At 38.5% G+C, this 65,017-nt stretch overlaps 3 protein-coding genes and 2 pseudogenes across 3 annotated transcripts; all 5 read left to right on the top strand.

Annotated features, from left to right (window-relative positions):
- The first annotated feature begins 3,901 nt into the window (after positions 1-3,901).
- On the top strand, positions 3,902-11,867 carry LOC145466552 (uncharacterized). The gene is made up of 5 exons (XM_081450268.1): positions 3,902-4,185; positions 5,600-5,646; positions 8,329-8,459; positions 8,678-9,007; positions 11,385-11,867. The coding sequence occupies exons 3-5, from the start codon at positions 8,334-8,336 to the stop codon at positions 11,736-11,738; spliced, it is 810 nt and encodes a 269-aa protein (XP_081306394.1). The 5' UTR covers positions 3,902-4,185; positions 5,600-5,646; positions 8,329-8,333; the 3' UTR covers positions 11,739-11,867.
- A 6,684-nt stretch (positions 11,868-18,551) lies between these two features.
- On the top strand, positions 18,552-20,285 carry LOC145466463 (uncharacterized; annotated as a pseudogene).
- Positions 20,286-28,183: 7,898 nt separating this feature from the next.
- On the top strand, positions 28,184-34,840 carry LOC145466549 (uncharacterized). Its single transcript, XM_081450265.1, has 3 exons — positions 28,184-29,185; positions 29,400-29,735; positions 34,223-34,840. The coding sequence occupies exons 1-3, from the start codon at positions 29,060-29,062 to the stop codon at positions 34,577-34,579; spliced, it is 819 nt and encodes a 272-aa protein (XP_081306391.1). The 5' UTR covers positions 28,184-29,059; the 3' UTR covers positions 34,580-34,840.
- A 6,164-nt stretch (positions 34,841-41,004) lies between these two features.
- On the top strand, positions 41,005-46,731 carry LOC145465078 (uncharacterized; annotated as a pseudogene).
- An 8,480-nt stretch (positions 46,732-55,211) lies between these two features.
- Positions 55,212-56,849, top strand: LOC145466550 (collagen triple helix repeat-containing protein 1-like). Its single transcript, XM_081450266.1, has 3 exons — positions 55,212-55,428; positions 55,655-55,990; positions 56,424-56,849. Exons 1-3 carry the CDS (start codon positions 55,345-55,347, stop codon positions 56,778-56,780), a joined length of 777 nt encoding a protein of 258 aa, XP_081306392.1. The 5' UTR covers positions 55,212-55,344; the 3' UTR covers positions 56,781-56,849.
- Positions 56,850-65,017: the final 8,168 nt, after the last annotated feature.

Here is a 65,017-nt window from a genome sequence, read left to right on the forward strand (position 1 = left end):
CGAAAAATATTCTCACTCAGGCTTTGAACAGCGACAAAAAAGCAATTATGCGAGACAAGATGGCGGTAGAACCTTGCCGCAGTGTGTTAGCTAGTTTATTTTTAGTCATTTTGAACTGTTCTCTCGTTATGAAGCAGGCCGAATTTTTCTACAGCGGTTGTTGTTTTGGCTAAGACAACCCCGAGGTACAGAGTTATTTGACAGGTAAGTGATCTATAGATTCAATTACTGATATGCTAACTGACTGTGTTCAGTTATTTCGCTAGAAATTATTGTCCTCAGTCAATGAAAAATCAAATTTGCGACCCCCTTAAAAACTCATATTGTGAAGACAAATTTTGCGGTCCTTATTGGGTGAAATCATTTTAGACTGCCACTAAGTATTCGCAAAGTTTTGAAAGAAAAGAGAATGTCGATGTGTTCAACAATTTGCAATCACAATTTGTTCTCATTGAGTGCTCTCTTGATTGCGCATAATTATGTGAAACGCACATGTAGTTTTTTTGATGACCCTTGACTTTTACAATCTTAATTGCTGACGAATTTAGCAAATAAATTTGTGTTTTAAGTAGCTTCAGGGTCTTTGGCGTTTGATAATTCTTTTGGTCTGACGTGTCGGTAGGACAAAAACGTTAGCTAGCAGTATACTGTGAATTTTCATTTCTGCTGGGAATTGTGTCAGTTTTACTTCATTAAAATCGGCAATCAGACAAGAAATCGAGCATGTAGAATCGAATGATGCCGATGGAGAGGGAAGGTGAGATTCAAAAGAAGATGAGATTCAAAAGAAAATATTAAAACTTGAAACTAGCTTGGGGCTAACGTTAACCCTGCTGTACGCCTCTTGAAAACAATGAGATTAACACTGATATAGTCAGCCGTGTTTTATAGGAATCGACGTATAAATCTAGCCACAACTTTGTCCTAGGTTATATTTTCATGAAAACGACTGATTTCATTTCTCGCCTTGCTATAACGATCGATTCCAGACGTCTATTGCGCAAATGACAAATGATGCAATTAATTTTAAAACAAAAAAATTGCCTTCATTAGTACATGAATAACATTTCACCAACGTTAACACTTACGGCAATGCTGGCTCAGACAGGGAAACATAAACATTTTGGTCTGTAATGGAAGGGGAAAAAAAAGCAAGGAAACAGCCCATTGATCAGTTTTTGTCGTCATTAAAACTTCAGTTACGCGTAAAACAAGAGTAAGCTTAAACTGTTTCCTTTGACAAAAATGTTCTTTTAATCAAGAATCTAACTGGAATCAAAGATGTTTTTATATCCAAAACTATACGATAACGTCAGGTTTATGTTTTATACCAGAAAACGTAATACCTTTCAGACAGGTATTCCACTTCTCATATATACTACACTTGACGAATTTCATTTGTAAATGCAGTCTGAGGGATTAGTATTCCCGGCGGATACTCGCCGAAATTTACACCCGGCTGCGTATCTCCGCATTTCCCTACATCATTCTTACACGACGGTGACGTAAGAAGAAATCTATGCGGTCAGTCAGTAGGGATTGTAGAATTTTTATGACCGTGTTTCCTTCTGTAGTAAATTATTTTTGTTGCCTACTTGCTCTGATCAACTATCCAACTCTTCACGGCTAAATTCTGACGTCACTCTGGCAGAAGTTTGTTCAGGTATATGGATTGTTTTGTTATTAACATTTCAGTATTCACGATACCAAAGCACAAAACAAATACTTAAAACTGCATAATTATGAAGAGTAAGATCGAAATTGGTCAAAGTAAACAAATTTCATTGTTGATTATTGTAACCTGCTCTCGATTTTCAAATAACTCGACGTTTTGAAGTTAACAAACCACACAAAGCCAAAAATCTCTAGTTTCAATTATTGCGGCATTCGATTTTGGCAGAAGTGTTAGGACTGAACTGAAGTTATTCAAAACAATGGATTCGTGTTCAATGGCGAATTGAAATGTTAGGGACAAGATTTTACTTCGAGGTTTTGATATGAATAAAATGTTGTCAGGCGCGCGGCTTGATGTATCCATATCAAAGAACAAAAGACTTCAGGAAGTGTTTATAGGTATGATCGGTGTCGCTAGTTTATTTTTCGTGCTTTTCCGTTTCTTCTCCGAGTCAGCAAATACTAGCTGGGCGAGCGGGTTTTCAAGTAATTGATAATTCAATTCGTCATAAACACTAAAAGAACGTTTTCAGACACTAACAAAAGAAGCTGAACCTTTGTATGCATTTCTTCATGTGTTAGATTTCGTTTCCTACATGTTAGCCGCGTTTAGCCTCGTTTTTCGTTTCGCTTTTTGTTTGTAAATTGACTACTTTAATATAGATATCAGAGTATAAAACAAAGAAAAAGCGTGTACTGCTTTTCGACACATTATCTCTAGTCAACATTTTTGCTAGAGATGGCGGAAAACATTTTCTTTGAAGAAATTTGTGATGGAGTTTTCTGCGAAGCAGCAGAAAGTTTTGAAGACGAGGCATGTAGCACTTCAGTGGCATTAAATTGCATCAGTTTGTCGATCTGTGTGCTTCGCTGCTTCTACTCGCGGCGTGTAAAATCTATATCATAAAGCAAATGAAGAATTAAGCCTAAGCCATGTATTACACTGTGAAATGTATCCTCCAGCTCGTGTTTCCTACATTTCCCTCGTGTTCTCAAATGGCCGTCGTGTTTTATCAAAGTATAATACACGGCTTAGGCTTCTTTATTTGTTAAATACAAAATAGCAATCCAATTTCGACTGATCACGGCATGTCAACATTTTGTTCAGTTATTCTTGAAGTCAGATACTAAATTCAAGTTTGAACTAAGTTGAACTGTATTCCACAGCAGATTGTGATGTACATGTATATATTTAAAAATTCTCATACCGTGTTGTTGACAACAGCCTTTGTTGACATTATCAGTGCAGTATTCGTATCTAAATCAGAGTCATCTTCGTGATTCAAGCAAACGAATTGAAGGTCTATCTGGGCTGTGATGTCTTTTTTTCTATCTGAAAGCCATTGAAAAATATAGAATTTTATACTCTCTGTATCTGATTTGTGTCATTAAATTCTTTAATAAAAGAAACTAAATACCGAACGTGCAGCGTTTGCTGCATTTTTTCCATTTTATAATTTTTCCATTTAGAATTTTATACTCTCTGTATCTGATTTGTCTCATTAAATTCTTTAATAAGAAGAGAAACTAAATAACGAACGTGCAGCGTTCGCTGCATTTTTTCCATTGCGACAGAACAAAATTGAGCTTTAAAAAACGTTGATGGTCACATTGACTGCACTAGCGAGTTTCTGCGTTTGAGGCTAGATTGCGATCAGATTTTTAATGTGCGGAGATTCTGATTAATTATTGCTAATTTCCTCATGTACAGCGCAATAAGATGACTCGATATTAAGTGTTTTTCAGATCTGTTTTCAAATGTAAATCGAATGCAATTATACCATGAACAGTTTTTCTATGCCGTTAAGGGCGCAGCAAAGACAACACACTTTAGCAGGAATTGAAGAGAGCAGCTAATTAGATCATCTCTATAATCCTAAGTTTCTGGGCTGACATTTGCAACGTAAGTATATGGAATGTTTTGCATTTTTGAGTTAATATTTTTGTTGGCCTTTATTTTAAGGTAGCGATATTTTTTAAAGAACAAGGATTCAATGAGTTTTTTGGTATCATTAAAAAAGAGAAGAAGTGATTCATCGCTTTGGTTTGTTTGACATTGCATTACAGCAGGAGCTACGGTGACAGAATAAAAACCTTCATCCTATTGGACAAATCCACGACTAAACAAACTGTTCTACATGAATAAAGAATAACATTTTTTGTTAGAAAGATAAATAAGTGTACATAACAAATCCATTGTTTCACAAACTTGTTCTGACCAAAATTTTCCTAAACAAACAAAGGAAGTAACAAACCGTGTAGTCAGTAAGTCAAGGAAAGAGAACTTCTTGCAGAGTTTAATTTCTTGCTTGGAGAATTTAACGATGTAAGTTTGCAATTGCATTGAATATTCTTACATTTTCTCAAAGGTTTTAATGTTAAATCTAACGTTAATTTCTCTGCCCTACTGTTTAGCTTTGTGTACACGCTCAGACGACCCAGAGGCTGAGTTTATTCAAAGGTATATGATCTAGTGTCAACTGAGAAGCATGCACCAATTTTTCAAAAAAAGTACGTCCCCAGATTTAGAGAAAATGGAAAAAAAAACTTTAAACTCGTACACCATAAACTATAGCCAGGGTAAACATACTGAAACATTAGATCACTTGATTTTGGGTAAATTAGTTGGCTAGTTCTATCAACGACGGATAATTTAGCAGTATGAGATTTTAAATATATCAAGAAGACTAAAGTAATGTTCATAAATAGACTTATTTCAAATGTTTTAGTTCTCTTCGATATCTTTAGGGTGGTCAGGTTATTGTTTTGTCTAAAAAGAAAAATATATTTCCGTTATAAATATTTTTCCGTTGTAAATTCACTTCGTTACCTTATCGTTACCGTTCACATCTTTGCTGTCTTTAACAATATAGGTTGAATTGATCATTTGTAAATTTTAACTGTTAGCAGAGAAATGACGTGTTTATTAACTGATAGCTGAGATCTGAGATCTTCAAAAGTGATTCATAGCTAAGAAACATTCTGAAAAATAAATTGAAAAGAGCCCCCAGAGTCCTCATTGAGACCTTAAAAATAGCGCGAACGGGATAAAACTACGATTCGATTACCAGACAGTCTCATTTTAGCCCGTAGAAAACAACCTAATCGTAAAGTACACTAACCTCAACAGAAACAAAATTCGTAAGTTTGAGCCAAACTTCTGTGATAAACATTGTGTACACTTCAGTGAGCCAAGATTAACGTCAAAGACGTTCTACTTCTATAATGAAACACTCATCTTAATTTAAACTTTGGAACAAGAACTGCGCTTCCTTCAGGTTTTGATAATGTGTTTCATTTTAGAGTAGAACAGACGTACGGCAAACAGAAGGAACTTGATAATTATCCAGAGTCTGTATTTGGACTTTGAGTCATTTCAGAAGTACGTGTTAAAACCTTTTATTATTTCAGGACTTGACTTCGGAGTGTAAAAAAGAAGGGTTCTTTTTATTATCCGAATTTTTTGATAAAAGTAAAGCTGCCTTTCGGCTGAGAAAAAAAAAAGCTATAATGGAATTTTATCCAATAAACAAAGGAAAACAGGAACAACTGTGACTCGCACTCGTTCGTGAAAAAAAGAACTATAAACAAATAAATTGACTGAGCAAAAGGTACAATTATAACACGCGTTCTCATTGGACAAACAGCAGAAAGCAAACAGTTTTAGCGAATAGCTTTGCTTGTGAAAATGTACATTAGACTTTTGCTATGTATGCGTTTCATAAACTTGTTCTTACGCGAACCTCACACCGACAAACAAAGCAACAAAGTTTGCCTGACTAACAAACAAGGAGTTCATTTTAATTCTGAACGGAGAGGCGAAAGGACTGTATAAGTTTAAGATGTAAGTTGATTATTTTTTGGATTCTTTCCTTGTTTTAACATTGTTCAATCTAACCGACTCGTTCTTCTCTTCCCTGTTTAGCTTTTTGTTCCACTCAGACGACACACTGGCACTGAGCTGCTTCAAAGGTAAGTGATTTCATTCATTGCACGTCTCACTAGAGCAATCATGTTTTAGCTTTTAATTCATTTCTTCAAAACCAGCGTAACATAAGTTATCAGTGTATTTTAACTTTCGTCTTGGCAGAAAACACAATGTAAAAACTAAGATGAAACAATTTTACAAATTTCGAATGAGACAGCTTTTGCAGTTGCGCTCATCAGCTTAGTATCAACACCTCTTAAAAAGTCAGTTTATTATTTGATACATAACGGGACTAAAATCGCATCAGCGACGCTACTTATATTTCAAGGTGAAACGCATCAGTTTAATCGTTGAGTTATTTGGCTGTAATATGTTCGTTGAAAGATATGTCTTTTGTGCAAAAAAAAAAAAAAAAAAAAAAAAATCTGTCTATAAAGTCTCTCCCACTGAAGACGTGTTTCCTTTCGACAATTTTATTATATAACAATGTTGTATCACTAGTTTTCATGGCTTTGAAGGAAAGTGGCTATCATTACTTAGCAAAAGATCGGAGCGAGTGTTTTCATATAGATTCTTATTTTTGCTCTAATAAAAACTTAACTCATCGTCGAATAATGATTTTTTGATATTTCATCAAAGTACTCGAAAACAGAAATAGAGTTACAACAAATAAACAAATGCATGGGAAAATTGAAGTTTTCGTCACCGTGCACTTCGAAAAGATGTTTTCCGATAGCCGGATACTTGTGTTCAGCAATGCGTTAATGAAGGTGTCGGGCTGTCTCCACGAGGTTACCTTTTAGTGTTGCCATTTTGCAATCCTACTCGTTCCTTAAAATCACTCGATTTTTAACGATTTGTGTTTAGAAAGTAAGTTAAATTAGAATTGTCTGGATAATTTGTACACGTTTTTACCATCAATACAGTTGGGTTTCTAATTCAAAAAGGATCCTTAGAAAAAAAAAGAAAGCGTAAAGTGATAAAAACGTAAGCCTTTTCGTCACTGTTGAGTTTGTAATTAGCTCTTATTAACCGAGCTGGAGGTCTGTATGGGAGAATCTTGACCGAGGTCGTAAGTACAGACCGAACGCAGTGAGGTCTGTACACACGACCGAGGTCAAGATTCTCCCATACAGATCGACTTAGCTCAGTTAATAAGATGTTTATTATATGGCAAAGAAGAAAACGTTAATTCGTTTAATGTAACTGGTTTGCTGACATTTTGCCGAAATTTGCTGGTCCTCTTTACTTTTTTTTTTTTGTCATCAGACTTTTTGGCACTTCCATAAATTATTGAAAAGAAAATAAAAGAAGATGGTGAACATTTTTGTATTTTAGTTTGCTACTTTTTCAACGCAAATTGAAACCGGTCTAGATGTCGGTCTAGATGGGAAAATCTAGACCGCGGTCAATATCGATTTCAGCCGATCAAATTCGTGAATTCGGTAGTTCCCAGTCCTTGTGAGACACAGCCATATAATAAATGTTGGATAAGGACTTATTGACAGTATCCGCAAGCTTTTTCAGATATACTGGTAACCTTGTTCATTCACGCGACGAGAGAAGGTTGCCAATGAGCTGACGGTGTGGCAGATATATTTCAATAGTAAATACATGAAGGAAAAAAAAAAGGTTCTAAGACTGTGTTAAATTTGTCCAAGTGTCACAAGCGCAAGAAAAATTAAAGACGACCCAACGCCTTAAAGCAAGGATTAGAACAAAAGGTTCAAAAATTCACTGAAGCCAAGATTATCGCCCTCTGCTCATTAAACGTATTAGTACCGTTATCTTTTTTTTTTGAAACCGTTCTAGGCAAAGGTCTAAATCATCTTTAGATACATTTTCAAGGAACCTCTTACTCAAAAATGGAGGAAGTTGGCTCGTTGTCGTTGCGCATTTCATATTTTCGAAAAGTTGTTTTGGTCCACAACACGTACACAGCTGTTCTAAAACGCGATTTAACGTGAAACTTACCAGCACAAAACAAATTGACATTAACGTCAGATTCCGCGTCATTGGTCAGTCTAGAAATGATCTGACCAACGTGAGTGCGTTTGCACGTAATTTGCTAGTAAATGTGTTTCAACATGAATCTTCATTTGTCGGCTAACAAGATAAAATAATACACTGATAGCAGTATCATTTTCATTAAGATGATTGCTGCCACAGTGGAAGGTAGGCACTTAATCGACTAAGCTGTACAGTCATTTTTTTGCCTTCTCTGAGTTAGTTAACACTAAAACGAATTGAAGAATCATTTCTTTCTAGCGCAATTCTTACTTTTTGTTTTACAACTTCATTGAATTCAATGTTACAAAATCTCTCATGGACTTCCGAATACTTCATTCCTGTATGGCTGAAAGAAAAGCAACACGGAACCAAACTGAGCGCCCATAACAGCTAAAGCAGCTCTCGACAGTCACTAGCACTCAGCATCTCTTGTGCTATAAAAACCAATAATATAAATGTAGGCGTCATGGTTTTATTTTGTTATTGGCGATTAGATTAAGAACTTTATCCATTTCCATGGCCTCCACCAGAGTAAAATCATTTCTGCGCTAATTTCCAAGCATTGATATTAACTCAGAACGATCAGAAAAGAAAATGTAGGAAAACTGTGAAACAGTAGAATAACTGACTAGAGAAGTTTTCTAGAAGGCACAGGATGAACTGTAAGTGTCACCGTGAACATTCTTGTTTTACTTTTCTGACATTTATCTCTACAGGCTAAATGATATTAAAGGGAAAACCTCGTACAGAGAACTTGCTGATCATGTTGTTCCTACTTCTTTTTCTGTTGATAACCTTGGCCTCTGCGACCGCCAATAATGTCAGCAGCAAACCATGTGACAACAATGTGAGTAGCTCCCTCTTTTTTTCTGAGTTAAATTAAAGGAGAGAAAAAAGAAGAGAAAAAAGGAAGAACGAGAAAAGTGAAGATGATATTATCGTTTCTAAACATCGATCATTGCTGTTGACCAAATACACGAAGACTTACATCAAGGCACTTCGTGTCATTTTATTATAGCTGGGACCTTCACAGAGCTCAAAGTGCTGATCTTTCTTCTGGTACAGGTCAAAATGTGTTACGGGGGACAACCAGGGACAAATGGCATCCCCGGTATGCATGGCATGCCGGGTTCCCCTGGGGCACCTGGCCGTGATGGAGGCGACGGAGCCAAAGGAGACCAGGGCAGCCCGGGCAGGACTGGGTCCCAGGGACCATCCGGTGCAGAAGGAAAAAAAGGAGATAAAGGAGAGTCTGGGGCGCGGGGCCCCACCGGTCAAAAGGGACAGCGAGGAGAGAAAGGTGGAACTCAAGGATCGCCTCAGCTTTCCTCGCACATGAACTGGAAAGAATGCACCTGGAAAAAGGAAGACAACAAAGACTTAGGTGTAATCCAGGCAAGTGATTCACAGCATGAGTGTATAATGTATTCAACAAAGTTTTGTCATTTGTTATTACTATGAATATGGGATAAAATTTAATCGTTGAACAGGTCGGAAGCTGTAGGTTTTTGTCGATCGTGCTGGCATAATTTTTGGCATAATCTAGCAAATCGACCATAATTTTTAGCCTTAATCTATATTTAGCTCTGCTAGCACAACTGTGGCTTTTCTGCCTTCACGAAGTGATGTGATTTCGTTTTGAATATGTCTTTTTACCTGCTCTGTTTTTAAAACTTCTGTCACTGTTGTCTTCGGGTCGCCTATTTCTTGGTCTTAGGCCTCGTGCAGACGGGTCGATCAGTAGTGAGCTGTCTGAGCATAAAGATCTCAGGTGGCGTCCTCGTCGTCGATCTCAGCACTTCCCAAGTTCCAGTTCAGATAGTTCAGCAGCTTGCAATGTCATACCGAGAGTTTCAATCTTTTCGAAGCGTTCATTGAAACCGTCATTAAGAGCGAATTAACCAATTCATACCCCCACCGTAGTAATACTGTACAAGGGGGGGGGGGAGGGGGAGCTCAAGGAGGTTGATGTACCCCTCCCATAGGTTTTTCGTTCTGTTAAGGCACAAATAAATACATTTACGTAAAATTAGATAGCCCTGAGCCTGCTCTACAAGGTGATATTATTTTTGTGAATTATGACGTCATTTGACCCGCCATCTTAGATCCGCTTTCTTGGATTTCACCATTTTCTCAAAAAGTCAAGAAATAAAGGAAATTAAGGTGGCTCAAAACAGTTTCCTGTTTTTTTGAGACTTATGGAACTAGGTGCGATTTTTCACGCTTGGAACTGTACTCTTTTGAATGGCTGTGCAATCCCTTTAAGGTAACTCTCCACTGTACCTTTATGCTTAAATCACAAATGAAGGTTGCACTGTTCCGATACATAGCAACAAACTTAACTCACTTTTTACCATCAATTACGTTTATCTTAAAAAGTAAGTCGGTGACCCTGGGTTTTTGTTCTAAAAATCTTTTTCTTACCCATAGAAGGGAGAGGGAAAATTTTAAAAAATTCGGTGGAGTTGATTTTTGCTGGAAATTTCCACGTTGGAGTAATTTCGCACATACATTCCGCTTTTGCTGTTGAATAATTTTTTGCATTAAAAAGGTAGGATCACCGAATCAGCTCTGGAGATATTAGCTTCGTGGTTAAGGACTTTTTTGCGCGTGTTCTACGCGCAAATTAAAATCTCGACTTTGCAAGATCGATCCTTGCGCACGCAAGAAGGTGGTCAGTAAAGGCCACAATTCCACGCGAATAGATCAATAGTTAGATCGGCGAATGGTGTTTTTTTTGTTTTTTTTTCGCTGTTGTCGTTAGCAGCATAAGCGGTAGAAGAAGAATGCCATAAATGCCCGAAGGTGAGACTGGCTTAGTAAAAAGAACGAAGAAAACCTGAAGAGTAGTTTTTTTCCTGCTGTTTTTCTAAAATGATAGCCGACGTGATCAATCGCAACATCGACATCCCAATTTTCGTTTACGTTCCAGCACAACGGTTAAAAGAATGTTTTCCCTTTGATATTGCCTGAGGGATGGATGTTTTTGTAAGGTAAAAATAACGATAACGCAAACAGCTTACGAAACTTGATGGAAACAAAGTTTTACTTAGTAGGCCTTGCGCCGTCAGGTTTGTTTTGATTTTTGAAAACTTTAATCTCGCGCGCTATCTCGCGACCCCTCGGGTGATAGCGTGATGCCTCACGCTGAAGGGCACGCTAGAGCCTAGGCGTTTCACGGAAACATTACTGTTTTGAGCCACCTTAATATAAAATCAAGCCAGGATGCTTAGAAATGTAGAAAACGGCGGTTCCCAACGATATTATTACTTGTTTTTTCTTTATTCGCCCTATTCTGTCTTTACTTTGCTTAAAAAAAAACCAAGTAGCATAATTTTGATGCGAGGAGCATAATTTAGAGAATCGGGCAAAATTCGGGCATAATTTTCAAAAGTTTTGAGCAGTGCTAGGAGCATAATATGCCAGTTTTACGAGCACAATCGACCAACGCCTAGTATGCTGCGTACTTTGATTATTATTTTCTTTGACCCATGCAGCCCTCACCTGAAAGGGTAAATTTCCTACGTACTCTGGAGTGGGTAGCTTTTCATTGACAATGTCGAGTCCGGTTTTGATCAACAAGATTTTCAGCTGACCCTTCTCTTCCCAAGTTAAAGAAATGAAGTGACTTATGAAGGTCATGTATGTTTTTGTGTCAAATTGATATGAATGTTTAATTTATTCTACAACAGTCCTACAGTGTTTCTCGTCCCTTCATTGCTGGAAGTGATTTTCTAATTTCACTGACATTGATTAATGCGATTAACTGCAGAACTGTGAATTTATGAAGAACTTCACAGACACTGCCCTCCATGTCTACTTTGCTGGTAACCTCAGGATTTATGGATGTGACCACTGCTGTAGTCGTTGGTATTTCACCTTCAATGGCGCCGAGTGCAGCTCTCCTGGCTCCATTGACGGTGCCTTCTACATGAGAATCGGCAAGAACCACAATCTTCTTCGTCACCGCCATATTGAAGGTCACTGTAATAACATCCAGAAGGGAAAGGTGCGAGTAGGATTCTTGATTGGAAAATGTGGTAGCATCAAAAATGCTGACGCTCTGACAGGCTGGCATACAATGTCCCGGATCTTTATTGAAGAGGTTCCAAAAGCTCAGCAGTAACCACGTTACACGTGTTGATTCACTAAACTTTCTAGAAAAACCACGATATAGTAAGAAAGTTGCACTGCTGTAGTTTTAGAAGCACTTGTATCAGCAAATTTGAAACTGTTGTATCAGCTGAGAAATAAAGTCCAAGAACATTATTCAAAAGCTGTTTCTTTTTCAGTCTAAAGTCCCCTCGTAATTAATTGACGAATTTCTAACACGAGTCAAACTAAGAGTATGCCTTAAGCGGGAACAAGCACTTGGAAATAAACAATTAATGAAAATGTACATATTAATATATAAATTTTCTTTTTGGTAACCCAGAATTGAACCATTTCGTTCAGTTATTGAATTAAACTCAAAATTCGATGATCGCTTGCGTCTTAGTCAGCCGAAAGCCTTTATGACGTCACATCATTCACCTTTAAAGCCAACGTCAAACTCTCGCTTGTCTTTAAATTTTGGGTCAGCAAGACTTTTTTTGCTATGCTCTGTTGTTGACTTGGCAAAGTGTTTGTTTTCAAGCTATGACGAAGGTTTTTAAGACGTCATTCAAATTAAAACATATATAAAGTATGGTGCGTCCAAGAGCTGCCTTTTTTTTTCTCCGCAACATTTTTTCAAGATTTAATGATATACACCAAAATGAGTCTCGGGTAAATACTTATCTTGTCTTAAATATTTAAATACTTGAAATGTGAGATATGGCACAGGTATTTCGTGATTGTCGAGTTATGGTCTTCTTTATATGCGATGGAGACATCAGTGATGAAACTTTTTGAAACTGGATGAGGCTGTTTAAGTCATGGACATGGTAGTCAAGATTTTGAAAGTGTATCATTATTTTTATTAACAGTCAAGAAAAATTCCTCCTGAAAAGTTTTTGTCTTGCTTCCCTCTTGAAATTTTTACATTTTGCCACATTGCAAGCCATCAAAACGATTTTTTCATGAGAAAGTTCCTCTATTTAGCCATGAATAGTACGATAGCTTCTACTGTACTGACAAGTCCTGCTCGTCTTACGTTGAATGTTGCCTCACAGGTGCACTTCAGCCGGTCAACAGACAATCAAGCAATTATCACGGGGTCTCATCAGTTCAAGCGTTAAACAAACTCAGTCACTGTTCTCGTTATTAAAATATTGACTCAATGAACTCTATACGTGAAAGTGTTTGCTCGATCCCTCTCATTTTTTAATTCTCAAGACATCCTTGCTTGATTCCAAGTATTTGTTCTGGTTTCTGAATTTTATTAACAATTACGAAGACTTTCGATAATATGTTAGAGCTTCTACAATATATCGATAGAAGAATATTTAGAAAGATTCCTTGATAATGAAGAGGCCACGTTTAAAGAAATCCTATAAGAATTAATTATGCATCATTTGTCTCATTTTTGTTTTTTTCTTTCGGACTTGCCTCTATTCACTAGTTAATCAAGTTGTTTTTAATAGAATATAAACTAATTAATGTTCAAATATGACGTAAAACAGTCCGAGCTCGAGAGGAGCTTCTTTATGTCAATCATTCAAACATCTAAAACAGAGTTCGTGTTTGCCAAAGGATAGCGCAGCAATTGAAACTGAACAATTGAACGATACGAATTCGGTTGAAGCAAAAACATTTCCCTGTGGGTAGACTAGGTAGAGCGTTGTCAAACTTATCTCGATTTCAGAATAGCTTGACGTTTTGATAACACAGCAAGCAAACCAAAAATTGCCACTTTCGTCGAAATGTCCGTTCAGTAATGAACTATTAAATTTCAGAAATAATAAAACCAATATGAAGCTTTCTAAATCACGAGTACAGTTCAATGTATCCACATCAAAGAAAAAAAAGCAAAAGTAATACCTTTCAGAAAAATATTTCGCTTCGGATATATACTTGATGACTTGCATTTGTAAACACCACTAGAGAGCAAGTAGTCAGGGATTAGTATTCTCAGCGGCTACTCACTGAAATGTAGTCCTCAGGCATATCTGTGTTCGTTTATCCATCAAATATTCTCGCTCGCGCGCGATTGTCTAAATTCGTCACGAGACTGAATATACCCCTATCTTTACAACAGAACAGAGCACAGTCGAGGCTTCTTTATTTGTTTTATGATAAAGAATCCAGCAATTTCCCCACGCATGCGGCTGAATTTTCAAATTAAACTTTATTTTCCAAACGAGTAAAAGTGACGTCAGCGTGCTCTGTTCTCCGATAAAGCACGCTAAAATAAGCCAATCACAATCCTTGTTATAATTGTTCAAATAATTACATTAGCTAACGAGACGACAGCTGTCAATCACAAGCTGGACTTCAGCTGAGTTTTCAGTTTCGAGTGGCTTTCGAGAGAAGAACGATGCCTTCAAAGTTCGCTTTTTAGTTTAACTTTTAAATAAGGATCTAAAAGTTTTTATTCCAGAGGAATCCGGTCCCATTGTGGCCCATTAAAGCGTGCACTTTTCCAATGGAAATTGCGAAACAAGGAGCTCAAAGCTTGCGGATGAAAATGCGAAATGCTGAGTTGAATTTGAAAGAAACTTTTGCAGCCGCTTGCAGCAAGATTGCCCTAACTAGCGTCAAAGTTCCCACTGGTTCTACGCCAAGTACAGGAGAGAATATCAGAGCAAGCTTTCAACTGATCACTTTGTCCTTGGATATTATCTGTTCCCCGAAGCTCACAACTTTCCTTGGGCTCCAATTTGTCCTCGGAAAACTGTTTGCTTCTTGAAACAGATAATTTCCGCGGACAAATATCTGAGCATATTTTCGCGCCAAATGGAGGCTTTTATTAATATATCATTACAGGCTTGTGGCTAATACATGACGGTGACGTAAGGAGCAATATGTGCGGTCAGTCAGCGAGGATTGTAAAATTATTCATGGAGATTTATTTTCTACCGTGATAGAGCATTTTTATTGTCTACTCGCTTTGATAAAGTATCAAACTCTTCACGACTCAACTCTGACGTTATTCTGTCAGATCTGACGGAAGTTTTTTCAGTTGTATTGTTTTTTTTCCTATTAACATCTCAGTGTTGACGACAACAAACGCTCAAAACAAACAGTTGAAACTAAATAATTATATAGAGTAAAAATTGTGTTAATGCAATTAAATTTCATAGTTGTTCATTGCAATTGTTAACTGCAAGTCTCAATTTTCTAATGACTTTATGTTTTGAAGTTAACAAACCACACAAATCCAAATTCAAATCTTTCATTGGATTAACGGAAGAGTTATAGTAAACAGTCTTGCCAGAAGTGTCAGGACTGAACTAAAGTTATTAAAAACAATGGATTCCATTTCAATGCCGAACTGGTAGGGACAAGATTCTAGTTCGAGGTTTGAATATGAAGAAAATATTTGCAAGCGCGCGGTTCGATGTATCCATATGAAAGAACAAAAGACTTCTGGAAGTGTTTACGGGTATGATCGGTGTCGCTCGTTTATTTTTCGTTTAAGTGTATTTTCATGTCTTCTCTATGTCAGTAAATGCTAGCTTAGCGAGCGGGTGTTCAACTGAATTCATAATTCAATTCGTCATAAACACTAAAAGAACGATTTCAGTCACTAACAAAATGAGCTGAATCTTTACATGCATTTCCTCGTGTTTTAAATTTCGTTTTCTGCACGTTGGCCGAGTTTCGCTTCGTTTTTCGTTTTGCTTTTTGTTTGTAAGTTGACTGCTTTTAGTGAGGCTTTTCCTCCCATTCAAAACACGTGAGACTATAGTTATTAGATACTAATACAAATTCAGATTTTACGATAACTGCAGAAATTCTTGCGCGCTCATTGGCTAATTTTTATCGTCAATAAGCGGACAGACACATGAATTTTAATTTATGCGATGCGTCAACGAGCGAGTGCGGACAATTTGCAATTTGTTATCGTAAAAAACAAATTGATGTCAGTTTTTAATGCGTCTGTCCTGTTATTGACAATGAGTTCGTCATAAAATTGTCAAAGTAGTCTGCGGATCCACTCGGCTATCGCCTCGTGGATCCCCAGCTACCTTGACAATGTTATGACGAAATTCATGAACAATAACAGAACAGACGCATGAAAAACTGACGGCAATTTGTTATATAGAATAGGTCGTTTTCATGTGACGTCATCATTTCTAAAATCGAAAACCAAAGAGCCACGAAAGTTTTTATCCCAGTCAGGCATATGAAGGGGTAAATTTATATCTGTTTACAATGTTACAGCTCTATAGTGTGCTTCGTTTGAAAACCAGCGTATTTTGAATTTCAGAGTTATGGCGGTGCGTGACACAAAGCTACAATCGCATTTGTCATAAAAATATATGTTATTTGTGGGCTGGGAGGTCCGTATAGTGAAAAACTGTGACCGAGGTCTTGAAAATGCTGCCCGAGGCCGCAGGCCGAGGGCTGCATTTTCAAGCCCGAGGTCACAGTTTTTCACCATACGGACCGACCCTAAGCCGCCAAATAATGTATTTATTTTTTCCTGGGGTAAATTGGCTTACAAATGGGTTTGTTTACGCAACTTTGTCATTGAAACTGTATTGAATTGGCTTACGGGCCGTCTACAAACCATCGTAAAAAATCTAACGAGTGAACGAGCGAGTTACTCAGATACTAGACAAAGAAAGATGTATTGAAGAACAGATTTATTTTGATATACTTTATGTTAGTTGCATCCAGTTGACCAGTTAAATTCTCCAAAATTGTTTTTTCGGTGTGAAATTTCGTGCAAAGTTTGAAGTTGTACTACAAGACCAATTCCTATCAGTCGTTGCGACTCACCTTAAATCAGACTTTTCTACTACCGTAATTTGAGTGGCAGAAAGCGAGGAAATCCGTTAAGTGTATTCCACAGAAATTCTCTTAAATACAGAAACAATCGGAGAGGCAAACTCGACTGCAACTGACTTTTGTTTTGCTTAAAATTGTGTGGCGAGAGAAACACAGGAGACACAGTATTACGCGTCATTACAGCGCCGAGCTACAATCAACCAAAACTTCAAAATACTCAATTGAATTTACTTACAGTGACTTTCCTTGCCATTTAAAAGTGAATAGAGATAAACTTGCGTTGGTTAATTGTCGATGGAAGTGTAAAAAGGGCAAAGGTTGACCATTACCACTAGTTCACTCACGAAAATTCACCAACACGACAATTTCACCTGCGCTGTTTCCCGCCGTTACCGTGACCGTGGTCAGAGATAGGAAAATCCGGACCGCGCTAAGAACCAATCAGATCGCAGGATTCGTTACCGTGCCCTCTTAGGAAAAAATAAATACCTATCTCATGATTTTTAGTTTTTTTAGAAGTTAGATCATTAGAAAAAGTGCTGATATAAATGTTTGTTTTGTTCAGTGCAGACCATCAGTCGCCTAGATAGCCAAAGTAAGTTCCAGATATTTACACTATTTTTCGGCGCGCCGCCGTATTGGTGCACCACAGAGGTGCACAAACATGGCGTTTCCATACTGGGCTCTGTAAATTTCTGCGAAACATTTCGACAAATATCTCCGATCTGGGAAAACGCACAAACCTAAAACTTGGAGAAGTGTCTTCCCTATCTATTTCCTGGAAGATCACAATTTCTTGACTTTATCCACTGAATGGTTTTCGTTTTATTTATTTTTTTTTATATTGCGTGACAGTGAAAACGATCTATAGAAAACAATCCAATTTCGACTGATGACAGCATGGTCAACAATATTTTCATTTTTCTTGGAGACAGATGGTAAATTAAACTTTGAACTGAGTTGAACTGCATTCAACGGCCAAGCCATGCCACAGCAAATTTTAATGTACAGGTATATACCACGACCGTTTCTTTAAATCAAGCCGTTAAAGGTGCAACAAAGGTAACAAACATTAGTAGCAAGACAGAAGCTAAATAGATAATCTCGCTAAAATCTCAATTTTTCTGGGCTGACATTTTGCAAAAATAATTATTTCTATATACAGATGGAATGTTTTCCATTTCTGAGTGAATATTTTTTGTTGGCCGTATTTTTTGAGAAGTGATTTATTTTAAACAAGGATTCAATTATTTTTTGCTTATCGTTGAAAAAGACAAGAAGTGAGTCACACTGAAAGTCAGTGTGACGTCACATCATTCACGTTTAATTTAATGCCAAAGTCAAACTCTTGCGTGTGTTTAAATTCACAGTCCAGATGTCTTGGTCAGCAAAAGTTTGCTTCCTCAGTCGCTGTTGTTGAGTTGTCAAAGTGTTCGTTTTCAAGCTGCGCTATGACAATGGTTTTCAAGACTTTCATTTAAATTAAAACATATAAAGGAGGGTGCGTCTAGGACAACAACAACAACAACAACAACAACAACAACCATTTTATTGCATAATACATAGAATATCACGCAGCAAAAGAATACATTAAACTTAAATAAACAAAAAACTACTCAAAATAGTAAAAACTAAACGAACTGAGTAGTTACAAGAATTATTATGCTTTAAATCGGTTGTAGGAAAAATAAAGAAAAGAAGACGTAGAAAGAGAATGAGTTATTTTTTCTCCGCGAAATTTTTCAAGATTTAATGATATACACAAAAATGAGTCTTATATAACGTCTATTTAAAAACTTGAAATGCAAGACAGTATTTCGTGGTTGTAGAAATATGATTTTCCTTATGCGATGGAAAATCATACACGATGAAACTTTTTGAAACTGGATGAGGCTGTTTACTACATGGTCATAGTAGTCAAGATTTTTAAAGTGTATCACTATTTTACTTAACAGTCAAGAACAGTTCCTCAGAGCAAGTATTCGTCCCATTTCTCTTTCAAAATTTGTACAGACAGTTTAGAAATCATAAAAACAATACACCGAATTCATAATGGCGGACGACTCGGGAAAGCCTCGGCACGAGAACATGAAAGCGAGGCGGATGAGGATAAACAAAATCTAGCTTACAGGAGCGTGTGTTGTGTAATTTAAATTGTTGCTGTTCTTAGTACTTGTTTTCGCTATGAATAGCAATAAATCGCCACAGAATCGGTATTGCTGTGTTCCACTTTGTAGTCAAAAGGGGACAACTGGCCCAAACGGCGAGAGAGTTGGATTTTTCAGCATTCCAACCGAAAAATGCTTCAGGGAACAATAGCTACACGCGATACGACGAGATACAGGTAAACACTTCTCTATAACAGATTCTACAAAAGTCTGTTCCCTTCACTTCAAGGAAGAACACCTTAAGAAGAGCCTAGGTATTGGACGGTTAACATACGTCGACGGAGCAGTTCCATCTGTTTTCGCATGGAAGAAGAGCTCGCCTCGGAAGAGACCTCCACCACGACCTAGAGTACCCAGAGAGGATGTGAAAGCTCGAGCGTCGCTTAACATGAGCGCAGTTTCCATTTCAAGTCCAGAAGCCCAAGCAAGTATGGATCGAAGCGACTCAAACATCGATCTTTGTTTAGAAACTGATTCAGCATCGACTACCAGTGAAAATGCATCGTGCGTTTCTGAAAACCGCCCGTCCTATGAAGATCTTCGAAAACAGCTGATTGAAATGGAGCGTGCACTCGAAGACAGTAAATCGAAAAATGAGAAACTGGAAGCCGAGGTAGGGAAAGTAACGGCCCATGCTTTTAACCTTTCAGAGAAGTGTTCAAAATTGGAGAACAGAGTTTTTTCATTAGATAAGTTTATTTCCGATGAAGATATCGCCTTTTACACAGGCTTTCCATCGTATGCGGCTTTTATGGCAACATACACATACTTAAATCCGGGGGAAAGCGGAGAAAACATTCGGTATTGGCGTTCTGTTCAAAATGATGTCGACCCTGAATATTATGAAAGAGAACCTGAACTTGGTGTTGGACCAGGGAGGCCTAGAACATTGAACTCTAAAGAGGAATTCTTCCTTGTAATGTGTAGATTAAGGGATTTGCAGAGCGCCATCTGGGGCATTTGTACAATGTATCTCAATCTACTATCAGCAGGATTGTTATTTCGTGGGTCAACTTCATGTATTTGAGGTTTGGGCAGTTGAACATATGGCCATCCCGAAAAGTGGTGGATGATACCATGCCTCAAGACTTTCAGAGTAAATATCCAAATACAAGGGCTATTATAGATTGCACTGAAATCAAGTGTCAGATGCCGAGTAGTTTGCTCCTTAACAGTGAGTTGTTTAGTTCATACAAAAATCACACAACCCTGAAATGCTTGATTTCAATTTCCCCTGCTGGACATATCTCTTTTATTAGTCAACTTTATACAGGTAGTATATCTGACAGAGAAATTACAGAGAGAAGTGGATTCCTCGACCTTCCTTTTGATGCTAACGATTCTGTCATGGCTGACAAAGGTTTTACCACCCAAGATCTTCTTCCAGATGGCGTGTCTTTAAACATCCCACCCTTTTTAGGGAGTTATGCTCAGATGCCTGCTGAGGATGTTGTCAAAACACAAGAAATTGCCTCTCTCAGAATTCATGTGGAGAGGGCAATTAACAAAGTTAAGAACTTCCATATTTGGGACAGTGTAGTTCCACTCAGCCTATTTGGCATTGTAAATCAGATGTGGACTGTATGTGCACATTTATGTAATGTTCAAGATCCCATTATATCATAGTAATCATCTAATGGGATCCTGAACATTACATACATCCTGTAGTTAGTAGTAGTAGTAGGTCTTCGTCGGTCAGGGTTAAGGGTTAAGGATATGCTAATTATAGTGCCCTACCCTTCATAACAAATTGCCTACATTTTCTCATGTACACAAAAGGTATGGGTGAGACTATAGCCAGCAGAAATATAAACTATACTTATTTCTCTCCTTTGGCAAATTGAGATGAAAACCAGTTATTCACAGATTATGCCCTTGTTGGGCTGGAATCATTACCTTGCTGTTTGAATTCTGCAAGAGCAAAAGTAATAAAATGCGGAAAATAATATCCACTGATACTTTGACTAATGTTATTCCAGAATTGCTGATCAAATGTAATTCTTTGGATTGACATCCCCTTGAATGTATATACAACAAAGTCACACCAAGAAGCACCAGTTATTGCCAATTGGCCCTGTACTTGAGCATAGTACTCACGGTTAGTTTTTAATCGACACTGGTCTCCTACACGTTCACAGACGAATTTGGGATCAGAACAAGCATCCAGTGGTGTCACAGAAGATTTTGTTGAGGGGCATTTTACTTCTAAAATTCCAAAAGGCTGGCTACAACCAAAGTCAATCACTTTTCCATCAGGTGTGGCAGCTAAGACAGGCAATTCTTTCGAAATAACCAGCCCTCACTTGAGGACTGCTACTGGTGTTTTCCTTGCAGTCATAAATTTTTGGTACTCATGAATGGCAGTTGCCTCATATTTTCTTCCATGTGCAGTATGTCTGCTTGTAAACTCTTCGGGGTTGATCAATTGTTTAGCAAAAGTGTCATGGTTTCTTTGCCTTCTCGAAATCAAATGAAATCTTGAGGCTGTAAACCTAAACCTCCTCTCTTCCCTCCATCTCTCACTGCCTACCTGCTCTCTTGTTTCCATTTCAATTTTGTTCAGCTTATCTTCATCAACCTCAAGAGAAGATAAAAATGTTCTCTGCTCACTAGTAACAGTGTCTGGATAAACTCTAGGTTGAGTGTCTTTAAGGGGAAATCGTGGATAATTATTTATACCAGTGTTTATGTCAGGAGACCTTGGAACAGTGCTTATATTGGCATACACAGGAAAATTAGCCTCAGTATAAGACAACTGGTAGCTGTTTGTAGATCCAACAGGGCTACTGCCATATTTGGTTTGCATCATCTCATTTGAAGCATTTGGGGAAAGGGTTGCAATTCCCATTTTAGGATTAATTGCTGCAATAGCTTTTTTAAACCTTTCCTCTTCTGAAACATCAGGCTTTGTTATTTTGCGGGCCTCGTACAGTTGACACATAACAGCTTTATCAGACTTCTCATCATCAGGCTTAATTTTTGTCACAACTAAATCCATCACTGGTTGGGGATGGATTGAATCACCTCGGGTCCTTTAATGCCAGCTTTGTAACTGATGTACAGGCCAAAGCTGGATTTTCATCCAATTCATCCTTTAGATCTTCTGTTGTTTTGCTCTCAAACAGTGAGTATTTGCAAATTTTCAACAGGAGGGCTAATGTGTGGTTACAATAGCCAACTTCACCAGCAGCACATGTGCAAGAGGCAGCCATTACTTGTCCAGTTATAATGCAAAGAGCAACTTGTATTTTATGAGGGGTTTCATGTTTCTTGTAGCTATGATAGCACTTACATTGAAAATAGAAATAATTTTCATCATCATTGGCTTCAATACCCTTTAAATATTCCTCTTGGAGAAAAGTTTTTGCACGTTTTAAGCCTGTGGGCACAGAATGGTGTTCCACACTCCCCATCTTCTTGCCAGAATTTGCTATATGTTTTTTCATTTCAGCCTTTGTAAACAATGGCAATTTTTCAAGAGCTTTACCCCAGGCAGTTGTAGGATAATTTACTTTGCTAACATCCTTTATCTGGGTCGAGGAATTAGCAAGCGAAATAGAGCATTCTCTGGCTTTTCGCTTTGTGAATATCTTGTTGGGATCTGGGTCAATTATAATTTTGTGCCTGCCACTTGCAATGTACTCTTCCACTCTAGTAAAGATAAAGTGACAACAAAAATTACGCTCGCAAGCTTAAGTTTAATAATTTGCAACATTTAACCTAACGGGACGTGTTTGCGAATTAAGAGGATTTTAATATATAGTAAAAAAAGGCTAATGGTTCTCAGGATCCGTATTTCACGCGGAATAACAAAACAGAACATTTCATGTTTCGAGATCAAACATACCGCTTTACGAGCTGGGCTTTCAAATTGAGGCCTTTACACAAATCACCCCTACATCGCAGCCAAAACAAAAGATCAGCTTTCTTCAGTTCTGCTGGCTTTCTTCCTTCAAGACTAGCGCCGGGAATGTCACTTTCCGTAAGCAAAAGTGGAGCTGTAAACGTGTTTGTCGCCATATTGAAGGTTTTAGATCTATCCTCATTCGCCTCGCCTTCATGTTCTCGTGCCGAGGCTTTCCCGAGTCGTCCGCCATTATGAATTCGGTGTATATGAAGCTTTCCAATCACAAGTACAGTTCAATGTGTCAAAAAGAACACAAACGTAATGCCTTTCAGAAAGGTATTTCGCTTCTGATATATACTTCACTTGATGAATTTCATTTGTAAATGCAGTCTAAGGGATTAGTATTCACGATACCAAAGCACAAAACAAATACTTAAAACTGCATAATTATGAAGAGTAAGATCGAAATTGGTTAAAGTAAACAAATTTCATTGTTGATTACTGTAACCTAGTCTCGATATTCAAATAACTTGACGTTTTGAAGTTAGCAAACCACACAAAGCCAAAAATCTCTTCTTTCATTGGATTAAACGAAGAATGATTGCGGCATTCAATTTTGGCAGAAGTGTCAGGCCTAAACTCAAGTTATTCAAAACAATGGATTCGTGTTCAGTGGCGAACTGAAAGGGACAAGATTCTATTTCGAGGTTCCAATCTGAAGAAAATGTTTCCAGGCGCGGACTTTGATGTATCCGTATCAAAGAACAAAAGACTTCAGGAAGTGTTTACAGGTAAGATCGGTGTCGCTCGTTTATTTTTCGTTTAAGTGCGTTTGCGTTTCTTCTCTGAGTCAGTAAATGCCAGCTTGGTGAGCTGGTGTTCAAACAATTCATAATTCAATTCGTCATAAACACCGAACCAAAAGAACGATTTCAGACACTAACAAAAGAAGCTGAACCTTTGCATGCATTTCCTCGTGTGTTAAATTTCGTTTTCTACATGTCAACCGCGTTTAGCCTTGTTTTTAGTTTCCCTTTTCGTTTCTAAATTGACTACTTTTAGCGAGGCTTTTCCTCCCATTCAAAACAAGTTAACCTATAGTGATCAGACAGTATTATAATATAGATAGGACCCTGCGCGCGTTCTGATTGATCAAAAATCCATGTTTTATCAGAGTATAAAACATAGAGAAAGCGTGTCTTATTGTTTTTCGCCACATTATCTCTAGTCAACATTTTTGTTAGAGATGGCGGAAAGCATTTTCTTTGAAGAAATTTGTGATGGAGTTCTCTGCGAGGCAGCAAAAAGTTTTGACGATGAGGCATATTAAATTGCGTCAGCTTGTCGATCTGTGTGCTTCGCTGTTTCTACTCGCGGCGTGTAAAATCTATGTCATAAAACAAATGAAGAAGCCTAAGCCGTGTATGACACTGTGAAAGGTAGCCTGCGGGTCGTTTTTTCTACATTTCCCTCGTGTTCTCAAGTGCCCGTCGTGTTTTATCACAGTGTAATACACGGCTTAGGCTTCTTTATTTGTTAAACACAAAATAACAATCCAATTTCGACTGATCACAGCATTGTCAACATTGTGTTCGGTTATTCTCGGAGTCAGATACCAAATTAAAGATTTAACTGAGTTGAACTGTATTCCACAGCAGATTTTGAGGTACATCAGTATATATTTAAAAATGCGCACACTATGTTGTTGACAACGGCCTTCGTTGACATTATCAGTGCAGTATTCGTCTCTAAATCAGAGCCATTTAAGTGATTCAAGCAAACGAATTGAAGGTCTATATGGACCGTGATGTCGTTTTTTCTATCTGAAAGCCATTGAGAAATATATAATTTTATACTCTCTGTATCTGATTTGTCTCATTAAATTTTTTAATAAGAAGAGAAACTTAATAACGAACGTCCAGCGTTTGCTGCATTTTTTCCATTGCGACAGAACAAAATTGAGATTTGGAAAAAAATTGATGGTCACAAGTGACTGCACTAGCGAGTTTCTGCGTTTGCGGCTAGATTGCGATCAGATTTTTAATGTGTGGATATTCTGATTAACCATTACTAATTTCCTCATGTACAGCGCAATAAGATGACTCGATATTAAGTGTTTTTTAGATCTGTTTTCAAATGTAAATCGAATGCAATTATACCATAAACAGTTTCCCTATGCCGTTGAGGGCGCAACAAAGGCAACACACTTTCGCAGGAATTGAAGAAAGCAGCTAATTAGATCATCTCTAAAATCCTAGGTTTCTGGGCTGACATTTGCAACGTAAGTATATGGAATGTTTTGCATTTTTGAGTTAATATTTTTGTTGGTCTTTATTTTAAATTAGCGATATTTGTTAAAGAACAAGGATTCAATGAGTTTTTTTCGTATCATTACAAAAAAGAAGAAGTGATCCATCGCTTTGGTTTGTTTGATATCGCGTTGCAGCAGGAGCTAAAGTAACAGAATAAAAACCTTTATCCTATTGGACAAATCCACGACTAAACAAACCGTTCTACATGAATAACGAATAACATTTTTTGTTAGAAAGATAAATAAGTGTACATAACAAATCCATTGTTTCACAAACTTGTTCTGACGAAAATTTACCTAAACAAACAAAGGAAGTAACAAACAGTGTGGTCAGTAAGTCAAGGAAAGAGAACTCCTCGGAGAATTTAGTTTCTTGCTTGGAGAATTTAACGATGTAAGTTTGCAATTCTATTGAATATTCGTAAATTTTCTCAAAGGTTTTAATGTTAAATCTAACATTAACTTCTCTGTTCCACTGTTTAGCTTTGTGTACAGACTCAGACGACTCAGAGGCTGAGTTTATTCAAAGGTAAATGATCTAGTGTTAACTGAGAAGCCTGCACTAATTTTTTTAAAAATAGTACGTCACCAGATTTAGAGAAAATGGAAAAAACTTTAAATTCGTACACCATAAACCATAGCCAGGGTAAACATACTGAAACATTAGATCACTCGATTGTGGGTAAATTAGTTGTCGAGTTCTCTCAACGACGGATACTTTAGCAGTATGAGATTTTAAATATATCAATAAGAGTAAAGTAATGTTTATAACTAGACTCATTTCAAATGTTTTAGGACTTTCTTTCAATATCTTAGGGGTCAGGTTATTATTTTCTGTAAAAAGAAAATATGTTTCCGTCATAAATATTTTTCCGTTGTAAATTCACTTCGTTACCTTATCGTTACCGTTCACATTTTTGCTGTCTTTAACAACACAGGTTGAATTGATCAATTGTACATTTTAACTGTTAGCAGAGAAATGACGTGTTTATTAACTGATAGCTGAGATCTGAGATCTTCAAAATTGATTCATAGGCTGAGAAATATTCTGAAAAATAAATTGAAAAAAACGTACCCCAGAGCCCTCATTGAGGCCCTAAAAATAGCGCGGACTGTATAAAACTACGATTCAATTACTTAGACACTCTCATTTTAGCCCGTAGAAAACGATCTAATCGCTAAGTACACTAAACTCAACAGATACAAAATTCGTAAGTTTGAGCGAAACTTCTGTGATAAACATTGCGTACACTTCAGTGAGCCAAGATTAACGACAAAGACGTTCTACTTCTATAATAAAACACTCATCTTAATTTTAACTTTGAAACAAGAACTGCACTTCCTTCAGGTTTTGACGATGTATTTCATTTTAGAAAAGATCAGACGTACGACAAACAGAAGGAATTTGATAATTACCCAGAGTCTGTAGTTGGACTTTAATTCATTTTAGAAGCACGTGTTAAAACCTTTTATTATTTCAGGACTTGACTTCGGAGTGTAAAAAAGAAGGGTTCTTTTTATTATCCGAATTTTTTGATTACAGCAAAGTTGCCTTTCGGCTGAAAAAAACTATAATGGAATTTTATCCAATAAACAAAGGAAAACAGGAACAACTGTGACTCGCACTCATTCGTTAAAAAAAGATCTATAAACAAATAAATTGCCTGAGCAAAACGTAAAATTATAACACGTGTTCTTATTGGGCAGAGAGCAGAAAGCAAACAGTTTTAGCGAATAGCTTTGCTTGTGAAAATGTACATTAGACTATTGCTGTGTATGCCGTTTCACAAACTTGTTCTTACGCGAACCTCACACCGACAAACAAAGAAACAAAGTTTGCCTGACTAACAAAGAAGGAGTTCATTTTATTTCTGAACGGAGAGGCGAAAGGACTATAAGTTTAAGATGTAAGTTGATTATTATTATTATTATTATTATTTTGATTCTTTCCTTTTTTGTAACATTGTTCAATCTAACACTCGTTCTTCTCTTCCCTGTTTAGCTTTTTGTTCCATTCAGACGGCACACTAGCAACGGCTGAGTTGCTTCAAAGGTAAGTGATTTCATTCATTGCACGTCTCGCTAGAGCAATCATGTTTTAGCTTTTAATTCATTTCTCCAAAACCAGCGTAATATAAATTATCAGTATCTTTTAGCTTTCGTCTTGGCGGAAAAAAGCAACACAAAAAATAAGATCAAACGAATGTTACAAGTTTCAAATGAACTTCTTTTTGCAGTTGCGTTCATCAGCCTAGTATCAACGCTTCTTAAAAGGTCGATTTTATTATTCGATACAAAATGGGAATAAAATCGCATCATGCAGTGACGCTACTTATATTTCAAGGTGAAACGCATCAGTTGACAAATCATTTGGCTGTGATATGTTCGTTGAACGATATGTCTTTTGTGCAAAAGAAAAATCTGTGTAGAAAATCTATACCACTGAAGTCGTGTTTCCTTTCGACAATGTTATTATATAACAATGTTGTATCACTAGTGTTCATGGCTTTTAAAAAAAGTAACTACCAATATTTAGCAAAAGATCGGAGCAAGTGCTTAGCTCATCGTCGAATAATGAGTTTTTGATATTTGATCAAAGTACTCGAAAACAGAAATAGAGTTATAACTAATAAACAAATGCATGGGAAAATCGAAGTTTTCGTCACCGTGCACTTCTAAAAAGTGTTTTCCGATAGCAGAATACTTGTGTTCGGCAATGCGTTAATGAAGGTGTCGGGCTGTCTCCACGAGGTTACCTTTTAATGTTGCCATTTTGCAATGTTACTCGTTCCTTAAAATCACTCGATTTGTAACGATTTGTGTTTAGAAAGTAAGTTAAATTAGAATTGTCTGGATTATTTGTGCACGCTTTTACCATCAATGCTGTTGGGTTTCTAATTCAAAAAGGATCCTTACAAAAAAAGAAAGTGTAAAGGGATAAAAATGTAAGCCTTTTCGTCACTGTTGAGTTTGTAAATGTTGGATAAGAACTTATTGACAGCATTGGGGCGCTTTTTCAGATATACTTGTAACCTTGTTCATTCACGCGACGAGAGAAGGCCGCCAATGAGCTGACGGTGTGGCACATATATTTCAATAGTAAATAAATGACTTTAAAAAAAAAAAGGTTCTAAGACCGTGTTAAATTTGTCCAAGTGTCATAAAGGCAAAGAAAATGAAAGACGTCCCAACGCCTTAAAGCAAGGATTTGAACAAAAGCTTCAAAAATTCACAGAAGCGAAGATTATCGCCGTCTGCTCATTAAACATATTAGTGCCGTTGTCTTTTTTTTTTTCTTTTTTTGAAAACGTTCTAGGCAAAGGTCTAAATCATCTTTACCTGCATTTTCAAGGAACCTGTTACTCAAAAATGGAGAAAGTTGGCTCGTTGTCGTTGTTTTGGAAAAGTACTTTTGGTCCACAACACGTACACAGTTCTAAAACACGATTTAACGTGAAACTTGCCAACACAAAACAAATTGACATTAATGTCAGATTCCGCGTAATTGGTCAGGCTAGACATGATCTGACCAGTGAGAGTGCTTAACGTTTGCACGCAATTTGCTAGTAAACGTGTTTCAACATGAATCTCCATTTGTCGGCTAACAAGATAAAATAATACACTGATAGCAGTATCATTTTCATTAAGATGGTTGCTGCCACAGTGGAAGGTAGGAACTTAATCGACTAAGCTGTACAGTCTTTTTGTTTTTGTTTTGTTTTTTTTTGCCTTTCCTGGGTTAGTTATCACTAAAACGAATCAAAGAATTATTTCTTTCTAGCGTAATTCTTACTTTCTCTTTTACAACTTCATTGAACTTAATGCTGCAAAGTCTCTCATGGACTTCCGAATACTTCACTCCTGTATCGCTGAACGAAAAGCAACACGGAACCAAACTGAGCGCTCATAACAGCTAAAGCAGCTCTCGACAGTCACTAGTACTCAGCATCTCTTGTGCTATAAAAACCAATAATATAAATGTAGGCGTCATGGTTTTTTCTTGTTATTGGCGATTAGATCAAGAACTTTATCCATTTCCATGGCCTCCAGCAGAGTAAAATCATTTCTGCGCTAATTTTCAAGCACATGATATTAACTCAGAACGATCAAAAAGGAAAATGTAGGAAAACTGTGAAACAGTGGAATAAATGACTAAAGAAGTTTTCCAGAAGGCACAGGATAAACTCTAAGTGTCACCGTGACCATTCTTGTTTACTTTTCTGACATTTATCTCTACAGGCTTAATGATATTAAAGGGAAACCCTCGTACAGAGAACTTGCTGATCATGTTGTTCCTACTTCTTTTTGTGTTGATAACCCTGGCCTCTGCGACCGCCAATAATGTCAGCAGCAAACCATGTGACAACAATGTGAGTAGCTCCCTCTTTTTTGTGTGAGTTAAAATAAAGGAGGAAAAAAGACAGATAGGAAGAACGAGAATAGTGCAGATGATATTATCGCTTCTAAACAGCGATAATTGCTGTTGACTGAATACAAGAAGACTTAAATCAAGGCTCTTCCTGTCACTTTATCATAGCTGGGACCTTCACAGAACTCAAGGTGTTGATCTTTCTTCTGACACAGGTCTCAATGTGTTACGGTGGACAACCAGGTACAAATGGCATCCCCGGTATGCATGGCATGCCGGGTACCCCTGGGGCACCTGGCCGTAATGGATGTGACGGAGCCAAAGGAGACCAGGGCAGCCCAGGGACGACTGGGTCCCAAGGACCATCCGGTGCGGAAGGAAAGAAAGGAGATAAAGGAGAGTCTGGAGCTCAGGGCCCCGCCGGCCAAAAGGGACAGCGAGGGGAGAAAGGTGAGAGTGGAACTCCAGGATCGCCTCAGCTTTCCTCTCACATGAACTGGAAGGAATGTACTTGGAAAAAGAGCGACGGCAAAGACTCAGGTGTAATCCAGGCAAGTGATTCACAACATGAGTGTATAATGTATTCAAAAAGTTCTGTCATTTGTCATTACTATAACTATGGGATAGAATTTAATCGTTAAACAGGTCGTAACCTGTACGTAGGCTTTGGTCGATTGTGCTGGCATAATTTTTGGCATAATTAGCAAATCGAGCATGATTTGTAGCCTTTATCTCAATTTAGCACTGCTTACATAATCTGGATTTTCTGCCTTTACTAAATGACGTAATTTCGTTTTGAATATACTTCTTTTTACTAGTTCTGCTTTTAAAACTTCTGTTACTGTAATCGTCGGGTCGCCTTGTTCTTGTTCTTTGGCCTCGTGATACTACTCTGTAGTGAGCTGTCTGAGCATAATGATCTCAGATGGCGTCCTCGTCGTCGATCTCAGCACTTCCCAAGTTCCAGTTCAGATGGTTCAGCAGCTTGTAATGTCGTAGAGAGAGCTTCAATCTCCTGGGAGCGTTTATTGAAACCGTCATTAAGAGCGAATTAACCGAATTTATACCCCCAGCGTAGTACAACTGTACAAGGGTGGGGGGGGGGGGGGAAGAGAAGGTTTGATGGAACCCTTCCCATAGATTTCCGTTCTGTTAAGGCACAAAGAAATACATTTACATCAGGAGCCATAATCGGGGACGGAGACCGTAAGTCTCGGGATTCGCGCGCACCTATGATATGGGACAATTTTTCTATTTTTAGAACAAATTGCGCCATCCTGACGTCATATATCCGCGCGGATTCACGCACATGTCGGGGGCTCTCGCGTGGATGTTGTCACGTTGCGTGATCAAATGGTGAGAGTTGAGACATTCTCTTGCGTATTTTTCACAGCGATGGTAGGGAATAAGGGAGGGAATACGAACCAGGGCGCTTATATGTAGTTTTATGCTCTGAGCTAACGGAAAAGGTGGGTTTTTCAGGGTCGAAAACAAGACTTCAATCTCGCGCTGGGAATGAATAATAAGATCTGCTCACGCTAGTTGTAAGCTTACGCGTATGTTTTTGTGTTTGTTCTGACTTAAGAATATAGCGAGAAAACTCTCTACTCTGGTATCGAGTTAATTTGTGAGTTTCTCAGACAATGGTTAATCATCTGTTTTGATGGTCTCTTATTGTTTCTGCTTGTTTGGAAGTTTTTGAAAGGAAAGTCTGACGCGTGCAATTAGCTCATTTGCATAGTGCAGCTCGTGCACTTTCAAGGCCGAGTCGGTGTTTTCAAATGTCAACAAATCTTGACAAAGATTTCTTTCGTTATCTTTTGTGCTGAGATGCTGCAACAAATTTTACGAACGCGAAAAAGGCTACTAACGTCATGTGTGTTTCTTCAGCATAAGCATAGTGAAGTTTTACACTGCGAAAATGAAAATAGACAAGGAGTTTTGATAACTCGGCATTGATTCGATCAACAAAATCGAAATGGTTATTCCAAGTTGATTAAAGAAAGCGTCATCGTAACTTTGCTGATTATTTCTGCTTTATTCACATATTTTCGGCTTAGCTTTTAATATGTTCTCAAACATTTATCAATCTTAAAACATATTTAAAAACTATAGAGTTATTGTTTGAGTTCGATGTACGCTTTCACACGAAAGTGCAGCGGAAGTAGAATTTGTCATGTTTACTCACTGTACAAAACACGCATCGGCGGGCGCTCTCATTCATCGACAACAGCGAATTTACTGGAATTTTGCACGAATAAAACTGAGCAGTATCTACGGACGTAAAGTTATTGGGCCTTGATGAAACATCAAGCGTTGCATACAACTCCAGCGAAACTCAAACTAGCAATTATTTTGTTTTACTTTTCGGTCGCGATAGATCACTGACAAATTCCTTGCAAGCGTGTGGCAAGAGGAGCTAGGAAACTATGAAGTCCTGAAGCTCTGCTATATCTAAATATATCCAGCTAGTTTTTTGCTGTGTAATGGAAAAGCTGTTAATCTTCAACATATGTGAAATTTAAAGTGGATTAATGTACAGCTCATGTAAAAGAAGCATCCGTCGGAACACAACCTGGTCAGCGATATATATATAAGCTTACAGCGGAACATAACTAAATTCGACACTGTCTTACTTCACTCAAACTGGAGCAGCTTACGACGAAAATACTTAAGCAAAATTCCAACAGACGTAAACGCGTTGAGTTGTGGGCCAAAAACATGAAAAATGTCGGGACTTTCGGACGCCATTTCCCCCGCGCGACATCCGCAAAAATCCTCGCAGCATGTACGCGCGTGTGCCGCAGGTGATGGCGCAATTTGTTCTAAAAATAGAATTATTGTCCCATATCATGGGGACAACCCCAATACTAGAAATGGCGCGCGCTTACGGTCTCCGTCCCCGATTATGGCTCCTGATTTACATAGATTAGATAGCCCTGAGCTTGCTCTACAAAGTGATACCATTTTTGTTGATTATGACGTTATTTGACCCACCATCTTGGATCCGCTATCTTGGATTTCACTTAAAAAGTCAAGAAATAACGGAAATTAAGGTGGCTCAAAACCGTTTTCTGGGTGTTTTTTTTAGATTTATAGAACTAGGTGCGATTTTTCAGGCTTGGAAATGTGTTGTTTTGAATGGCTCTGCAATTCTTTTAAGGTAACTGCCTACTGTACCTTTCATTGTGTTCAAGTCATAGATTAAGATTGCACTGTTCTGTGGCATAGCAACAAACTTAACCCAATTTTTACCATCAATTGCATCTGACCAAGTCGGTGACCACAATTTGTTTTTTCTAAAAATCTTTTCGTTACTTATAGAAGAAGAAACAGGGAAATTATAAAAAAAAATCTGTAGAGTAGTTTTTGCTTAAATTAAAAAAAAAAAATGGAAATTTCCAAGTTGGAGAACTTCCACTCCACAATTTTTTTTACAATTTCGCACATGCATTCTGGTTTTGCTGTTGAATAATTTTTTGCATTAAAAAATTAGGGTCACCGGATTAGTTTTTGAGATGTTAGCTTCGTGGTTAAGGACTTTTTTGCGCGCGATCTATACGCGCAAATTAAAATCTCGACTTCGCAAGATCGGCCCTTGCGCAATTCCACGCGGACAGATCAATGGATCCGCGAATAGTTTTTTTTTTTCGCTGTTGTCGTTAGCAGCATAAGCGGTAGAAGAGGAGTTCCATAAATACCCGAAGGTGAAACTGGCCAAGTAGAAAGAACGAAGAAAACCTGCAGACTAGTTTCTTGCTGTTTTTTTTTAGAATGATATGGTCGGCGCGATCGATCGCAACATCAACATCACAATTTTCGTTTACGTTCCAGCACAAAGGTTAAAAGAATGTTTTTCCTTTGAAATTGCCTGAAGGATGGATGTTCTCGAAGGTATAGATAACTGATAACGCAAACATCTTACTAATCTTCGTGGAAACAAAGTTTTACGAAGTAGGCCTCGCGCCGCCATGTTTGTTTTGCAAACTTTAAACAATTATTGGATGAGGTTTTTGTGATATCCAGAATAATCAAGGTCGAGGTAAGGGTTATCAGCCGAAGCCGAAGGCTTTTTCTGGATATCACGAAAGCCGAATCTAATAGTTGTTTTATTATACACCGAACAAAAAAAAAAAAATGGAAGTCATGTTTTTGCTTCCTCACTTAAACGGCAACCAACACAAAGCGCTCGAACTTTACATGATTACCCTTAGAAATTATGCACCGCGGTCATATATGACATAATTACCCGTGACCTTGAGTGTCCTTAACATGATTATTGTATAAACTGCAGCTAGATGACGTCTCAGGCGCTGATTTCGAAAATTCACCGTACGCTTTCGGCCAATCAGAAAAGAGATAGTGAGTTCAATGTATGATAATACATCTAATCTCGCGACCCCTCGGGTGATAGCGTGATGCCTGGTGCTGAAGTGCCCGCTAGAGTCTAGGCGCCTCACGGAAATATTACTGTTTTGAGCCGCCTTAATATACAATCAAGTCAGGATGCTTAGAAATGTAGAAAACGGCGGTTCCCATCGGTGTTATTCCTTCTTTTGTCTTTATTCGCCCTTTTCTGTCTTTATTTTGCTTAAAAACCAAGTAGCATAATTTTGATGCGAGGAGCATAATTTAGAGAAACGAGCATAATTCGAGCATAATTTCCAAAAATTTTGAGCAGTGTTAGGAGCATAATATGCCAGTTTTACGAGCACAATCGACAAAAGCCTAGAAGCTGCGTACTTTGATTATTATTTTCTTTGACCCATGCAGCCCTCACCTGAAAGGGTAAATGTCCTATGTACTCTGGAATGGGTAGCATTTCACTGACAATGTCGAGTCCGGTTTTTATTAGCAGGATTTTCAATTGATCCGTCAAGCTAGAGAAATAGTGTCTTATGAACGTCATATCTATTTTTTGACAAGTAGTATTAATGATTAATTTATTTTCCAACAGTCCTACTTCATTCTCGTCCCTTTCTTGCTGGAGGTGATTTTCTAATTTCATTGAGATTGATTAATTTGATTATTTCTGTAGAACTGTGAATTTATGAAGAACTTTACACACACTGCCCTCCATGTTTACTTTGCTGGTAACCTCAGGATTTATGGATGTGACGACTGTTGTAGTCGTTGGTATTTCACCTTCAATGGCGCTGAATGCAGCTCTCCTGGCTCCATTGCCGGTGCGTTCTACATGCAAACCGGCAAGAACCACAATCTTCATCGTCACCGCCATATTGAAGGTCACTGTAATAACATCCACAAGGGAAAAGTGCGAGTGGGATTCTGGGTTGGAAATTGCAACACTGGCCACAAGAATGCTGACGCTTACACAGGGTGGGCGACAATGTCCCGGATCTTCATTGAAGAGGTTCCAAAAGCTCAGCAGTAAACACATTACACGTGATTCACTGGACTTTCTAGAAAAACCTCGATATAGTAAGAAGGTTGTACCGCTGTAGCTTTAGAAGCGTTTATATCAACAGATTTGAAATTGTTGTATCAGCTAAGCAATAAAGTCCAGGAACATTATTAAAAAGTTGTCTCTTTTTTCAGTCTTAAGTCTCCTCATCATCAACTTACGAATTTCTAACACGAATTAACCTTAGAGTATGCCTTAAGTGCGACTGAAACACTTGGAAATATGCATCAATAAAAAAAGGTACATATTAATATATAAATTTTCTTTCTGGTAACCCAGAATGGAACCCTTTTCGTTCAGTTATGGAATTAAGCTTGAAATGTGATCACCTGCGTTTCTGTCAACCGAAAGTAGGTGTGACGTTACATCATTCACGTTTAATTTAAAGCCAAAGTCAAACTCTCGCGTGTCTTTAAATTCACAGCCCACATGTCTTGGTCAGAAAAAGTTTGTCAGTTTCCTCAGTCGCTGTTGCTGAGTTGATAAAGTGTTTGTTTTCAAGCTACGCTGTGACAATGGTTTTCAATACATTCATTGAAATTAAAACATATAAATTAAGGAAAGTGCATCTAGGAGCTATTTTTGTCCGCGACATTTTCAAGATTTTATGATATACACAAATTGAGTCTTAGATAATGTCTGTTTTAAATCTGACTTGAAATGTAAGAGAGTATTTCGTGATTGTCGAAATATGATTTTCCTTATGCGATGGAGACGTGAGGAAACTTTTTGAAACTGGATGAGGGCTGTTTATTTCATGGTGATAGTAGTCAAGATTTTGAAGGTGTATCATTTTTTGACTTAACAGTCTTGAACAATTCCCCAGGGCAAGTATTTGTCTCATTTCTCTCCTAAAATATGTACAGTCATTTTTGAAATCATGAAACTAATATGAAGCTTTCGAATCACGAGTACAGTTCAATGTGTCAAAAAGAACACAAACGTAATAGCTTTCATAAAGTTGTTTCGCTTTGATATTTACTTGATGACTTTCATTTGTAAACACCACTAGAGAGCAAGTAGTCTAAGAGATAAATTGTCAGGGGAAAAATGATATAGCAATGGTGTTAAAAATAGGACTTCTACTTTGTTGGAGCATTGCTTGGCTAAAATAGGCCCTTTGCACGATCCAGTACAAAATCACACATGCTGGTGCGCAAGTTGCGCAGTGGGACTTCCAAAACAAAGGCAGGTCCAGGTGGACTGGTACGAGTTGCATTGTTTTGGAAGTCCCACTATGCAACTTGCACACCAGCATGTGTGATTTTGTACCATGTGACCGGATCGTGCGAATGGCCTATCTGTCAAACATCTTTTATGTTCGGAACTTAAACAAACAGTGATTTGGGATAAAACAATCTGTATTGTGTTTTAAGTAAATAAGTTTCAATACGTTCGCGTAGAGATGGTCGCTGGTCAAACTACGGTTTTGTACAGTAAGAAAGCATAAAGAAAGCTATTTTGTTCTAATTTCAATTTCCCCCAAAATAATGTATCTTTATGCAGCTTTTTACGCTGAATATACAGCCTACGCATACAACTTTTTTTATAGCTTTTAAGTCTTGTTGACACATTTATCATGTAAACTAAGTTTAGTTAGTTAACGATTTCATTGAAGCCGACTTTATTCAGATGTCTATGATGCCTTTTTGTTTTCCATTAGTTTCAAGCTGACTTTGTTAAGCCGTCTTTTTCTTCCTTGCATGATGCAATCGTGCATTGCGCTACTACAAGTAAAGTACTCTGTTCATTGTAAGACGATTTACATCTCGACGATTTACGATTTTACATCAACGAGTTGTACATCGTAGACGTATAGCGAAGTACGAAGAATAAACGTTTGAAGTCCAAGTTCTCTGGGTGTCCTGATTTCATTTGTAGCAGATCCAACGGTACTTTAGAACACGTGACAAGTTCCTTTCCCGCAGCAAGCGGGCTGCTCCGGGCTAATTCCCGAGTCAAGCACAGTCGTCCAGCCAGTTAGGCCTCTCAAACACCCGTTTTCCCCTAGATAGAGCTCAGAGCGGAAAAACCCGTTGTCACACAATATTCTCAGCGGATACTCCCTGAAATTTACGCCCGGGTTCCATATCTGCGCATATCATGACGGTGACGTAAGAAGCAATATGTGCGGTCAGTCAGTAGGGACTGTAGAACTTTTCATGGCGCTTTGTTTCATTCTGTAATAAAATATTTTTGTTGCCTACTTGTTCTGATCAAGTATCAAACTCTTCACGGCTCAATTCTGACGTCACTCTGACTTAAGTTTGTTCAGGTATATGGATTGTTTTATTATTAGCATTTCCGTATTCGCTATACGAAACCACAAAACAAATAGTTAAAAGTGCATAATTATAAAGAATAAGATCGAAAATGGTTAAAGTAAACAAATTTCATTGATTGTTATTGTAACCTAGTCTCGATAGTCAAATAACTTGACGTTTTGAAGTTAGCAAACCACACAAAGACAAAAATCTTATCTTTCATTGGATCAAACGAAGAATTATTGCGGCATTCAATTTTGGCAGAGGTGTCAGGACTGAACTGAAGTTATCCAAAACAATGGTTCCTGTTCAATGACGAACTGATGGGGACAAGATTCTATTTCGAGGTTTCAATATGAAGAAAATGTTTTCAGGCACGCACTTCAATGTTCCATATCAAAGAACAAAAGAATTCAGGAAGTGTTTTCAGGTAAAACTGGTGTCGCTCGTTTATTTTTTAAGTGTTTTTCCGTTTCTTCTCCGAGTCAGTAAATACTAGCTTGGTGAGCTGGTGTTCAAACAATTCACAACTCAATTCGTCATAAATACCGAACCAAAAGAACTATTTCAGACACTAATAAAAGAAGCTGCACCTTTGTAAGCATTTCCTCATGTGTTAAATTTCGTTTTCTACATGTCTGCCGCGTTTAGCCTCGTTTTTCGTTTGTAAATTGATTACTTTAGCGAAACTTTTCCTCCCATTCGAAACAAGTTAACCTGTAGTTATTATATAATGTTATAATATATATAGGACCCTGGGCGCGCTTTGATTGATCAAAAATCCGTGTTTTATGAGAGTATAAAACATAGAAAAAGCGTGTTTTATTGTTTTTCCGCCACATTGTCTCTAGGCAACATTTTTGTTAGAGATGGCAGAAAACATTTTCTTTGAAGAAATTTGTGATGGAGTTCTCTGCGAAGCGGCAGAAAGTTTTGAAGACGAGGCATGTAGCACTTCAGTGGTATTAAATTGCGTCAGTTTGTCGATCTGTGTGCTTCGCTGTTTCTACCCGCGGCCTGTAAAATCTATATCATAAAACAAATGAAGAAGCCTAAGCCGTGTATTACACTGTGAAATGTAGCCTGCGGCTCGTTTTTTCGACATTTCCCTCCTGTTCTCAAATGCCCGTCATGTCTTATCACAGAATAACACAAAATAACATGTCTTATCACAAAATAACTATCCAATTTCGACTGATCACAGCATTGTCAACATTGGGTTCAGTTATTCTTGGAATTAGATACTAAATTAAAGATTAAACTGAGTTGAACTGTATTTCACAGCAGATTTTGATGTACATGTATATATTTAAAAATGCGCATACCATGTTGTTGACAGCAGCCTTTGTTGACATTATCAGTGCAGTTTTCGTCTCTAAATCAGAGCCATTTTCGTGATTCAAACAGACGAATTAAAGGTCTATATATGGGCTGTGATGTCGTTTTTTCTATCTGAAAGCCATTGAGAAATATAGAATTTTATACTCTCTGTATCTGATTGGTCTCATTAAATTCTTTAATAAGAAGAGAAACTAAATAACGAACGTGAAACGTTTGCTGCTTTTTTCCATTGCGACAGAACAAAATTGAGCTGTGAAAAATGATGATGATCACTAGCGACTGCACTAGCGAGTTTCTGCGTTTGCGGCTAGATTGCAATCGCATTGTAACCATTACTAATTTCCTCATGTACATACAGAGCGCAATAAGATGATTCGATATTAAGTGTTGTTTAGATCTGTTTTCAAATGTAAATCGAATGCAATTATACCATGAACATTTTTTCTATGCCGTTAAGGGCGCAACAAAGGCGACACACTGTGGCAGGAATTGAAGAGAGCAGCTAATTAGATCATCTCTATAATCCTAAGTTTCTGGGCTGACATTTCCAACGTAAGTATATGGAATATTTTGCATTTTTGAGTTAATATCTTTTTTGGCCTTAATTTTAAGGTAGCGATACTTGTTAAAGAACAAGGATTCAATGAGTTTTTTTGGATCATTAAAAAGGAGAAGAAGTGATCCATCGCTTTGGTTTGTTTGACATTGCATTACAGCAGGAGCTACGGTGACAGAATAAAAACCTTCTGCCTATTGGACAAATTCACGACTAAAGAAACCGTTCTACATGAATAACGAGTAACATTTTTGTTAGAAAGATAAATAAGTGTACATAACAAATCCATTGTTTCACAAACTTGTTCTGACGAAAACTTTCCTAAACAAACAAAGGAAGTAACAAACAGTGTGGTCAGTAAGTCAAGGAAAGAGAACTCCTTGAGAATTTAGTTTCTTTCTTGGAGAATTTAACGATGTAAGTTTGCAATTGTATTGAATATTCTTAAATTTTCTCAAAGGTTTTTTAAAAAATGTTAAATCTAACGTTAATTTCTCTGTTCTACTGTTGAGCTTTGTGTGCACACTCAGACGTCGACCCAAAGGCTGAGTTTATTCAAAGGTAAATGATCTAGTGTTAACTAAAAAGTATGCACCAATTTTTCAAAAATAGCACTTCCCCAGAGATTTAGAGCAAAGGAAAAAACTTTAAATTCGTACACCATAAACCATAGCCAGGGTACACATACTGAAACAATAGATCACTCGTTTTTCGGTAAAACAGTTGGCGAGTTCTCTCAACGACGGATAATTTAGCAGTATGAGATTTTCAATGTATCAGTAAGAGTAAAGTAATGTTGATAAATAGACTCATTTCAAGTGTTTTAGGACTCTCTTTCAATATTCTTAGAGTGGTCAGGATATTGTTTTTCTTTATAACTATTTTTCCGTTGTGAATTCGCTTCGTTATCTTATCGTTACCGTTCACATTTTTGCTGTCTTCAACAATATAGGTTGAATTGATCATTTGCAAATTTTAACTGTTACCAGAGAAATGACGTGTTTATTAACTGATAGCTGAGATCTGAGATCTTTAAAATTGATTCATAGCTGTGAAATAAGCTGACATTTTAAGTGATAGCTGAGAAATCGACGAAAAATAAACTGAACCATTACCCCGCTGCAGAACCTTCACCCTATAAACCTACAACTCAATAACCAGACTGCCTCATTTTAACCCATGGAAAACAATCTAGTAAAGTACACTAAACTCAACAGAACAGAATTCGTAAGTTCTAGCCAAACTTTTATCTGATAAACATTGTGTAGACTTCAGTGAGCCAAGATGAAAATCAAACACTTTCTACTCAGTTCTATCAGAGAATAAAACACTCATCTTAAGGTCATTCCCCCAGTATTGCATTGCGCATCCCTACTGCGCATAATTTCACGCGTGATTAGCGCGCGCGCATTAAAAAATGGCTGCTTTTTCTTTACAGCTGGACCTCGCCATAGAGGTAAATCGTCATTTTCTTGCAAACGAGTATGGTGACCTATCATTTTTTTTGTTGTTGTTGTTTTGAATTGAGTAATAAATTTCTCTGTGTAAAATAAATTTCGACCAATTCTCAGTGAAGAACAAAAAGCAATCGCCGGAAACGTGAATTTAGCAAGCAATCTACAACTACAATCATGGTGCTATTATAAGGATTTATATGGGTATAAACTAGGTGCTTTTGCTCCTTAACGAACATGGGGACCCCTCATTTTTATTTGAAAATTTAAGTTCCTATAATATAAACAATCGATAGGCAAAGTTTCACAAAAATCTCAGTGCAGGTTCTATTTCAGCGGAATGACCTTAATTTTAACTTTGGAACAAGAACTGCACTTTCTTTAGATTTTGATAATTTATTTCATTTTAGAATAAAAACAGACGTACGACAAACAGAAGGAATCAGATAATTATCCAGAGTCTGTATTTGGATTTTGATTCATTTCAGAAGCACGTTTTAAAACCTTTTATTATTTTAGGACTTGACTTCGTAGTGTAAAAGGAAGGACAAAAAGAAGGGTTTTTTTTACTATCCGAATTTTTTGATTACAGTAAAGTGTCCTTTCGGCTGGAAAAACTATAATGGACTCGCACTCATTCGTGAAAAAAGGAACTGTAAACAAATAAACTGACTGAGCAAAACGTAAAATTATAACACGTGTTCTCACTGGACAGACAGCAGAAAGCAAACAGTTTCAGCGAATAGCTAGGCTTGTTGAAATGAAAATTAGAATTTTACTATGCATGCTGTTTCACAAGCTTGTTCTAAGGCGAACCTAGGCCTCACACCGACAAACAAAGCAACAAAGTTTGCCTGACTAACAAACAACGAGTTCATTTTAGTTCTGAACGGCGAGGAGAAAGGAGTGTATAAGTTTAAGATGTAAGCTGGCTATAGTTTGAATTCTTTCCCCGTTTTAACATTGTTCAATCTAACACCCGTTCTTCTTTTCCCTGTTTAGCTTTTTGTTCATCATTCAGACGACACAGACGTTGAGTACTTCAAAGGTAAGTGATTTCATTCATTGCTCGTCTCGCTGGAGCGATCATGTTTTAGCTTTTAATTTATTTCTCCAAAACCAGCGTAACATAAATAATCAGTACGTAATTAGCTAGTAAACGAGTTTCAACATGAATCTCCAATTGTCGGCTAACAAGATAAAATAATACACTGATAGCACTATCATTTTCATTCAGCTGATTGCTGCCACAGTGGAAGGTAGGCACTTAATCGACTAAGCTATCTGTACAGTCATTTTTTTGCCTTGCCTGGGTTAGTTAACACTAAAGCGAATTGAAGAACCATTTCTTTCTAGCGTAATTCTTACTTCAGTCTGTTTTACAACTTCATTTAATTTAATGTTGCACAGCCTCTGATGGGCTTGCCGAATACTTCACTCCTGTATGGCTGAAAGAAAAGCAACACGGAACCAAACTGAGCACTCATAACAGCTAAAGCAGCTTTCGACAGTCACTAGAACTCCTCATCTCTTGTGCTATAAAAACAAATAATATAAATGTAGGGGTCACAGTTTTATTTTGTTATTGGCGATTAGATCAAGAACTTTACTCATTTCTATGGCCTCCGGCAGAGTACAAACATTTCTGCGCTAATTTTCAAGCTTTGATATTAACTCACAACGATCATAAAAGAAAATGTAAGAAAATTGTGAAACAGTAGAACTTTCTAAAAGGCGCAGTATGAACTGTAGGTGTCGCCGTGACCATTGTTTTACTTTTCTGACATTTATCTCTACAGGCTAAACGATATTAAAGGGAGAACCTCGTATAGAGAACCTTCTGATCATATTGTTTCTACTGATTGTTGTGTTGATAACCCTGGCCTCTGCGACCGCCAATAATGTCAGCAGCAAACCAAGTGACAACAAAGTGAGTAGCTCCCTCTTTGGTTTGTGAGTTCAAGAAAAGCGAAAAAAAAAAAAAAGAAAAAAGAAAAGAAGAACAATAAATATCATAAACATCATTGTTGTTGAGTTATTTTCCATCTAAATTCAAGAAGACTTACATCAAGTACTTCCTGTGACTTTATTATAGCTTGCACCTTCACAGCACTCAAGGTGTCGATCTTTGTTCTGACACAGGTCTCAATGTGTTACGGTGGACAACCAGGTACAAATGGCATCCCCGGTATGCATGGCATGCCGGGTTCCCCTAGGGCACCTGGCCGTGATGGACGTGACGGAGCCAAAGGAGACAGGGCAACCCGGGAAGGACTGGGTCCAAGGGACCAGCTGGTGCAGAAGGAGAGAAGGGAGATAGGGGAGAGTCTGGAGCCCGGGGCCCGGCTGGCCAAAAAGGAAAGCGAGTGCAGAAAGGTGAGAGTGGAACTTCAGCATCACCTCAGCTTTTCTTGCACATGAACTGGAAAGAATGTACCTGGAAAAAGGATTACGGCAAAGACTCAGGTGTGATCCAAGCAAGTGATTTACGGTCCGAGCTTGTAAGGTATTCACCAAGTCTGCCATTTTGCCTCTGTCTTTTTAGCAGAGAACATTATTAATACTTTGGGATAATATTTTAGGCCGGGTTCTTTGATTTGGCCAAATCCTTGTTTAGTTCTCCCGGTCCTCCTCTTTCTTGGAGGGGTAACGATCTTAACTGGAGGGGAAGCATGTTATTGACAATGGCGAGTCCCACTGTAATTATCATTTCTAAGGCTCTTGGCCGACCAATTTCTCTCCAAGTTAGAAAAAAATAAAGGCTGTTATGCAGGGGAAATATGACGAAAAATATAGGATACGTTTACACTGTATGGGTCAGATCAGGAGCCATAATCGGGGACGGAGACCGTAAACCTTGGGATCCACGCGCACCTATGATATGGGACAATTTTTCTATTTTTAGAACAAATTGCGCCATCCTGACGTCATATATCCGCGCGGATCCACGCACATGTCGCGGGCTCTCACGTGGATGTTGTCACGTTGCGTGATCAAATGGTGAGAGTTAAGAGACCTTGAGAGATTATCTTGCATATTTTTCACAGCGATGGCAGGGAATAAGGCAGGGAATACGAACCAGGGCGCTTATATGTAGTTTTACGCTCTGAGCTAACGGAAAAGGTGGGTTTTTCAGGGTCGAAAACAAGACCTCATTTTCGCGCTGTGAATGAATAATATCTGCTCGCGCTAGTTGTACGAGTAAGATTTTGCCTTTGTTCTGTAAAGAAAAGTTATGCAATAAAACTTTCTACTCTGGTATCGAGTTAATTTGTGGGTTTCTCAGACAATGGTTAATCATAACCCAAACCTGTTTTGATGGTTTCTTATTGTTTCTGCTTGTTTGGTGAGTTTGCAAAAGTTTTTGAAAGGAAAGTCCGACGCGTACAATTAGCTCATTTGCATAGTGCAGCTCGTGCACTTTCAAGTCTGAGTCGGTGTTTTCAATTGTCAACAAATCTTGACAAAGATTTCTTTCGTTATCTTTTGTTCTGAGATGCTGCAACAAACGGAACGCAAAAAAAGGCTGCTAACATCATGTGTGTTTCCTCGACATAAGCATAGTGAAGTTTTACACTGTGAAAATGAAAATAGACAAGGAGTTTTGATAACTCGATTAAAGAAAGCGTCATCGTAACTTTGCTGATTATTTCTGCTTTATTCACACATTTTCAGCTTAACTTTTAATATGTTCTCAAGCATTTATCAATCTTAAACATATTTAAAAACTATAGAGTTGATGTTTGAGTTCGATGTACGCTTTCACACGAAAGTGCGGCGGAAGTACAATTTGTCATGTTTACTGACTGTACAAAACACGCATCGGCGGGCGCTCTAATTCATCGACAACGGAGAATTTACTGGATTTTCACACGGATAAAGCTGAGCAGTATCTGCGGACGTAAAGTTGCTAGGCCTTGATCAAACATCAAGCGTTGCTTACAATTCAGGCGAAACTCAAACTGACCAAACTAGCCATTATTTTGTTTTACTTTCAGTCGCGATAGACTGGCAAATTCCTCGCAAGCGTGTGGCAAGAGGAGCCAGGAACTATGAAGTCCTGAAGCTCTGCTATATCTAAATATATATAGAGCTAGTTTTTTGCTGTGAAATGGAAAAGCTGTTAATCTTCAACATATGTGAAATTTAAAGTGGAGTAATGTACAGCTCATGTAAAAGAAGCATCCGTCGGAACACAACTTAGTCAGCGATATATATAAGCTTAAAGCGGAACATAACTAAATTCGACACTGTCTTACTTCACTCAAACTAGAGCAGCTTACGACGAAAATACTTAAGCAAAATCCCAACAGACGTAAACGCGTTGAGTTGTGGGTCAACTGAAAAACCTGAAAAATTTCGGGAATTTCTGACACCATTTCCCCCACGCGACATCCGCAAAAATCCTCGCAGCATGCGCGCGCGTGTGCCGCAGGCGATGGGGCAATTTGTTCTAAAAATAGAATTATTGTCCCATATCATGGGGACAACTCCAATATTAGAAATGGCGCGCGCTTACGGTCTCCGTCCCCGATTATGGCTCCTGGTCAGATATGGTCGTCATGTTAATGATAAAAAAATGTGCCCTCCTCTGTTTCTGTGAACTAGTTATGAGTTCACCGCTATTTTCAAAAATTGTATTGATGTTAATGATTAATTTATTATGTAGACTGTTCACAGTCCCCTATTTTTCCGTGAGATCGTAGATGTCGATCGTTGAGTTCGATGGGCGGTCTCTTGATGCGAGCGAAACTGGGGAGAGTACAAAATGCCCGTGGGTAGTGGCGGTGGGGTTAATAACGTGGGGGTGACGGGGCGGAAAAAATAGGGAGACTGTAACAGCTTCACTCTCTCTGGTGTTCGCTGCGTTAGTTGCTCCAGCAACCGCAACACCTGATTGGTCGAAGGGACAATAGAGTTCATCAGAGCGTAGCAGAGCGTTGACAACTTGAGTGACTGAAAGTGACATTCATCACTTCGCGGCTCAGGCCAAAATAGCATCGATTTCAAGAGAATTTTCTGGAGAATGTTTTGATTTCGATCGTCTGTCTGCTTCTTGTCTTGGAGGATTGGTGTTAAAGCGCGAGCAAAAGGAGGCCGTTTCTCGTTTACTCGAAGGAAAAGATGTTTTGGCGGTTCTTCCAACTGGTTTTGACAAGAGTTTCATATATCAAAGTTTCGTTTTGGCGAAGGAAATGGCTGAAAGCTCCGTTGGTTGTTCTTTTTTCCGACTGAAATTTTACAGTTAATGCCACAAAGATAGCATGCATCTGAATAATTGGAATTCTCTGCAGGCTTTGCCGCTTTTTTTGGAGTCAGAGAAGAGTTCTTCCGTCCCGCATTCATTCGACGCAACTTAGTAAACCTCCAAAATGTTTCGAAATTCACAACACAGTAACATGTATTCATATCATCATCCCTGATTTGACAGGTTTTTTCTCAAGAGAGGAGATTGTTAATTGATTTGATTAATGGAGGCGCCAAACTGGCGGCCGCGCCCCTTGAACACGAGACAGAGTGAAGCTGTTACAGTCTCCCTATTTTTTCCGCCGGCCGTGCCCTCCACCACCCCTAACCACGGGCATTTTGTACTCTCTCCAGTTTCGCTCGCATCAAGAGATCAAGATGGCGGCCCGTCGAGCTCAACGATCGACATCTACCATCTCACGGAAAAATAGGGGACTGTGAACAGTCTATTTGTTCTGCAAAAGTGCGTAATTGTTTCTCATCCCTTCATTGCTGAAAGCCATTTTCTAATTTCAGATTAATTTTATTGATTATCTCTGTAGAACTGTGACTTTATGAAGAACTTCACAGACACTGCCCTTCATGTCTACTTTGCTGGTAACCCCAGGATTTATAACTGTGATCACTGCTGTAGTCGTTGGTATTTCACCTTCAATGGTGCCGAGTGCAGCTCTCCTGGCTCCATTAGCGGTGAGTTCTACATGAGAATCGGCAAGAGCTACAGTCTTCACCGTCACCGCCATATTGAAGGTCACTGTAACAACCAACATCCACAAGGGAAAGGTGCCAGTGGGGTTCTGGGTTGGAAAGTGTATCTCTGGCCACAAGAGTGCTGACGCATACACAGGCTGGAGTCAGGGTGTTTCACCACTGGTATCGGTTTCAAATTACCATGTTCCGGAGTTACATAATTTTAAAGCAAAAATGAAAAAAACGTTTTCCAGGACACGCTAGCAGGTTCGAAGTTTATTAGCCATCTGGACAAAACGCGAGCCTAGTTCAGACTGGCGAATGGGTGAAAGAACACTTAATAAAGCCCTTTTTAGTGTGATTATTTCAGTGATACCAACCCCGGGGGTGCACACAATCAGCGCGATCTAAGAGTGAGGCGTAGGGAACTTTCCGTTCAAATCGAAGCGGCTTGAATACTGATCTTTTTTTAAGGCAACTGATGAATATAAAAAAGGGCCAGAAAAGAGAAATAAAAGAGTATCAAACATTCGAGTTGGTCATCGCTTTCTTATATTTGGTGGCTCCTAAAGGAGCCGTTTGTTTAAGTGACTACCCAGCGGTAGGTCACTGTTGTCTACTTGGCGACTGATCTTGGTTTCGCCCAGGTTAGTCTCGTGCGCTCCTTGGGCTTTCGCTCGGCTTGCTTGTTCCGCTCACGGTAGAATGAGACCTTTAAAAGAGTTAAACCGAACACTATTTTCCGCACCACGTCTTTACAAGTGACGGGTGCTCCATTCCCGCCTTGACAGCGCAAACACCCCGAATGATCAAAAAACACTTTTTTGCGCTCTAAGAGAGCAATCTCGACAGGCTTTCCGGGCTGCAACGGACAAGTCGTGGAGGTTTTGAAAGTGTTTAACGACCATCCGGCAGTTATTATGGCGTCAAGCTCGTGAATGGGCACAGAAAACTTTGTCGCTCGCAAAAGATTTGGCGCGGAAGGAAGACCACCGAACAACACTTTAAAGGTCTCGGCATCCATCGGCATGGTAACGGACGCACGTCTCACGATGCTGGTTGTTGGCGATTTCTTCATGTTAAGCTTCTCTGCAACTAACACTGCCAAGGTCTGCAGCAAGCCTGGAGTTCCTTGGTGGCGTGTCCCAAACACTTGTTTTAGGCGCTCGTTTGTATCCGTTTCGTCCACCCAGCTATCGTACCTCTTTCCATAGCCACGCCAGTGGACGAAGTACTGAACGCGACCGTGAGCGTCCGTACGCTTATCGAGCACTTTTTTTTTCACTCAATGAATGCGACGATAAAGATTTTTGCTTGAGAAATTTTGGCCAACCGGAGAATAAAATCACTGAAACGGAAAAAGGTGCGAAAATCGCACCTATTGTTTTGCCTTCACCAGCGATGTTTACTTGCTTCAACAGACCAAAAATAAAAACGCGAGGCCTTACAATAGTTTAAGTAAACCCGCCTTTTCACGCACTCTCGACATCAAGCGGTGTGTCTTCATTGTATTTTTTCCTTCCTTTTCTTTTTTTATTGAGTTGCTTTTAGCAGTGGAACAGTTGGCGAAAAGCGAAATCATTTAAACGTGAAAAGGTGCAAAAGAAAAACTTGTCTTCTTGCCGATCGACAACAGTTCTGTTTTCGTTTATCGTTTTCGTAGATCCAGGCGCAATTGGTTAAACAATTATTAAGCCACGCACGAATTTTAAACAGAAGTCATCTTCAAAGAAGCATAGCGTATAACGCATATTAAACTGAGATAAAACGTAGCAACCGCCCCGTTCTTATCGCTTCCAGCTACTCATCGCCGCTTGCTCGCTAAAACATGAACTAAAAAATAATACTTACTTGACGACTAAAATAAAAGTAAAGTACAGTTAGGCTGGGTTAGGCCGAAACATGCGCGCGCTGTATGACAAAAGCCTAGTCAAGCCTACTGACCTACCCCCAGTTAGTTTGTCTTCGTTTTCCCAAGTAGGCTACCGTTGGGAAAAATTTGCCATCAGCGACAAGTTGCCGACTGAATCCGATTTGACCCGATTATAACTTCGTGAAACAGGACGGAAAAATCCCTACGGACAGACAACAAAAGGCTTATTGTCTTCAAAAATGTAAACCATAACAATAGACAAAGTTTGATATGCGGATCTTCATTGAAGAGGTTCCAAAAGCTCAACAGTAACCACGTGACACGTGATGATTCACTGGACTTTCTCGAAAAACCACGATATAGTTAGGATAGAAAGTTGCTCTTGCTGTAGTTTTACATGCTTTCGTAGCAACAGATTTGAAACTATTGTATCAGCTGAGAAATAAAGTCCAGGAAAATTATTCAAAAGCCGTCTTTTTTTCAGTCCTAAGTCTCCTTATAGTTAACTTACGAATTTCTAGCACGAATTAAACTAAGAGTATGCCTTAAGTGCGAAGAAGCACTTGGAAATAAACAGCAGTAAAAAAGTACATGGGGGCAGGGGAGAAGGGATGGCGTAGTGGTGAGAACGCTCGCCTCCCGCTAATGTGCCAATGTTCGATTCCCGGACCCGGCGTCATGTGGGTTGAGTTTGTAATGGTTCTCTACTTTGGTCTGAGAGGGTTTTTTTCCGGGTACTCCAGTTTTCCCCTCTCCTCAAAACCAATATTTCCAATTTCCAATTCGATCCTGGAATGCACGAAAAATTTCTGAGCGAGTTCTTGTGAACTCCTTGGCGCTCCGTAGGTGAACAAATTACATATTTACATATTTACATATTTACCTACAATTACATACAATTACATTAACATTACATTACATACAAATTTCCAGAAAGAAAATTTGTATATTAGAATTAATCAATTTTGTATATTAAAATATACAAAATTTTCTTTCTGGAAATATGTACGTTTTTACTGCTGTTTGTTTCCAAGTGTTTCAGTCGCCCTTGGGGTATAATCTTCGTTTAATTCCTGTGTAATCCAGTATTGAACCCTTTCGTTTAGTTAAGAAATGAGGCTCAAAATGTGATCACGTGCGCTTCTGTCAACCGAAAGCCGGTGTGACGTCACATCATTCACGTTTAATTTAAAGCCAAAGTCAAACCGTCTTGCGTGTTGTTAAATCAATTCATAGCCAGATGTCTTGGTCAGTAAGAGTTTGTTTCCTCAGTCAACGTTATTGAGTTGACGAGCTATTTTTCCTCCGCGAAATTTTTCAAGGTTGAATGACGTATACTAAAATGAGTCTCAGATAATGTCTGTTTTAAATACTTGAAATATGAAGAGTATTTCGTGATTATCGAATTATGATTTTCCTTATGGGATGGAGAAGCGATGAAACTTTTTGAAACTGGATGAGGCTGTCTATTTCATAGACATGCATGGTGGTCAAGATGTTGAAAGTGTATCATTATTTTAATTAACAGTCAAGAACAATTTCTCCTGGCAAATATTTGTCCCATTTCTCTCTTGAAATTTCTACATCTTTTCAGAAACCAAAAAACAAATACACTTGAATGTATCAAAGAAAACAAAACCGTTATGCTTTTCAGAAAGTTATTTCGCTTCTGATAATATGTTTGATGACTTTCATTTGTAAATACGACTTGAGAGCAAGCAGTCTAAGGGATTAACATTCTCAGCGGATACCCGCCGAACTTTAGTCCGCGAACATATGCGCATATCCTTACAAGCAAATGGATGATACATGACGGTGACGTGACAAGCAATATGCGGTCAGTCAACTTAGGGATTGAAGAATTATGAATGACGACATTTTTCCTTCTCTGATAAAGTATTTTTGTTGCCTACTCGCATTGATCAAGTGTCCAACTCTTCACGGCTCAATTCTGATGTCACTCTGGAAAAAGTTTGTTCACTGTATATTAATTGTTTTTGTTATTAACTTTAAGAGTGTGTTACTTTAAGAAAATCCAAGATTGGATTCTAAAATCCGAAAGAATCCGAAAACGGATTTTGCGTTTCGTTACTAAACAGATCAATCCAAGATCTCTAGGATCATGGTGCGTCAAAGGAACCGGAGAATCCACTCCCAGAGTGGATTCTTCGGTTCCTTTGACGCACCATGATCCGACAGAAGTTAAAGCAAACAAATATTGTAACCTGCTCTCGATTTTCAAATAACTTGACGTTTTGAAGTTAACAAACCACACAAAGCCAAAAATCTCATCTTTCATTGGATAAAGGGAAGAATTATTGCGGCATTCAATTTTAGCAGAAGTGTTAGTAATGACCTGAAGTTATTTAAAACAATGGATTCTTGTTCAATGGCGAACTGGTAGGGGCAAGATTCTACTTCGAGGTTTGAATGTGAAGAAAACCTTTTCAGGCGCGCGGTTCGATATATCCATATCAAGGAAAAAAAGACTTCAGGAAGTGTATACAGGTATGATAGGTGTCGCTCGTTTATTTTTTGTTTCAGTGCTTTTGCATGTCTTCTTTGAGTCAGTAAATACTAGCTTGGCGAGATGGTGTTCAAACAGTTCATAATTCAGTTCGTCATAAACACCAAAAAAAAAAACTATTTCAGTCACTAACAAAAGAAGCTGAATCTTTATATACATTTCCTTATGTGTTAAATTTCGTTTTCTACATGTCAGCTGCGTTTCGCTTCGTTTCTCGTTTCGCTTTTCGCTTGTAAATTGACTGCTTTTAGCAAGGCTTCTCTTCCCATACAGATTCAAGCAGTGCAGAAACGAAATTACAATCCAATTTCGACTGATCTTAGCGTTGTAAACATTGTTTTCAGTTTTTCTAGGAGACAGATACTAAATTTTAAAAGTCTGAACTGAGTTGAACTGCATTCCATGGCCAAGCTATTTCACAGCACATTTAGAGGTACATGCATATATTAAAAAATGTGCATACCATGTTGTCGACAAGAGCCTTTGTTGACATTAATGCAGTTTTCGTCTCCAAATCCGAGCTATTTCCGTGATTCAAGCAAACAGATTGAAGGTCTGTAGGCCCGGTGATTTCGTTTTCTCTAGGCTTAAAAGCCATTGAGAAGGATATAATTTTGTACTCCGACTACCTATCATGATTTGTTTTATCAAATTCATTTAAAGAATAGCAACTAAATAACGAACGTGCAGCGTTTGCTTTTCGCCATATAATTGCATTGCATTGTCGCATAGCATTGCCAACATTGTTTTCAATTATTCTTGGAGTCAGATACTAAATTAAAGTTTGAACTGAGTTGAACTACATTCCACAGCAGATTTTGATGTACATGTATATATTTAAAAATGAGTATACCATGTTGGTGACAACGGCCTTTGTTGACATTATCAGTGCAGTTTTCGTCTCTAAATCAGAGCCATTTTCGTAATTCAAGCAAACGAATTGAAGGTCAAAATAGGCTGTGATGTCGTTTTTTGTATCTGAAAAGCATTGAGTAATATAGAATTTTATACTCTCTGTATCTGAATTGTCTCATTAAATTCTTTAATAAGAAGAAAAACTAAATAACGAACGTGCAGCGTTTGCTGCTTTTTTCCGTCCCGACAGAACAAAATTGAGCTTTAAAAATGTTGATGGATACGAGTGACTGCACTGGTTAGTTTCTGCGTTTGCTAGTTTCCGATCAGATTTTTAACGTGCAAATATTATTGTTAACCATCACTAAATAAAAAAATGTCAATTTGCAAAGAAAACCGTTCTCTTATTTCCAAAGGAGTGTAATTTCCTCATGTACAGCGCAATGAGATAACTCGATTTTACAATATAAGTGTCCAGTTTTTTTAGATCTGTTTTCAAATGTAAGTTAGATACAATTATATTAGGAAAACTTTTATTCTATGCCGTTATGGGCGCAACAAAGGCAATTAATACACTTTAGTAGGAATTGAAGAGAGCAGCTACTTAGATCATCTCTATAATCTTAAGTTTCTGGGCTGTCATCTCGCAAAGTAAATATAAAATGTTTTGCATTTTTGAGTCAATATTTTTGTTGGCCTGAATTTTTAGGTGGGGATTTATTTTGAACAAATCAGGATTCAATGATTTTTTGCTCATGGTTAAAAAGTCAAGAGGTGATTCATGGCTTTGGTTTGTTTGATACTGCATTACAGCGGGAGCAAGGTAACAGAATAAAAACTTTCACCCTATTGGACAAATCCACGACTGAACAAACCGTTCTACATAGATAGCGAATAATATTGCGTGTTAGAAAGATAAATAAAAGTGTATATAACAAATCCATTGTCGCACAAACTTGTTCTGGCGAAAATTTTCCTAAACAGACAAAGAAGTAACAAGCAGTGTGGTCAGGAAGTCAAGGAAAGAAAACTAGCGCGCTGGGAATTTATTTTCTTGCTTGGCCGGAGTACTTAAGAATGTAAGTTTACAACTATATTGTATATATTTTTTTAATTTTCTTACTGGTTTTAATGTTACATTTAACACTAATTTTTGTGCTCTACTGTTTACCTTTCTCTGCAGACTCAGACGACCCAGAGGCCAAGTTAATTCAAAGGTAAATGGTCTGAGAAGCATGCACCAATTTAGCTCAAAGAGTACGTCACCAGATTCAGAGAAATGGAAAAAAAAAACCATTATTAAATTCGTACGCCGTTAAACTGTAGCCAGGATAAACATACTGAAACATAAAATCACTCGATTTGCAGACAGCTCTTTGTGCACAAGAAAAATCTGTGTATAAAGTCTATCCCATGCATGCCCCTGAAGTCGTGTTCCTTTGAACAATGTTACTATACAATAGTTTTGTATCACTAATTTTCATGGCTCTGAAGGAGAATGACTACCAATATTGATATCGTATTATATTTGGTATTTGATCAAAGTACTCGAAAACAGAAATAGAGCTATAACTAATAAACAAATGCATGGGAAAATCAGAACTGTCTCCACAAGGTTACCTTCAAGTGTTGCTATTTTGCTATCCTACTCGTTCCATATTAACACTCGATTTGTAACGATTTATGTTTAGAAAGTAAGTTAAATTAGATAGATTCATGGTCTGGATAATTTGTGCACGTTCTTAACATCAATGCTTTTGGGTTTTTAATTCAAAAAGAATCCTTGGAAAAGTGGAAAGTGTCGGTAAAGTGATAAAAAACGTAAGCCTTTTCGTCACTGTTCAGTTTGTAAATGTTGGATAAGAACTTATTGACGGTATCGGCCCGCTTTTTCAGATATACCTGTAACCTTGTTCATTCACGCGACGAGAGAAGACTGCCAATGAGCTGACGGTGTTGCATATTTCAGAAGTAAATAAATGACTAAAGAAGGTTCTAAGACTGTTAAGGTGGCCGAACACAGTTTTCGCGCGCTCTTTTGCTGATACAATTCAGCGCGCGCACAAGGATTGCAAAAAACAAACATGCCGTCAATAGAGTGATCATTTTATTTACTCAACAGTCGCACTATCTGTACTATTTTTCTCTATAATTAAACGCAGTGTATTGATGGCTTTAGTCTTTTATTACAAAGATATTTTAGCACAGGTAACGATGCAAAGAACCCAGCAATTTTCAGCTTTTTCTTTGTTATCGAAAGAACCCAGTTAAATGCAGCGCATGCGTAGTAAGTAAAAAAATTGCGATTGAATGAAAAATTGCACTCTCGGAAATACGCCTATTTCTCGAGAACCGCTCATTAGAATTTCACGAAATTTTGCACGAAAATACTTTAGGAAATAAGCAACTGGAGTATTGAAAATAAATGAACTTTAACAAAGGAAATTCTAGATATTCCAGTGAAACTTCAACAAGGGATAATTAAAGATCTCTCTGTTAAATTATTAGCAAAATGGTGTTAACTTGTGAGAATCGTTACACGCTTGTTGCATGCAAATTATAAAGAAAATCTAATGACTAGATTTTCTACAGATAAAGAAAAGCGACTTTAACGACCTGTTTATATTTATTCATGGTGCCATGGCAACGGCACATACGTCAGGTTAATCATCAAAAAACCAAAGTTTGTGTTGTTAACTTGCTTGCTGTCATGTTTGGCGAGCGAGGGATCAAGGGTTTTGAAGAAAAAGGTAAATGAAACACAGGTATCAAAACTGTGTTCAGCCACCTTAAATGTGTTCAAGTGTCATAAACGCAAGAAAAATGAAAGACGTCTCAACGTCTTAAAACAAGAAAAGGAACAAAAGCTTCAAAACTTCAATGAAGCGAAGATTATGGCCGTCTGCTCATTAAACGTTTTAGTACCGTTGTCTAATCATCTTTAGATACATTTTGAAATTGCCTTTTACTAAAAATGGAGAAAATTGGCTCGTTGACGTTGCGCATTTCACATTTTCGAAAAGTTTTGATTGACTACACGTAGACAGTTCTATAACACGATTTAACGTGAAACTTGGAAACAAAACAAAACAAAAAACAATTGGCAGTAACGTCAGAATCCGCGTCATTGGTTAGTCTAGAAACCATCTGACCAATGAGAGTGCTTAACGTTTGAACATAATCTAGTGAACATGTTTCAACCTGAATCTCCATCGTCGGCTAACAAGATAAAATGATACACTGAGAGCAGCATCATTTTCATTCAGATGATTGCTGCCACAGTGGAGGGTAGGCACTTAACGGACTAAGCTGTACAGTCATTTTTTTTTTTTTTTTTTTTTTTTTTTTTTTTTTTGCCTTGCCTGGGTTAGTGAACCCTAAAACGAATTGAAGAATGATTTCTCTCTAGCGAAATTCTTACTTTCTGTTTTACATTTTCATTTAATTTAATGCTGCAAAGTCTCTGATGGGCTTGCCGAATACTTCACTCCTGTATGGCTGGAAGAAAAGCAACACGGAACCAAACTGAGCGCTTATAACAGCTAAAGCAGCTCTCGACAGTCACTAGTACTTAGCATCTCTTGTGCTATAAAAACCAATAATATCAATGTAGGCGTCACGGTTTTATTTTGTTATTGGCGACTAGATCAAGAACTTTATTCATTCCATGGCCTCCAGCAGAGTAAAAAAATTTCTGCGCTAATTTCCAAGTATTGATATTAATCCAAAACGATCAGGAAAAAAAGTGGAAAAGTGGAAAAAGTGGAAAACTGTAAAAGAGTAAAGTAACTGACTAAATAAGCTTTCTAGAAGGCACAATAGGGACTGTAAGTGTCACCGTGACCATTCTTGTTTCACTTTTCTGACATTAATCTCTACAGGCTAAACGATATCGAAGGGAAAACCTCGTATAGAGAACTTGCTGATCATGTTCTTTCTACTGCTTTTTGTGTTGATAACCCTGGCCTCTGCGACCGCCAATAACGTCAGCAGCAAACCATGTGACAACAAAGTGAGTAGCTCCCTCTTTGGTGTATGAGTTAAATTAAAAGGAAAAAAAAGAAAGAACGAAAGAACGAAAAGAAAAACGAGAATAGTGCAGATGATATTATCGCTTCTAAACATCGATCACTGCTGTTGACTAAATTCACGAAGACGTACATCAAGACACTTCCTGTCACTTTATTATACCTTGCACCTTCACAGAACTTAAGGTGTTGATCTTTCTTCTGACACAGGTCTCAATGTGTTACGGTGGCCAACCAGGTACAAATGGCATCCCCGGCATGCATGGCATGCCGGGCTACCCTGGGGCACCTGGCCGTGATGGACGTGACGGAGCCAAAGGAGACCAGGGCAGCCCGGGAAAGACTGCACCCCAGGGGCTAGCTGGCGCAGAAGGAAAGAAAGGCGATAAAGTAGAGTCTGGAGCCCAGGGCTCCGCCGGGCAAAAGGGACAGCGAGGGGAGAAAGGAGAGAGTGGAACTCTAGGATCGCCTCTGCTTTCCTCTCACATGAACTGGAAAGAATGCACCTGGAAAAAGGAGGACGGCAAAGATTCAGGTGTGATCCAGGCAAGTGATTTACAGCATGAGTGTATAATATATTCAACAAAGTTTTTTCATTTGTCATTGCTATAACTACATGTTTGGGAGAAAATTTAATCGTTGAACAGGTCGTAAGCTGCGTACTTTGATTTGGCAAGATTAATTTCTTTGACCCAAGCAGCCCTCATCATCTGAAAGGATAAATTTCTTACTATGGAATGGATAGAATTTCATTAACAATGTCGCGCTCGTGTCCGGTTTTTATTAGCAAGATTTCAACTGACCCTTCTATCCCCAAGTTAGTGAAATGAAGCGTCTTATGAAGGACACATGTATTTTTTGACAAATTGATATTATTGATTAGGTTATTGTACAACAGTCCTACTTAATTCTCGTCCCTTTGTTGCTGCAAGTGATTTTCTAATTTCAGTGAGATTGATTAATTTGATTATCTCTGCAGAACTGTGAATTTATGAAGAACTTCACAGACACTGCCCTTCATGTTTACTTTGCTGGTAACCTCAGGATTCATAACTGTGATCACTGCTGTAGTCGTTGGTATTTCACATTCAATGGCGCCGAGTGCAGCTCTCCTGGCTCCATTGACGGTGCCTTCTGCATGGCAAAGGGCAAGAACCAAAATCTTCACCGTCACCGCCATATTGAAGGTCACTGTAATAACATCCACAAGGGAAAGGTGCGAGTGGGATTCTGGGTTGGAAAGTGTACCACTGGCCATAACAGTGCGGACGCAAGCACAGGCTGGGCGACTATGTCCCGAATCTTCGTTGAAGAAGTTGCAAAGGCTCAGCAGTAAACATGTTGCAGATGATCAACTGGACTTTCTAGAAGAACTTTAGATAGTATTGGTAGTTAAACTTCTCTTCTGCCTTTGGTAGAGTTCTTACCAATAGTTGAAAGAATGTCTAGTGTTTCCACAGTATGATCTGCATCATGGCACCTTTCTATTAGTTACACCCATAGACGTGTCTAGCTATAAAAGCACCATGATTCAGTGTCAAAGCACTTCCCTTCTGTGGCGTGCTGTACTCAATAAGCTTTGTTCAAGAGTAAAGAAAATTCCCACTTTCCCTACGTGTGTAGAGGGTATACTCATTTGCCAATAAACCTGGGGCTCACCTCCTTTGGGGATGGCGGTTGGGTCTTCATGTAGCGACTTCGGCAGTCTTTTGCCCATTTCATTTGTGCGCCTGCCAATTAATAGTCTTGTCCGATAAGGTGCTAGCGTTTTCAGCGCTGGCGAGATGAGAGAGGCTTTCAAGGTCACGCGTTTAAATTTGACCAGCCAATACTCTTGTCCGTTTTCAGTGCAAGGTAGTGCTGGTGATAAGTGAGACTTTTAAAGGTCAGTGTACTTGCTGTTGTAATATTATAATGAAGATGACCTGCAGTTACTCTTGTCCGTTTCCAGGGCGGTAGTGCTGGTGCTTCTCTTTGTCGTTGTATGTGCAGAGATAATAAAAATGGGCTATAATAACACATCAAAGTTACCTCTCACGGAACAGGGACATTAAGCGCCATTAAATTCATGGACGTCCGCGCGAAAATTCTCCCACATTGATTTTTTTGAAATTTTTTTGAAATTTTGAAATTGATTTTTTTTATCATCGCAGTAAGTTTTCCAATTTAAGCAAATGGAAAGAAGAAGCCTTAAAAAAATCAGGGCTTCAACGGGATCCGAACCCGTGACCTCCGCGATACCGGTGTGATGCTCTACCAACTGACCTTTGAAGCCACATATTGGGAGCGAGGTCAATAAATTGCGTTCATATATTCCCGTGAGGAGTGAAATGATGTGTGGCGTCATAACTCAGTTGGTAGGGCATCGCACCGGTATCGCGGAGGTCACGGGTTCTAATCCCGTTGAAGCCATGATTTTTTTCGAACCCGTGACCTCCGCGATACCGCGATACCGGTGCGATGCTCTACCAACTGAGCTATGAAGCCACATATTTGGAGCGAGGTCGATAAATTGAGTTCATATATTCCCGTGAGGAGTGAAATGATGTGAAGTATATATGAAATAATTCATATTTGAACTGCGGTTGTAGATGAAAGTGAAGAATGATCATCGCAGTAAATTTTCCAATTTAAGCAATTGGTCGCTCGCTCCAGTAAGTCTTGGGATCCGCGCGCACCTATGATATGGGACAATTTTTCTATTTTTAGAACAAATTGCGCCATCCTGGCGTCATATATCCGCGTGGATCCACGCACATGTCGGAGGCTCTCGCGTGGTTGTTGTCGCGCTGCGTGATCAAATGGTGAGAGTTGCGAGATTCTCTTGAAGATTTTTCACAGCGATGGCAGGGAATAAGGCAGGAAATAAGAACCAGGGCTCTTATATGTAGTTTTATGCTCTGTGTTAGGGCATCGCACCGGTATCGCGGAGGTCACGAGCTAATGGAAAAGGTGAGTTTTTCAGGGTCGAAAACAAGACTTCAATTTCGCGCTGTGAATGAATAATTAGCTTATCTGCTCGCGCTGGTTGTACGAGTAAGATTTTGCGTTTGTTCTGTAAAGAAAAGTTTTGTAAGAAAACTCTTTACTCTGGTATGGAATAAAATTGTAAGTTTCCCAAACAATGCTTAATCTTATTGTTTCTGCTTGTTTGGTTAGTTTGCAAAAGTTTTTGAAAGGAAAGTCTGACGTGTACAAGTAGCTCATTTGCATAGTGCAGCGCGTGCACTTTCAAGTCTGAGGTCGTTGTTTTCAGATTGTCAACAAATCTTGACAAAGATTTCTTTCGTTGTGTTTTGTGCTGAGATGCTGCAACAATTTTCACCAACGCCAAAAGGCTGTTAATATCATGTGTGCTGCTTTAACATAGTGAAATTTTACACTGCTAAAATAAAATAAAATGGACAAGGGGTTTTGATAACTCAACCATCAAAATCGAAATCGTTATTCGAGTTGATTAAAGAAAGCGTTATCGTAACTTTGCTGATTATTTCTGCTGTATTCCCATATTTTCAGCTAAGCTTTTAATATGTTCTCAAACATTTATCAACCTTAAACGTATTTAAAAACTAAAGATATTATGAGTTCGATGTACGTTTTCACACGAAAGTGCGGAAGTCCAATTTGTCATGTTTTACTGACTGTACAAAACACGCATCGGCGGGCGCTTCTATTCATCGACAACAGACAATTTATTGGATTTTTACTCAAACAAAACTGAGCAGCATCTACAGACATAAACTTTATTGTCACGTATTAGGCCTTGATAAAACATCAAGCGTTGCTTACAATTCAGGCGAAACTCAAACTTGCAATTATTATTTTTTTTTTTTTACTTTTCGGTCGAGATAGACTCTGGAAATCCTCGAAGTCCTCGCAGGCGTGTGGCAGGAGGAGGGAAACTTTGAAGTCCTGAAATGCTGCTATATCCAAATATATCCAGCTAGCTTTTGCTGTGTTATGGAAAAGCTGTTAATCTTCAACACATGTGAAACTTAGAGTGGAGTAATGTGGAGCTCTTGTAAAAGCCTGAAGCAGCAGAGTCCAGCAGAACACTACTTGGTCAGTGATATAAAGTGGTACATAACTAAATTCGACACTGTCTTACTTCACTAAAACTGGAGCAGCTTACGACGAAAATACTGAAGTAAATTCCAACAGACATGAACGTATTGAGTTGTGGACCAAAAGCATCAAACATTTCGGGAATTTCGGACGCCATTCCCCCGCGACATCAGCAAAAATCCTCGCAGCATGTACGCGCGTTAGTCCATCAGCTGAGAGCCGAAAATTTGGGTTCATGGCTCACTTGAGGGGAACAGCCGAAACATGTCTTATCTTAATCTTTGATTATTAATCATCATAAAAATGTATGATAGCAAGGAAAGAATGGTAGCTTTCACTTTGTAAACCCCTACATACTCTTCTTTTGCCGCCATCTTGGATTTTTGGGGAAGGCTCTAAAGTGGTCTGTATTTCTTTAATGTGTTTCAAATGCAAATTGTAAACGTATCGGAACCACAAACATGATGTCCATTTGTTCTAGTGCTTGAATTATTAGTACATGACGTCATAAGTGACGTCACAACGCCTGATTATTGGTCACAATATGAGCATTTTGCACTTATGATCATTGCAAAAACATTGTGGGGTACGGTTCTCAAAATTATTTCACGAAAAGAGGGCAGGTAGATAAAATATATGTATAAATTGCAAGTTTGTTGAAACAAAGCCCTCAAAATCATTTGCCTGTTTCCTACATCCAAACATGCAGTGTCACAAACAAAAGTGCGAAAGTGTTTCCTCTGCACCATGATCTGATCAATGGTGGATGAATCCATTGTATGCGGTTGTCAGGGTTCTAGGTTAGCCTAGGAAGCTTCTTCACGAGTATTTAGCTACATGTTACTTCATCACAGACCCACATCCATAAGGAGTTGGCTCCAGTAGCATCAAAGAAGACATCAGAGCTGCAGGAAAGCTGGTGGATCAGCTCAAGGATGTTATCACCTGGCCATGGAGACAAGATGCAGCATTAACAAGCTTGTCCACGCCGGGGTATCAAAGTGACAACAGAAGTAAGTGATGACTTATTGCAGGCCAAGAGCAAGGTAAAGGATGCAGTGAATGACTGTAACGACCGTTGCTCATCTAATCCCACTTCAGATTACTTATATCCATTGAAGAATGCCAAGCTGAAGTCTTTTAAGGATCAGTAGGCTGTGCGTAAGGTTCGCAACTAGGATGTAGTACTTCCTCCTCGTACAGATCGTGATGTATTTGCTCTGATGGCACTTGTCGGATAGTTTTGTCCATCCCTTGGACTCTTGCCGATCCTTGTGGACCCCCATGAAAAACAACTGCGCAAAGCCAAACTCTCTCAACAGCTAGAGTGACGCATCACAGTCACCGAGAAACACCCAGAGAACGCAACCAGTATTTTCAGTATACCTGGAATGGTGGTCTTGCAGAAGTTGAATATCCCGGCCCTCTGGAGGTATGTCTCATGTGGTCGCTAAGAGTGTTTGAGTTGGTAATAAGCACCGGCAACAGGCACGTGGACGTAGTGTTCGGCATGTATTGCGAGGCATCGATCGAGAATGTCGAAAGATTTTAAAGAGTGTCTACCTCTAAAAGTGAACAGAACAAGAACATATTTCCTGCCTATACTGTAAAGTCAGGGAACAAGCTCTTCAGTGTCATCGCAAACAAGCCTGACATTACCAATTCCCTCGTGTCACAGTGGAAGAAAGAAGCATTCTGAGGCAGGCTCAGTTACCGGATCATGTACGAGACAACCGAAGATCAGTGCTAGAGATTAAGACGCAGCCACATGCGAGCAAGTTTCTCAGATAGGGCACTGATATCCTTGTCCTACTGCTTGCTCAAAGTAAAAACCTTGGAATCTGCTACATGAAGAATGGAAGAGGTGGAAAGACCGGAATGATAAAATTTCTTTAGTTATTAACAGCTTGGAGAAGTAACTTGACCAAGGCTTTGACAAGGACTACTTCATGAAAGTTCTTATTAGCACACACACGATCACAGCCTGTGATACTCTCTGGTAAGCAGTAATTCTCCAATGCAGTGAAAGGTACGTATGAGCTATGGCGAGAATTGGGAAGGAGTGAACAGTATCTGAAGAGATACTGGAGGAGGCACTCATGTGACAGCTATACAAGAAGGAGTGCCAGAGTATGGATGCGCTGCGCTATGAAGTCCACTGCGCCGGCGGGAAAATCTAGCCAGAGACTTTGCGGCCATGCCAATCATCTCTCTGACTTCGCGTTACAAGAGCAAATTGTCAAGCAGCAATCTGGAGAGGAGCCGTCACCACAGAGAAGACAGTTGAAATACGACGCTAGTAGCGGAGTATTTTTTGACAATTTTTGAGGTGTCTGGAAAGGTGCTCAAAGAGAGTCTTGAGTGTTTGATATAACTTCTCGATCGGAACTACAACTAAGGAGAAACAGAAAAATAAAATTGTAGAAATATCTGCTAAAGCAATCAGGTATCCAAACACCGTCACGGTCATGATTTACCGTGTTTACGCTTCATGAATTGATTATGACTTTGAGAAGTTGAAGATCCAAATGCAAGTGACTGCAGTGACAAAGGGCGTTACACGAGCCTGGTGTTTCTGTACTCGAACGAGCTCTAGACTGAAGTGTGGACCTACTTACCTGTATCTACGTTAATTTATGATATATTGGTTCATGGCGTAGTGTGTTTAATCAACTAAACGTAGAAAATGTTTTTTCTAGTACTGTGATGTGGAGCACCTAGTTGGTAATTTAGTTATTTCAGATGGTTGGAATAGAGTTTGAATACATAAACTACAAAACAAAATGGCGGCTATTGTGACATAATTTATGACGTCATCATAGCTTGAACAACTATAGACAACACTGAAATGATATCTAAGATACTAATTATTTCAAATATACGTCCAGGCAAAATATCGTGTGCTTCTAAGAAAAGAAACATATAAGAAAATAACGTTTAGAATCCAAGATGGCGACCAAAAGGAGGCTATTGGGGGTAAATTTAAAATTCGATTTACAAAGTGAAAGCTACCGTTCTATCCTTGCTATCATGCATTTTTATGATGCTTAATAGTCAAAGATAAAGAATATACAAGTTTCGTTTGTTCCCCTGAAGTGAGCCATACAACCACCTCAGCTGATGGACTACGTGTGCCGCATGCGATGGCGCAATTTGGTCTAAAAATAGAGAAATTGTCCCATATCATAGGGACAGCCCCAATACTAGAGATGGCGCGCGCTTACGCTCTCCGTTCCCAATTGTGGCTCCTGAGTGGACCTATTAAGTGAATTTAAGGACAAGTTCGCATTTAGCGGGCATAGTTTCACACGCCTTGCAGCCGCAAGATGGCAGGATTCGATGTCCCTTGGACAGAAATCTTTAATCTTTAATCTGCCCTATCATTGTTCATTTTATTACTTAGCGCGCGTTCTCATGCATGACGTAGCGTGTGAATTTGCGTGCGCAGTAAGAATGCGCAGAAATGGTCAACGCCAACGGCCTTAAATTGTTTGAATTAACCAATGGGCGCGCGCGCCTGAAACAAAAGTCTGTACTTGCACGCGCGCCAGAGCGTAAATGCCAAGGTTTTTCTTTTCTTTTTTTTCTTTTAAGTTTTTAACCATTACATAAATTCATAAAAGTCGCAATAACTAATACCTGCTAATTTAGGAATTTTCATACAGGTAACACGGAATTTAACTATTTCGTTCACTGTTTAGACTCAAAATATGATCACATACGTTTCAGTCAACACCAACTCCAGTATACTTTACTTCATTCACGGTTTAAAACCAACGTTAAACTAACCCATGTTATTTTTCTAATATATAGCTTATATGCCTTAAGCCCTTTAGTTCTTATTTAATTTGTCAATCCTTAATAGTTATGCTGATATAAAATAAACAATCCGTCCAATAAATCCTAATTGCTGACAAAGACAAATCACTATTGTGCTCGATGATTCCTTCCTTCGTTTCTCTAAGTCCGTAACGAAAGAGAAATTTAAAATCGCGCAGTTATTATCACTACGACGATTAAAGAGACCAAATTTCATTTCTAAGTGTTTGTGTCATGAAATTGACGAACGAAATATCGTCAGGTATTGTAATTCTATCAACATTATTAACTACTTAATAACCGAGAGTGAGGTCGTTACCGGAAAATCTCAAACTGAGGTCTTGCCGTATTGACCGAGCGATAGCGAGGTCAATACGGTAAGCCGAGGTTTGAGATTTTCCCGTAACGACCGAACGGTCGAGGCTATTAAATTGTTTATTATATGGTTCACGAATTAAAGAAAAAAAAATTATTCGAGCGGAAGTTGTCAATTTACATCCGGCGATGCGCGCGTTTACCGATTCATTCATCGTGTCAAACCCAGGGCAAAACTACACAGTCAATGAACTTTACCACTGTATTTCTTTACGGGAAAAATGATTGTCACCGCCCTCAAAAAGGTATTTTAGTATCGTGGTGCCACAACTTGATGAGGGAGTTTTTCCAACTTTTGTGGCGAAACGTCAACGTATATAGAACTGAGACAGAAAGTGCTTCAAACTAGTCCAAACCAACGGTCTTTCGGTGAAAGAAAATACGAACGCTTCAGAATGCACTGCTCAGAATAACTCGATCTTCGCATTCGCTTTCGACAACATATCTTGGCCTTCTTCATTCTGGGACTTATGAATGAACTTTTCAAGCCTTTTGAGCGTCTAAAACTTCCTGCAGGTATCAGAAACACCGCTACCGACAGAAACCGCCCGATTGTTTACATCTGATGATCCTGGAAGCTGATTTACACTTGCTTGTGTTATAGCGAGGGAATCTATTTGATGAGAACTGAAACGGAGTTCAATATTTCGGTAATTGTTGTGACTAAGATGATAACTTATAAGTTTCTTCGTGGTGTTCTGCTCAGGATACGTGACACATCTGCCGATGGTGTTTTTCACTTAACGATTTTAGCTTTACTCAACACTCCGCAAACCTTGATTGTTTTTCACTAGTGCCCGCCAAGGCTACCGGTAAGTCAAAAACGACTTCTATACAAATTTTATTAAGGAAAAATCCTTAAACTTTCAGCTACTCGGGATTAAATTTACTTTTCTTACTGTTTTTAATCGGCTTTCATCGTTTCAATGCGCTTGAATTTTCCGAGCCGGGCTCTTCCTAATTTGCATAATCCGTAATCGGCCCGTGGGCATTACGGCTGCATAATGACCGCTCAGATCTCGCTCCTAGCCAATCAGAGCGCGCGTTATATCGGCCACAAGCTAAAGCCATATAATAATTATTCATAAAACGAAGTCATGGCTTCAACCAATAAAAATTTTCGCTTACGGTACGTATACGTTAAGTTTCCTTTAAAAGTTGCAAAATTATATGACCGTCGAGATTTTACGCATTCATGAAGATTATGTAACAAAAACAATGTTTACCTTAACAGAATGGCGTGCTAGTCCTGGTGGCACCAAATTTCGAAACCGATATAAGAAATGTCAAAGGAAGAACTGAATGTTTGTTTGA

Source organism: Orbicella franksi, chromosome 13 (genome assembly GCF_964199315.1).
Source record: "Orbicella franksi chromosome 13, jaOrbFran1.1, whole genome shotgun sequence".
Classification (NCBI taxonomy): domain Eukaryota; kingdom Metazoa; phylum Cnidaria; class Anthozoa; order Scleractinia; family Merulinidae; genus Orbicella; species Orbicella franksi.

Excerpts from the sequence above, each read along its gene's own strand:
- LOC145466550 (XM_081450266.1), top strand. The coding sequence starts at position 55,345 with ATGTTCTTTCTACTGCTTTTTGTGTTGATAACCCTGGCCTCTGCGACC. Across the intron at positions 55,429-55,654 it reads GCAAACCATGTGACAACAAA|GTCTCAATGTGTTACGGTGG; the intron begins GTGAGTAGCTCC and ends CTTCTGACACAG. Across the intron at positions 55,991-56,423 it reads AAGATTCAGGTGTGATCCAG|AACTGTGAATTTATGAAGAA; the intron begins GCAAGTGATTTA and ends TTATCTCTGCAG.
- LOC145466549 (XM_081450265.1), top strand. The coding sequence starts at position 29,060 with ATGATATTAAAGGGAAACCCTCGTACAGAGAACTTGCTGATCATGTTG. Across the intron at positions 29,186-29,399 it reads GCAAACCATGTGACAACAAT|GTCTCAATGTGTTACGGTGG; the intron begins GTGAGTAGCTCC and ends CTTCTGACACAG. Across the intron at positions 29,736-34,222 it reads AAGACTCAGGTGTAATCCAG|AACTGTGAATTTATGAAGAA; the intron begins GCAAGTGATTCA and ends TTATTTCTGTAG.
- LOC145466552 (XM_081450268.1), top strand. The coding sequence starts at position 8,334 with ATGATATTAAAGGGAAAACCTCGTACAGAGAACTTGCTGATCATGTTG. Across the intron at positions 8,460-8,677 it reads GCAAACCATGTGACAACAAT|GTCAAAATGTGTTACGGGGG; the intron begins GTGAGTAGCTCC and ends CTTCTGGTACAG. Across the intron at positions 9,008-11,384 it reads AAGACTTAGGTGTAATCCAG|AACTGTGAATTTATGAAGAA; the intron begins GCAAGTGATTCA and ends GATTAACTGCAG.